General features: G+C 36.4%; 1 pseudogene; it reads left to right on the top strand.

Annotated features, from left to right (window-relative positions):
- The first annotated feature begins 40,194 nt into the window (after window positions 1-40,194).
- Window positions 40,195-41,381, top strand: LOC101822864 (annotated as a pseudogene).
- Window positions 41,382-72,089: the final 30,708 nt, after the last annotated feature.

Raw genomic sequence — 72,089 nt, forward strand, 5'->3', positions numbered from 1 at the left:
TAGGTAGATGGAAATTGTGCCCTTTGATCCTTGAATAAACAAATGCCATACTTATTTTTGGAATTACCTTAGAAGGCAGGAATTTTTATGTGGCAGATTCATTATTTGAGTATCTCTAATTTCTTTGTCTATAAAATTTTATTCATTGCAGGCTAGATCTTTCCGAATTCTCATGGCTAGGCTCAGCTTAGGTCCTGAGGTCCTGAAGCACAGGGCATTGTCATAAATAATGAGACACACAAAAAACCTACAAGGTAACCAAAGTTCCTGGCATCTAGAAGCATTTCAGTTCAGGTTCATTTCTTTGGTTGATAGTTTTTCCCATCACCATTATAATACAATTACTTCCCCAGTTGGAGGTTAACATCCCATTCACTAGTTAATTTTTTTAAAACCATGGTCTGCATTTTTTCTCTTTGTCCATGGAATTTTGCCTATAGCTACCCTATCCTTTACAAACTCATTCCATGTAGTCTAAATGAGCCAGAGGATCTTTGTTAATATTCTGTTCCACTGCAAGAATTTAATCAATGCTGTCTCTCTTTGCCAAACATATAGATACACAAGCTTGTTTTCTCCTTCCCATAGTCACCCCACATATCACTGACCATCTGTGACAAGAAGTCCTGGTAACTCTCAAATGTCTTTGCAATCCAGGTCTGTTAACGGCTTGAAAGCAAAAACAGAAAATTACTTTGTGAGCATTAGACATTTGACAGTATATTTGACATTTTTTTGGTTAAAACCAAAAAAGAAATTGCAATAATCTGGTTCAAGTTCAACTTCCAGGTCCAGTAGAGCAATAGAAGTGCTTACTGGAAAGGCAACCATTTCATATTAAAGAGTGTCTGTCTTTCCTGCTAAAAACTCTGGATTCAAACATTTCAGGATATGGATTTTCTTCTCTCAACTACTATGGCTTCAGGTTTACCTTCTGTATATATTTGAATGCAGCAGACTTTCCTATGCAGTGCTCTCATGCCACAAAATCTGCTTTGCATTCATTTGCCTGCCATCATTCTTCCTTCCCCAAAGTTCTGTGGCCAAGCAGTGCTTGTTCTCCCTCCTTTATCTATCCCTCCTTTTTTTCCTTAACTGGCTGACACAATTTCTGCCTTCTTGTACTACTAATAGACTGCCAATATGTTTGTGCTTTGGGTCCTCCTGAAGTGTTGTGTACCTGTGCACACACTACTTTCTGCTTCTAGAGGCTCCCTCTCTAGTCTTTATTCAAATTTGTGGTTGTAAGTTTGTATGTCACCATGCTAGATATAGTGTAGATGAATTCTCTCTCTCTCTCTCTCTCTCTCTCTCTCTCTCTCTCTCTCTCTCTCTCTCTCTCTCTCTCTCTCTGTCTGTCTCTCACACACACAAACACACACACCTGTACTCAATAACCCAGAGGCTGAGAAAATCTACACTCTGCTTTCTATCAGTTGAAGTTAAAGAAAGCTGGAGATGTCACTCTAATCTATGTTTGAAGGTCTAAGATCTGAGGATGCCAGTGGTACAAATCTGACTTTGAAGACAAGACTAGACAAAAACCCTGTTAAAAAGTACAAAGGAGATGAAATCATCCTTCCTCTGCCTTTTTGTTCATAACTGAAAATGGCTTAGACGATGCCCATTATGATGCAGGAGGATTTCCTACATGATACTTTAGTGAATACTCAGATTTAAAGGCTAATTATATTCAGAAACACTTTGGTAGATATATCCAGACACACTGGTTAAAATAGGAGGTCATAACCTAGTCAACCCCAACCAAACACAGTCCTACCAGAGCTTATAGATCATCAATAAAATAACTCCATATCTATTATGAAGTTTGACCAGCCTGGAAACATAAAGAGGAAAGTGATCTTTCTTTTCAATGCCAGGTGTGTACCACAAAACTATTGTTTATAACTTGATTGTGTGCAAGTAGGGCAGTGCTTAGAGGAATGGCATTCATATAACTTACAGTTGTCAACTTAATCATCATTAGCACTGGCTAAATAATTCTCCATTTTTTTGACCTCTCCTGTTCATTAAGCAGTGTTTCACAGCATGTCCAACTTATGCTCATTGGTCTCCTTGCATCTACAATGTGACATCCCAGAGTCTGTCTTTCAGACATTGTCAAATGTTCTTACAACTATGATTTCCATTGAAAAGAACTATGCTGGCTTTAAAAAGTTTATGAAAGCAAATTGTGTGAAGTAAAATATTTGAAAAAGTGCTGCTTGCAGTTTTTGAGTTTTGAAACTTTAAGTTAGTTGTGGTTTAATATTTCAACCAGCAATAAGGTATAAAATTATTTTACCAAATAAGAATGTCCCTTGTAGTTGAAGATAGTTTTGCTGCATTAAATAGTTCACCAGAATAGATGCCCTCTACTCTAATGTCCAAAGAATGGTTTCTTAGGATGTCAGATAGTGGAAAAGTTGCACAAGGTTGTAGACTTTCTGCTTGAGATATAAACTATTAACACACGTTGTAGGAATTTCAAAGTTCATGCTTGATACACTGCCCTACCCTTTCTGTATGACACTCATGCCTCACACCTGAACCTATGCTTTCTTAGAGTCACATTCCTTAAACCTCACATGTCAACAAGTTTTTACAGTTTGTCTATAGTGCATCCAATAAATGATGAAACTAGATATATAAATAAGGAGTTCAGAAATTTCTTGATAAATATTAAACTAAAACCCATGCATCCAAAATTGTGACCCATACACCTTTCCATCACTTTTTTTTTTTGGTTTTTACGAGACAGGGTTTCTCTGTATTGTTTTCGATGCTGTCGGTCCAGCCCAGCCTCGAACTCACAGTGATCCGCCTGCCTCTGCCTCCCGAGTGCTGGGATTAAAGGCATGCACCACCACCGCCCGGCTCCGTCACTTCTTATAATATGGGTCAATCACAGAATAAACTGTCTCCACAACTCATTATCATCTTAATTCGTTTAAGATCAGCTGTGACTCACTCTCAAACCATCCCTCTTAACAAAAATTGTTAAAATAACTTCATCACTTTCATGTAAGTATTTTTTATAACTTTCAAATTAATCCTGAATACTCTTCATGTTTTCATTTTTTTTTGATGATAGGTCCGACGTCCTGAGTGTTGCATGCATGTCACACCAGTCTGCATATTGTATCCAGAATGCAAACTTGAATATCTTCAATGGCAAAATCTCTATCATTACATACCACCCCATATTAATTTTTGTAGAAATTCATGTGACAAATATCAGATAAAGACCTCTAGGGAAATTTCATGTCGAAAGAATTCATGCAAAGTTAGATTTCGAAAATGCAAATTTGTAAACAAAGGCAATAGCTTTATCTTTACAAGGGTTTATAATAAATATAACATCACTGTAAATATCTTCATGCTGCTGTATTACCTAGTATTTTAACTTATTTGTTTCCTAGGTCTCTTCAAAGAGTCAAAGCCTATCAAGAATTCCTTACTGTAAGCATATCTGATATGTATCCCTACTAGATTAAGAAAAACAACAACCACAGCAAAAACTCAAGACACAGAAAGATGTTGTGGAGATGATTCTCATTAAGCCCAATTACCATTATGAACCAGAAGCGTAGTGGGTTAGAGGAAGATAGAGCGTATAAGATATTTGTGTGTGTGTGTGTGTGTGTGACAGAGAGAGAGGGTGGGGGAGGGAGGGAGAGAGGGAGGGAGAGAGAGAGGGAGAAAGGGAGAGGGATATGGAGAGGAAGAGAAATTTTAAGAAAAAAATTATGCATTGGAAAAGTGAATACATGCTTTCGATGTAGTTTAGTTTACAGTAGTATTGTAGCCTAGCACATACAATGTGTGTGTGTGGTTTGATTCCAAGAATTGTATATACTGGGTGATGTGTTTTTATTTCCTTAATTTTCATTCCACGACTGACATTCTGTTTCAGGTGGTGAAAGCAGAAAGATCAAAAGTTCAATGTATTCCATGACTATATAATAGTTGGAAAGTAGCCTGGTATAGCTGTGACTCTGCCTTAAAATAAACATTCATCTTCACAATCTTTAAAGAATGCCTCCTGATTCAGCCAATCAGCTTGGCTGAGCATCTCCTGTGTTTCCCCAGAACCTGTCCTGGATTAGAAGGATATTCACAAAATTTTAGAGTCATGGAAGTGTAAAACGAATAAATGAATGACACATAGACTGATAATTGGGTTCAAGCTTCAAGCCAAACATCAAAAAAGCAAAGTAGCTGGACTCTAACTTATTACCTCAGGATGAATGGCCTGGTCCTGTCTCCACGAGCTCTCACCAAGCCTCTAGTCAGTGTGGTTAGAGAATGAGTACTTCTCTGAGACCTTGCTTCTGTCTTATATACTTCCCTAATGTTGGGATCAAAAGTGTGAACTATAATGCTCTTTTAGACTGATTCACTCTTGTGTAGATCTAGGTGGCCTTGAACTCACAAAGATCTGTCTATCTCTTAATCCTGAGTCCTAGGATTAAAGTTGTCTACTACTACCTCCTAGATTTTGGCTGCTGGGATTAAAGGTATGTGTCACCATTACCTGATCTCTGTAGCTTGAGGTTGACTTTGCTTTTCTGAATACTTAGTCAAGCTTTAACAAATCATAAATAATCTATCACTACATGGAAGGTATAAGTATTACCTTCAAGCATTGAAGGCATAGACCAGTAAAGGCCAACCACCACATCTGTTGATAGTATCACAAATGCCTGGGATAGATAGAGAAAACATTTTGGAAAATATTTGCACAGCCTTATAGCATAAGTGTTTACTGAGCATAGACAGGGTTAAGTCATCCTTCATAAAAATGGACTATTTGTGTTAAAAACAAGATTATTTCTGTCTCTCAAGAACTTCCAACAAGGGAAAATTGACCAGAACCCTGTCTCATTTGGTTAACATTTATTTTTATTTTATTTTATACATGATTTCATTGATAATTATCCATTTTTACACATACATCGACACACCTTGTACATTTGATGAAGAATTTCTAGTAAAGATAACCTTTTTGTTATTCAGAAAGTTTTTTTTTACTTCAATACTTCTTCCACAGTTGAAAATGTTTGCCAACTTGGTGTCACAAATTAGACATCTGAGAAGCCAGCAGCAAGTTTGTTAATTATTGGGATTAATTTAATGAATTTATTCTTATTAGGTTCTGTGAGCCATGCTGTACAAGGCACTGTGTGAAAGATCACAACTAAAACATAGAGATGTCAGTGAGAAATTAAGGGCACTGAGGAGGACTTTTGCAGAAATACAAGGTACAGGGAATATCTTGTATAAAGCAGCATTATCAGACAGAATGAGGAGTTGATGACTATGGAGAATTAAGTAGAGAGCATTTTAGTCACAACAAATTAAGAGACGAGTCGGTTTGACTCCCCCAAAAAATGCTGAATATACACATAAATCATAATCTTCCACCACCGACGTTTCATCCTGCATGTGATGAGCTATGTAAGAGTGTTTTCCTGCCACATAATCTGGAAGTTAGCACAGTTTGTCATCAGATGGAATTTTAAAGTGTTGATCATTCAGAAAAGGAACCTCACACTTCAAATGGCCCCATGATGGAAAACACATGAAACAGATGTTCTTTTTATTCCTCTGAGTCTATTGACACTTATTTTCACTGCTCTGGATCTAAATAAAAGGGAAGTAGATTCACAATAAATAGAACACAAAACTACTTGTTTTAAAATACGGCTCATTGAACTGGTGACTTTCCAAAATGAGGTAAGTGTGGAGACTCAGATTGTATTATATTGAGTCAATAAATGCAAATATAATTAAAAATACAAACATAGGGACTTAGAGAGATGAGTCAGTGGATAACAATGATTGTCTTACAAACAATAAGGCCTAAATTTAGATCTCAGAACTCATACAAAGCTGGGTATGATCATATGCTTCTGTTTATTCAGTGTTGTAGTAATCAAGACTACAGGGAATCTAGGATTTGGTGGGGACAATCTTGCTCCAAATTGAGCTATCCTCTTCCAAGGAAAAAAAGCAGGAAAATCAATGTCCTCTTCTAGGTCAAAATGGATATATCCTTCTACACAGATGTTTTTCCTCTCCAACCTTATGAACCATCAAACATTGATTGAAATTACATTAAAATGATGTTAACTATAATATTAGGCTTAATATTCATCTCAGGTATAAACCTATTAAGGCTACTTGAGTAAATCTTTCTCATGTTTAAAAAATTGAAAATAGATTTTTCTCTCATCCCAACAACAGTTTCTTGTCCCTGCACTCCTCCTAGCTCTCCCTGCTACCTTCCTCAGCCCTAGATCCACTCCTCCACCACTGTTTCCTCTTCGGAAAGAAACAGGAAGCCTCCAAGGGGCAACAATCAAGTAGGACAACACAAGATACAATAAGACAACAGCACTCATATCAAGGCTGGACAAGACAACCCAATAGTAGAAAAAAAGAGTCTCAAAAGCAGCAAACAAATCCCATTGCCAGTGTTTCAAAGTAAAGGAATAAGGATTTTAAATAGCTAGCAAAGATAACTCTAAATTATAATCTCCCCTCTTAACTTATACAGTAAATTTAGCTGTTAAATTCAAACTACATTCCTGTTTTCCTTCATCCCAGACTCAAAGAAATGCATCGACAGTATGCAATCTTTCTATGACTACCTGGTGAGACAGTGGATATTCAAGTTTTTTTGAACTCTACATGTGGCATAAATCAATATAGTACACAATGAAAATGGGTCTGCATTTTAGATGTGATTATTATCATAATTTTTAATGAAACACAATTTTGAACCTGTTGCCTGCTTTCATATTCACAGAGATCCTCCTGTCTCTGTCTCCTGAGTGTTGGGATTAAAGGTGTGCTTCACCACTGCCCGGCCTTTAAAGACTGTTTTTGTTGTTATTGTTGTTTGTTTGTTTCTCTGTGTAGCTTTGGATCCTGTCTTGGAACATGCTCTGTAGACCATGCTGGCCTCGAAATCACAGAGATCCACCTGTCTCTGCCTCCTGAGTGCTGGATTTAAAGGTGTGTGCCACCAACGCCCCAATTTTGAGCTTGATGGAAAGATAATCTTTATAATAAAATCTCCATGACTTGTGCAATGATCTCTAAATTTATTAATTCAATTTTGTTTCTAACACACACACACACACACACACACACATATATATATATATATATATATATGTGGGTTTTTTTCTCAACTCATCTGTTTCAAGTATTTGAGCAGGGTGCTTGCTTATAACAGAGGTGATGACTGTATAATGAATTTAATGTCACAGCCAATAAGATTATGGTTCTGCTGCTGTGGAAATTTCAGAACAACAAGAAGAAAACCTTGTAGATATAGTCTTAATATTTAATTAAAGAACTTTTGCCATGTGTCTTTCCTAGTTCCTAAAAGTTTATGGACTGGCTAATAACTGTATCACCTAAGAATTCTCATGTCTGTGTTCTTGTATATTTTCTTTGTTTCTCAAGTTCTCTATTTATTTGGTAGTGATAATACTCAGAATGGGTTTCTTAATTATACTTAAAGATACCCATATCCTGGGGCTACTGCAACACATCCATCTAATAAGTTAGATATAAATAAACAATAATAAAGAAGCATGATATTTAAAAAGCAGGCTCATGGATTTCATAGGAAAGAGCTCCATGAGCAACTGACAGCTTCAGTAGGATTAAGACAATTTAATTAGTGATAGTTGGAGATGGGATTTCCAGACCCCTGTGACTTTGCTTAATGAAATCTTCTTGTCAAATACCTAGTTAATACACAGGTGGAGTGGTGAGAAGAAGACAAGAGAGTTCTTGAAGACATTTTTTTAAGATTGCAAATATCTGGAAATCAATTGTAATCAGCACAACTTTATTGCAGGATGCTTTTGAATGTTGAATTACTAACAGAATATCTTTGATATAATAGGGACTAAGATAAGACAGCGGAAGAAAGTCATTTGGTAAATTCATCATATTCCACTAGCCCATTAAAAGTGGACACTTAGTATTCAGGGTCAGGAATTAAGCAGTGAAAGGTACCATTCCCATTCATCATTTAGATGAATGTTGAATGATTTATTTTAATTATAAGGAATTTTAGATACAGATTGCTATGAAGTTTGGATAATGGAGTTTTCTAGGGAGATAAATACAGCAAATAAAAGCATGATACTACAATGGGGTTTTACAAGTGGCACACGTTGTGAAAACAGAGTGAAGCTTGACTCTGATTGTCACTTAAAATGATTCTGTATAAATCGTGTTAGCATTTATTACATTTTCAAAGCAGGAGGCATCATTCTGACATCTTTGTAGCCCTTAGGCCTCAGAGATGCATCTAATGCACTCGGATTAAGTTCTTTCCCACTTCCTGCCTCTTCCCTGTTGCTTCATCCTCTTTCCCCATGGTGCCCTCCTACTTTGGCAATGGTTTCCTGGTATATCACACATATGAGGGAAAACAAGTGCAGCACCTGCTATTCCGAGACTCATTCCTTTGTCTTGTTTTACAGGAATGGCTGCAGTTCCAACCCTGCTTCACGTGACTGCTTTGTTCTCTGTATGGCTCCCACACTATTTTGCATATTATTTCCCCTTTTATCCAGTCATCAGCATATTGGCTGATTCTGTGATTAGACCCTTAGAATGGTACCACAATAAACAAGGCTGTTTGTGTGGGTTGAGATAGGCTTTGATGATCTTATTTTTGGTAGGAAATAAAGATAATATGAGTTCATCCATTTTGCATGATGTCTGGAGTTGACTGGCAAGTTACTTAAAGTCCCATAGTAGTTCTATTAACCCAATTAACAAAACAGGGGCAATCAATAGAGCTTTTAAAATGAAATAATACAATTATATATATATATATATATATATATATATATATATATATCCCTATCCCATATTTGGGCAGTTAAGAAATGCACAACATATGCATAGAGTACTAATGTTTCTTCTGTCAGGATAGGGGTTTCTTTCCATTCAGATGATTTTTGTGCTGTTTATATGTGACATTTGAAGGACATTCTCATCACTGGGTAGATTGAGAATGAGGACAGAAGTATTTAATGTTGACTGAGTACATTCTCTAAAAATAAAGATTGGATGGGGGACTGGCAGACCTGGTGGGGAGGGAGGGGGAGAAGGGGAGGGAGAGGGAACTGGGATTGACATGTGAAACAAGATTGTTTCTAACATAAATAAAAAAATTAAGAATAAACCACTAAAATTAGACCTAAAGTTGAATTTTTTTTCTTCAAGATAAAGACAAGAGGTGTATCCAGCAATGTGATAAGATGGAGTTTTTTTTCTTGACTCAGTCAAAGTACAAACAATCCACTTGACTTGCCCAAATTTTGCACCTATTTTTCTATCCTGTATTCACCATCACCCAAGACAGAAGTAAGGCAAGAAGGACTGTGTTCCTAAGATAAAAGGGAATCTGGGAAGACAAAATGAAAGCATCCTGGATGGCAGTTTATACTGTAAACAGGCTTGCTGAAAACTATTATGTGTCCTTGAATTAAGACCTATAATCAAATTATTTCACTTTTCCACAGAAATAAGGATGATTTCCCTTAGATCTACTTTTTAACAGAAGTTGTTGTATTGTTGTTTCATAAAAACAACAATAAAAACGGCCCTTCTAGTAACATGAAAGAATTAGCCTATTCATTGAGTGTCAAGTTTCTAACAATGAATTACTAAAAAAACCTCCAAACTCTCTCTAATCCAGGCAGCTGTAAGCAAAAAGACATCCATGTGCCTTCATTTCCATATTGCTGCTAAGACAGACTAGCACCCCAGTGCTGCTTTTTCTTCCTTCCTAGCTTAAAAGAGAAAAAATAGTCAAACAATCTGTTAATGAGCATTTGGTGAAGTGTAATGAATACAGTCTAATTCACTAATTGAGGCTCATTCCACAACTCTCCACTAATAAGCATCTTAATGTGCTTAACTGCAAGTGTCCAAAATAGTTATTGAGATGTGTGGAAATTTTTCATTCTGTATGTGAAAATTTTGATAGTGTTGCAGTTTGATTAATTGAGAGAAAATGTTTCACTAGCAATGAATAAAATGTACAAAGCAGGAAAACCAAAACATTTTCTTCAAAAATGAATTTATTGGCAAATAAAATACTTTTAATAATAACTTCTTTGCCGTAATGGGACACTAATTTAAATTTTTAAGGGTAAACAAAAAATCTGGTACTGAGAAGTTTTCTGATTTACTTACTTAGGATGTGACAAATACTCTAATCAGTAATTCATTAGTCTTGTAAGACAAAATTATATACTTGGTTTTAATAATGTATCCTTTGATTTAAAATCATTTTAGCTCATTCAAGTTAGAAATGAGGTCAGGTCACTCATTATATCAAAACTTTTATCTCCTTGTAATTTTTAGTCCTCTTATATCACTGTTCTTTTTATGTTCCTTTTAATCTTTCAGGAGGAAAAATTCCTTAAAAGTATGCCATCTACCATGTCTTTGAAAACACCAAGTCTTTCAACTTTAATCTTGAAAAGTAGTCTGACGTTTCTGTGAGATCTTTTTAAAAATATTATTCTTTACATTTATTTACTTATTTATCTATTCATCTATCTATCCATCTATTTGTACCTGTGGAGATCAGGGCACAATTTACAGGAGTCATTTCTCTCTTTTTTCTTGTTGGTTGCAGGAATTGAACTCTGGTCGTCAGTCTTGGAGAAAGCTCCCTTACTCACTGAGTTGTTACAGTAAGGAAAGAAAACCAGAAAGTGATTAAAGCAAGTACTAGGGTTTGAGTATATCCATTTAAAAAGTTTAGCTTTGAAAATGTATAATGGTTTTACACTTTTTATTATTAATTCATTGCAATTGTAGTATTTCAAGTTTTACTTTTCTATAAGGAAAAATAAAATCTGTATTTCTTAAGAAGAAAGGTCTAATCTGTGTGATAATCCAGATACTGAGAGTTTACAGGATGCTCATTTCAATACACTTGTGGGAAGAAAAGATTTAGACACAAAAGGAACTATTCCTGGAACTTAGGGATATTCTTGCACATCTTACTAAGAAAGCATCTGATCTCAGCATAGTAGGAATATCTGAGAAGGCAGAGGCTCCTTTTGTTAGAGGACTTTATGCTGTGTGTTCACCTGGTCCTGCCATGACACATGCTGGCCTCTGTTTTCTGAGTTTGTAGAAACTGAGATAAAAAGCAAAGGGTCTGTGCTTTTATTAAGGTGGAAAACAAGGTGTGTAAGCCTTGATGCTGGGGGAGATTGAGGAAGAGAACTTCTTGCAAGTGTGTTTCTGACCAGGGACATGGAGACTGTGGTGTACGACTGCATTGCTTTCCTAAGTGTGGAAAAGTAAGAGAAATAGAGGGTTCCCAGGAGAGATCAGAACACTGGCCGCTGAATACGAAATTCTTTACATGGAGTTGGTATTATAAATGTCATCACTTACACTAGTTTTATTCCAATTCATCAGACAACAGCATTTCACCTCCAAGTACTGAACACATTTGAATCCCTTGGCAGAAGGGCTGGAGTTGAGGAGGCCATGTTGCTTTAGAGCCTGCACTGCAAACAAAACTTCGGAAGAGAAGCTTCCTCAGAGTACAGCCCACCAGTGTGAACAGTAGCTGTCAATTTGCTGAGAATGCACATTTTCAGGCTCACCTGCAGAGGAAGGGGAGGCCAGTTTTCCGGTTTAAGAAGCCTTCAGGTGATACAGAATGTCCATTCACATCTCAAAAGGACTCTTCTACGGAAACAATCCTTGACCTCAGCCCATGACTGTTTGGCATTACAGTTAGATACTGAAACTCCCAGAAGCTCAGACACAAGACTAAGCAGTATCCTTAAAAAGGTATCTCTCCATCTTAGTTAGGGACTTCTTGGGGAAATCCCATTTTACCAATAAATATAATAATCTCTAACTTACATAATGATTCCTATCAATCATGTTAACAACCTCAGCAAAAGGTTATCTTGGTAATTTATCTATATCAACTGCTGTTCACTGTGACCCAGACATTTAGAGATGCAGTTGCAAATGTGACTTCAGAACCATTTTGAGGAGAGTGATTAACAAGGGAAAGTAGCTGTCTGTCCTCTGAGCTGAGGATGAGGATACAAGTGGGGCTAGGGCAAGCTATTGCAGTATGTGCCCTAGAATTTTACACAGGCAAAAAAGGTATTTAAACCTCAAGCCATTTCAGTCATTTAACAAGCACATCTCAAAGTCCAGAACATTCTAATGAATTTGTAGTGGTGGAATTCAAAATTAAGAGATCAAAGTCAGTGTCCAGTCACAAAGTTCCTGTGTCTGTCTTGCGAACAACGTTTAATGTCGTGAAACAGAACAACAACAAAAACGATAGACGAGTGATGATGTCAAAAATAAAAAATTTCCAGTTGTCATTTTACATTATTAATAATAAATTACTATATTGGGAGTTGATGGGTACTGGGAGTGTGGTCTGAATAGTCATGGTCCCCGTGGGTTCATAGGGAGCTACAATATTAGGATGGGTGGCTTTGTTGGAGTAGGTGTGGTCTTGGAGGAAGTGCATCACTGCGGGTTGGGCTTTGAGGTTTCACAAGCTCAAGCAAGGCCCAATAGCTCACTTGTTCTTCCTGTTGTCTGTTGCTCTAGATGTAGATCTCTCAGCTACCATTCTAGTACCATATTTGCCTACATTCTGGCATGCTTTCTTTTATGACCATATTGGACTAACCTTCTGAACTGTAAGCTACTCACAATTAAATGCTGCCCATCACAAGAGTTTCTGTGGTTATGGTGTCTCATTGCAACAATAAAAGCATAACTAAACCAAGGAAGGAGAATCATTTAATTTTAGAAGTGTGGCCACAGGTAGATGTCACATGGCTAAGTGGGTAATCCCATGCCTATACATATATGGGCAGAACTAATAGGATCATTGAGTTAAAATATAAATAAACTATATGAAGGAAAAGATGAAACTGAGAGATATGACAGGCAGTCATGTGGGGATTTGAAAGGGTGTTTGAGAGATAGGTATGATTAAAGTACATTGTATACAGGTATGAAATTTTCAAAGAATAAATATAAATAAAAAATGACTTACCAAATCTGACAATTTTGATGATTGCATATCTGTCTAAGAGAATAGATTTAATGATGTTTATATAGGCGAGGTATTAGGTCAAATATGGCTTTCACATTTACATTCATACCCAGATTCCCTGTTGGCTACTGCAGTTAGAAGTTCAGCCTGCATTTCTTTTAATTAAGATTTATAGCATTCAATACAGGTTAAACAAAAATACTTGGACTTTTCATTTCTGCTAAATATCACTAGATATTTAAGCATTTCTGGGAGATGCTTAACTCCCAAATAAATTTTGATAAATATAAAAAAAGGACTAACTAGAATAAAAACTGTTATGATTATAAATCATAAATCAGTAATGCTTTGAAATAGAGCCATGAAAAATGATCTTGAAATCATTAAAAAGTGAAAGTATAGAAACAAAGTTTGTGTGAGATAGCAGTAGCTGATGATTTGGTTTAGATTCCGTTATATGTGAAAAAAATCTATTACTAGATCCCCATAGTGATCGAATAGATACATCTACTTAAAATCTACTCGGTCTAGTCCTCTTACAGAACTGGTTCCCCTAGAATAGACAGTAGTTTAGGAAATCTGCTAGATGCAATTATTTATTGAACAGTTATTTTCTATTAATTTTTCCTGAATAAAAGTTTATGCTATTCAGGCTAATTAGGGAAAACCATTTCCCAAGATTTTTAATTATGTGAATTTTAATCCCTGAGAGATGACTTGAGCATCAGCAATAATTCATCTACTGGCAGCCTTGACAAAGTCATGAAATAGACCCGACCTAGGCAAACTCTGGATGGAACTAAGAGGAGCTCATGTTTATTTCCTAGATCTCTCTCTATTGAGACTTTATTTTGTTTTTGTTTCTAAACATCGTTGAACTTCAGTACTGGTAAAATATACTATCTACACCAGAGCTCAAAAGTTTGGCAACTACCTATATTACCCTCAATGTACATTGTGACATCAAGTTTCCCATCAGTAGTTTTAAAAAGTAATTTCCATCAGGCATTTCTGTCTTATGATTATTTTTTTTCACATGACGAGGTTCTATAGTGAGGGTTTCAATTTTCAGAAGTTTACAATGAAAAGATTTGGTGTTAGGCTAGAAAATGGAAAATGTGATTTTCTACAGAATTCCTAAATGGCTTTCCTATATATCCAGAAGATTTCTCATTTCCAGGACCTTACTATTTTTGACAACTGATTTGAACATGATTATGTGTACCTAGCACTATTATTATTGAGGTCATGTTGTTCAAGATTGAGACAATGGTAGGGCAATGTCTTCAAGCTAATGGGTGTCCTTTGGGCACATCTATTTTCCTTGAGTATTTTTTCTTTGCAGGATAATGTGTTTCCCACTTTTGTTTATTCTATATATAACATAAAACACTTTGATTTTTCTGAAGAGTGAGTTTTCCATAGATGTGTTTGTACTTATTTCCTTTTGATAAGGCAAGGACAGAGACATAATTCTACATTGTGGCCCATAGTAGCCTAGGAAGTTCTCTTAATCTTTTTGAGAACTTAACGTAGATAAAAAGAGAATTTTGAATTCTGTAGACAGAGTTTGTTTTCTGCCAGTTCTCACAGCCATTTAGCCCCAAAATAAACACATTGACACATATTTTAATTAGAAACTGTTAGGCCAATGGCTCAGGCTTCTTACTAGCTAGCTCTCTCTTAATTATTAACTCATTTCCACGTGGTTTTACCTTACCAGAGAAGGTTCTAGCATGTTATTCCTTCAGCGACTACATGGCGTCTCCTTGCACTCCTCTCTGCATCCTTTCCCCACAATTCTTCTAGTTTCCTGTCACTACCTATACCTTCTGCCTGGCTACTGGACAAACAGTGTTTTACTCATCAACCAACATGAGAAGCATACATACAAAAGGACATCCCCCACCAGAGTTCATTTGTAGAAAAAAAAATTCAGAGTGAGCCAGTGTGAAGCAGAGTTCAGTAAAAGACATTTTTTTTTTTACACAGACCTTAAGACCACGATTAAAGGTGAAGATATACCTGAGCAAAGATGGAAGTTTCTCAAAGGAGATTGATGCTTAAATGTCCTAGCATTAACCATATATAATATTTTTGTGGCTATTATGTGATACCTCAAAGGTTTGTGAAGAACACCCCTTTACACATTTTGATATACAAGAATATAGCATGGCATAGCTGAAGGTGCCTCCAATATGTTTACAGTCTGACAAGTTAAAACCAGAAGCCACCAGATTCACCCAGGAGTTACCATATGCCTTTACTGCCAAGGGTCTTCTGATGAGAGATTTATGAACCTGGAGCTCTCCAGCTGGAAAGGAGGCATAAGGAAATGCTGTCATTTGTGTTAGAATTCTTGGTGCTCTGCAGGCAAGGGATGGCACAGACTCTGAAGTGAGGAGCTTTATTCCCTTGCCCTTAGGATGTCTATTCTGCCTCAATTCCTTGCCTATTTCCTTCTCCTTTCCTTTTTGATGATACATTACAATTTAGGATAAAAGTTTGATAGTCATCATTACCTCAACTATTCAGAAAGCACAAGACTTAGGATATTTCTATAATAGTGTCAGAGTTCCTAATTCAAGACCTCTTTTCTCATTAGAACAGTGTATTTTAAAATATTCATGTTTGGATTTATCTGGATGGTGCTTAGTTCTGTGTGAATCTAGCTTATTTATCACTTCTCAAGTATGATTATTTTAAAGATCAGAGATTGATAATCCTTGGCTGTTGCCCATTTTGGGAACTGTCTCACTCTTTTTACCAGTTTTATTCTTCTCTTCAATTCTCTCTTTTACATTTTTTCTGGATGCATTCATCAATATTTGTTTACTTACAATATTTTCCCTTTGTGGCTAATTTCGTTTGCATGTCTGTATAATTTTTACTTTTCATTTTTCTTCTTTTGACCTTTCTCTTCTATGTTTGACATGTCTTTATTTAGTTAGTTAATTTAATAAAAAATATCTAGTACAAATTAAAAAACCATGATGCAGCTCAGCATCACGGAAAGCCTCAGTACTATTAATGATGAAAGGTGCATTTAAAAAATAAATTATAGAGAAACCCTGCCTCGTAAAACCAAGAAAATAATTAAAAAAATAAATAATAGCTTTTGTTTTGTCTGATTTTACTTTTTGCTTAAGTGTTATAATGTTTGATTATATTACAGGATGTTTCAGGCTTTACAACCTGTGAGGACAGGGGCTGACCACTTGTTCATATTAAGAGAGAAAAGTGTGTGTGTGTGTGTGTGTGTGTGTGTGTGTGTGTGTGTGTTTCAGTTTTACTAAAAAACCTGGGAGAGAGGAATTCACTACCTCAGCTTTACCATATGAAAAGGTGAAATGCATGCCAAAACTTATGCACAGCGACACTTATCTTTAAGACCTAGGCAGGAAGACCAGTAGGTGGATAAGCTTGTCTTTGGTCATTGTGGGCCAGGGATCTTTTCTGGCCATTTTACTCTAAAAATGGTACTCATTGTAGGTATATTATTTTCTATGACCTTGATATAATTGAAAGTCTTTAGCCAAATTTCAAATGTCTATGTTATCCTATTTAAGTAATAACTGTTAGTGAATAGAGTGGAAAAGTGTGTTGCTTATTAGGATTCTATCGTTTATGAGCATTTCTATCTATATTGTGGTAGCAATCAAGTTCATATCTTTTAAAAATTTATAGCCCTTTTGCATAAAGGAAAAGTGCGTTTTCTAAGTCTCTCATCTGTTGTTTTATATTTCCATGGTTCCCTACTTGATTCTTTGAGTATACACGCTGAAGCAATCTGCCCTTTTCTAAACATGTGTCCTACTTCTTTTAACTTTAAGATTGTCAGATTCTTCATAGTTACATGGCAAGTGTTAAGAAGGGTTATTTTACTGTCTCTCCTTGTTGATTTGTAGGGTTTGAAGGAAAGATGAGAGATTCTGATTTGGAAATTCCATACTACTTTCTATGATATAAGAATTAGGTTCTCTCTCTCTATCTGTCTCTCTCTCACACCTACAAATCAGAGATGGGGCTTGGATATACATAACTATTATATGCTCCTGTGTATGTGCACACATGGAACAATGTGTCTGTGAATATCAGTAACAAGTGATAATGAAAAATGTGTTTACACATATATTTGGACATGAGCCCGTTTCACCTTTCCTGTTTTAATATGAAGAGTAGCTGTAGGTTTCTTTTTTCTTGTTGTCTTTTTAGCATACTAGTGACTAGACAAGCCATAAATCAATCAGAGAAGCCTGCATACCTATGAGCTCAGGCTCTTGACTCTGATACATTGGAAGTACTGAGCCACATTGCCCAGTGTTGTTGTTTCGCTCATCTATTTGATTGAGTTATCACCTTTCTGATTTCATGATTTTCATTTCTCTGACTTTGTGGTCCCTTTCTGACTGATCCCAAGTACCATCATACTATTTTAAAGATTTTTATCCTCACTTTCATTCACAAATTTGATTTTGCTTTGGCCAACAAATATCAATTTATCTTTGACAAATTCTGTGTATGTGTATATCTGAAAAAACATACACCCACTACATTGAAATTAACATTCCACAAAGTCATATCCTGCTTGTCAGTGTGCCTAAGAATCACAGAAATGGAACATTTATGATCTACCTCCATGTATCAGTAGTACAGATGTAATGGTGTCCCAGGATTATAGTATCCCCACTTAGGGATTTCGTTTTCATAAGACAAAAAAGGAAGTTCAATAGATCTCTTTGGTTATCATTAAATGTTAGAAGGAAGTCCAGGCTCTTAGAAATATGTATATGGTGAGATAGGAAAGAATTCTTATCCAGTACAATGAACCATCAATTGATATCACAGAATGAGGCTGAAGGAATATCCCTTTTGTGATATTGTTCTTCATAACTCTGGTAATAGGGACCTCCAAACAACATTCTACATAAACAGAAAAGCAGAGAACAAGCATCAGTTAAGGTAAAGATCAATGATTAGAATCCTACAGTGCTCCACAGGCGTTTTTTCTTTTTTTTAATTTTTTTGTTGTCTTCTCCCTCTGTGCATGTGTGTGTGTGTGTGTGTGTGTGTGTGTGTGCATGTGCGTGCACGCATTTATCTGTGTATGAATCTGTTCCTGTGTTTAGTGATTGAAGAAATTATATGAAGCTTCCAGGATCTGGAGTTTTAAGCAGTTATCAGACCCCAGTGAGGGTACTAGCAATGGAACTCAATAATTTCTTATAGCTCTACGTGAACCCTTACCTGTTGATGTATTTTCCAGTATTATGGATATTTTGGTTGCACTGATCATTTTAGCAAGTTTTTTGTTTATTTGTTTGCTTCTTTGTTTATTGTTGTGTTGTTTTCTTTGTAACCTTTTAGGGTTTAGAATGTGTGACAAGATTGACTGACAAGCAAGATGACAATCTTGACAAAATAATCCTATCGATCATGTCCCTATAAACAGCCAGGCAATTGGGCAGATGCACAGTTGGAGAAGTAGGGGAAGAACTGGGGTAGAAGGGAGGAAGGGGAGAGGGAAAATAAATGATGGAGATAGAGAAGCAGATGTTCAGGGAACAGGTCGTCCCCTGTCTCCCTGTATAGGCATTGGATATATAGGCAAAGAATCCTACTTTATAATTTTAGGTTCAGAGGATAGAATGGAGGGGGAGTACATATGCAACGGAAGCTAGAATTAATAGCAAAAATAAATAGATCCAGTTAATGGAAACACATCATTTACAGCATCCAATTAGCTAGCTTAGAGTCTCCTTCACCCTAGAGCACAGGTAAAGATATCTTCCCTGGGCTTAGTTTACAGTCCCAACATTCAAAATCCCCAAATAAACTGAAGTTATTTTGCACTAAATTTAAAGGAAATCTGAAAGTAATAATGAATAGTACCATCATATATATATATGTATATGTATATACATATATATATATATATATATGTATATACATATATATATATATATATATATATTTCCAGAGAGGCTATCCATGTCTAAATAACTAACAAATGTATTATGCCAGATATATAGAAATGAAAGTCATCTATTCATAAATAATAATCTAAGTCACATTAGTAAAGGAAAATGCCCTGGAAACAAAAGTCATAGGTGGGCAAAGCAAAAGGAGGAGGGGGGAAGAAGAAAAGAAGAGAGCTACACAATTAAATTTCTATACTTACATAATCTGTCTTTATATTTTTTTCTTGAAAGAATTGTAGGCATTTCCACTGTAAGAAAGAGACAATTATTGTCTTGTCAGACTATAGATAATTATAAAGAGAATTAATGCCCAAAAATGTTGAGTGTGAGTTTGCCAAATGACATGGCCTAAAGGAAGCAGCAGGCTACCTGAAATTATGTGCAAAGGATGCTTATTGTTCTAGTAGTTTATTTTATCAATTATAGGTAATTGACATCAGGAGAAGCTTACCCAGCCAGCAAACCATGGCTCTCAGACTTGTTTCATGAGATAGCATTGATGGAAATTATATGTCACTTATGGGGCAAGATTTGGAAATGTATTTTCATTGTCTCTAGTTTCCATTTTGTTTCAAAGCAAAATTAGAGAGCCTCGGGATTCTGGTCAGCCTAGGTAAGAACATCCTCAGAGATTAATAACTCTTACTTGGTTAAGTCATAGAAATGTTGAAATTCCATGGAAGCAACCAGTTTTTTTTCTCTGCTCTTTTTGTAGTGTGTGACTTTCAGTTAGCATAACAAAGGCATGTGATAGAGAAGGTTTGAGAGTTTGGAAAGTCTTCCATGTAGGCTTCTCTACATTTCTATTCAAAGATAATGCCTTCTCTTAATGACGCCAGTGTCTTGACCTGGGAAATGTTCTCCTTTGAGACAGAAGCAGAGAACCTCACTGGATTTTGTTTAATCCTAATGCGACTCTCCCATTAGCACAGAATACAATTACAATTTGAGAATTTTGAGTACATTTGCAACCCATGACTATGGTCTCTGTCTCCCTTTATCCCTTTGCAGGGATCAGACGCATGAAAAGGAAAAAGATAAGAAATGCCAATTTTAAAATTTAAGAGAAAAATACCACGAACTTCTACTATTCCACCTCCAATTCACCAGCTTATAACATACTGAAGTCAGATTCATTGAATGATAAAATAATAGCATGTTCTTTCTTCCCTTCACTGAGCTTATTAGTGTGTTTCTTACAGTGTGAAGAAAAGGAATGAAATGTAACTCTCTGATATCTCTATTGTGCCAGTGTGTTGGTGTGTATAAAGAAGGAAAGGGGAAGACCCCCAGGCCTCTTAGCTGCATTTCTGCACTGGGACACATTACACAACTACTCCTTGTTGAACTGTAATTATAAAAGAACCAACTCTATAAACATGGATACAGGGGAAACTAATTAGGCGCTGACAATAAGCAAATATTATTCTCTTAATTAGATCTTCTTCTATTGGAAATCCTGCTTTGTTCTTGCTACTCTAGTATGAATGACATTTGAATCACAACAGTGTCTCGCAGAGAAGCCTTTCAGGGATGAAATAGACAGGCGCAATGACACAGCCAGTGAATACCTTTTCACATCTTTGCTAATCTGAAGTCAATGAAAGTCAGCCCCCAAACAGCTGCTTTTGCTGATCGGTATACTGGCATAATCACATCTGAACCAGCATATACTGCATCATCTTAATATTCACACATTTTGATAGTTCTTTTGTTACATACTACTTTTATCTTCAGCTTCCTATCTTGTGGCTGGGAAGCCAAGCACTTGGTTGTGATGAGGAATCTGCAGGACAAACAAGATTTCGTAGTTGATCAATTCTGAAACTCCTGCACTCAAAATTCAGTATCTGTTTCTCCCTACATCTTTCTCTCTTCCTTTTGGGTGTTTCCTCAACCATCACATGTGTTTTAAAAAGATTTTAAAAAGGGAGTGATCCCCTGCACTCCTGTACACTTTGTGTGTGTCTCAGTAACAGGAAGGGAGATAAGGATATATTTCAGGGCGTACTGTTTGATCAATAGAAAACTCTAACCTATGAAACAGACATTTGAGATGCATGCTGAGAGAGTAGATGTGTAAGGGTCATGCCTATGCCCCTGCTTAATGAGCACACATTTCACCGTGACACCCAGGAGCAGAATTAAGCTATTTCACAATAACATGTTCAAAATGACACATATTAAACAGCAGATGAGGTCTTGCATACAAAAAATAATTGAGAATGTTTTAACATTCCTATATTTTAAAAGGCAAAACATTGTCTTTTATCATCTGATATGTGTACACTAGAAATTAAATTCAATGAATTCATTTCTAAATTAAAAAAAAAGACACTGTAACACTGTAGAAAATGTTCCAAAGTCCATAGAAATCAATGCCAGAAACACAGCCCAGCTCAACTGCTTGTCAGAACTTAGGAGTGAGGCTTAGAAACTGTTAAACCTGCAATTTCTAGAATATTCATCCAGAGATGTGGTTCAGGAAAACTACAAGGAAACATTTCTTACAAACTATGGGAAGATGGCACATTAGAACTGTGTTTGAATACAATAAAAAGAATGAATGGGCCAGTGGACAGGGTAGTGGTAGTGTGCACCTTTAACGCCAGTACTCTGGAGGCAGGGGGCAAGCACATTTCCATGAGTTGTAGGCCAGCCTGGTCTACAAAACAGATGGCAGGACAGCCAGGACTGTTACACAAAGAAACCCTGTCTCAAAAAAACAGACAGAAGAATGAATGAGGCTCTGAGGCTGGTGGGCTGCTATACCAAGCTGAACTCGCTAACTCCCTGACCAGCCATTGATATATGTACTAGTGAACTCCCATGAAAGGGCCTGGACCCAGTCACTACCACAGCTGTTGCTGACCCTAGCCTGGCCCCGAGGGTCATACAGGACTCTCTGATCACTTTATCTTCCAGGAAAGTGCTTCTAGGATCTGCACTGGCGTTTCAGAGAGAAGATTAAGCAACTGAAAATCAAACATAGAGGTTGGACCTGAGCAGAGAAAGCAGGGAACAACAGGAGAAGCAGAAATGTGGCCTGGGAATCTGAGCCCAAGGCAGACAAAGCAAAAATTAACCTGTCTCTTACCATCACTAGAGGCCAACTACACAGGACCCTAGAAATGTGCTGCTAAAACTCAGCACATAAAGATACTCATGTGTACTGGCCTGCTATATCCCTTCAGAACCTGAACCACAAAAGGAAAAAGTCTTGTATAGAGAAAGTTAGATCCTTAGTTCACTTGGAGAAAAATTGTGAATTTCTGGGGATATAGGCAGGGCAGGGCCTGTGCTCTAGCTCAGGACTTCTGGCAGAATGCAGTCTGCACTCAGGGGATTTTTTCCTCATGCAGATGGACATAGGAACTTGTGCAATTTCCAAACTATTTCTTCTCCCTCCCATCGTATGAGACTAACAACCTTTGGGAAACAAACAAACAAACAAACAAACAAAACAAAACAAAAAATACAGCATCCCAATAAAGAAGAAATCCTCCAGTTCAGTAACTGCTACTTCCTACCATTGTCTAATTTTACTTTTTAAAGTTTTTGTAATTTTTAATTTAAGTTTTTATTTTAAATGTCTGTGGTTTTTACTTTCATTTTACTGTTGTGTGTCTTAACTCTGTTCTTACTGGAAAACACTCTTATGACTGTCCCTTATGCTTGTGCACCTACAAATCTTTTGCATGTTTTTACATCTATAACAGTCCCTCTACCATTGCTGACAACTCCAGCCTATATACTTTCTCTCTCCCTTGGACTCTGTTTGCACCTTTCACCATTCCTTCCTTGTTTTTACTTAAATATTGTCTATATACGTCTGGGTTTATGGTACTAGGCATGACTCCCACGCTATTGAGTGGCTCTTAAGCCTAGACAGCTCTTGGTTACTCACAAAATTAAAATGCCTTATTGCACATTTAGGAGAATCTTGTCATTCTGGTTATTGCTGAGTTACCAGCACGGTAGGACTATCTAATGCTTTTAACCCTATGCTGTTTGCATAACACCTTCTAATACTACCAGAGCTCATTCTGGGGAAGCAGAAACTAGTTAAGTTTCAGCTCTGTTCCTGCAAGTCATGTTTCTGAAGATTGTGGCATGTTGAGCAAAGGGTATTGTTTTCAAGTTCTGGAGAGCAATGTAGGGTGTCAGCAACAGTCTGTACAGTTGGGGGTCTCTTTGATTCCCTAAAATAAGAACCTGAAGGGAGGTTTCTGGCACCTGGCACCAGGGTTTCTGGTAGGTTGGAGGTAATGGAATTATCAAGATCCTCGGCAGAGATTTTGGATTTGAATGTATGTGCGTTTGACTTTCAGTGGTGACTCATGCAAACTTTAGCATACAGGTTTTATATAAAGCAAACAGCAAAACATCAAGTACATGGAATACATATCATCTGAATTACCCGTCTAAACATGTAAATGATTTTGGCTTCATTTATGTGGGAAATGATAAAGTATCAGGGTTTAAATAACATTCATTCACTTAATAGTCATCTGTTCTTACCTTTAGCACCTCACTTACCTAGAGTGCATATATCAATAAACTCAAATCATTCACTTTTAGCCCTCACATCTACTTAGATAGAAACAATGCCTGCAAACAAACTGATGTCAAAACAGAATGGCACACAAATTGGAATCAATTCACAGGAGAGTGTGAGCTGATTTTTAAGTTGGGTCTTCAGGGCAAAGGAACATTCAAGTGACAAGGACATTCCAGAAAGAGGAAACACCAGCATGGCAAGTAAGAACAAAGAGCCAAAACTGGCCTGGGAGACATAAGGTTGGGATATAAATGCTGACTGTCTCTGCTCTCAGCAGGCCATCCCACTACCTCCTGCTGCTCTCATCTATTTTCTTGCTTTGCAGTTTCCCTGCACTCCACAGTCTACTATTACATCCTCATTCCCCTTCCTCCACCTCCTCACCTCATGTCCAAAACACATGGGTTTGTGAGATAAGCCGTGAGCAATTTGCAAGTTGGTGAGAGTGGGTCTTGTGTGGGTGCTTCAGAGAGGGTGAAGGGCACAGGAGTGAAGAGCACCCAGGCTTGCAACCCCATGATTGCCTTTCTTCACCTTGAAACCTTTCTTGCTGTTCCATGGCCAACATTATGCTTTGCCAAATGATTTTGACGGATAGCATATCTGCCTGTGCTGATTCAAAGAAAAAAAAAACATAAAACAGATTGTCAAGTTCTGTAAATGAGAAAAAGAGAATGCAAAAAAAAAAAACCCCTCACAGATTACGTACAAAGGAAAGAGAATGTTTGAAAAAGAGAAAAAGATTCTGAACCGTCATCCAATCAAGAATTTAATTCATAGGCTCTCCTTAAGCAATCACCACCAGGTGACACTAATTAGCATGAAGAGTTCACAGGTGTTACCCTGCAAGGGAAATAAATAAAAAAGAATAAGTAAACTGCAGCTTGAACATATCTGCCTGTGTTTCGCTTAGCAGACTCCAAATATGTCACTTTTCACCACTGTTTAAAATCAAATACTTTAGTTACAAAAGTACTCTGTATATTCCTTCCTCCATGAATGCAAATATCTGGACATTCATCCATTTGTGTTTCTACAAGTAGATTTATTTTCATGCACTATGTGTTTAATATCCGATATACTAGACATTGTGCATTACATTCTAGATAATGTAAAAATGCTTCTTCTTGCTATGATGGCTTTTAGATTTTAGGAGATCGATATACCAGCTGAATGACATGATTCACTGATTGTTGTTTTAATGTTTTCAAAGGGGACATAATGCAATATTTTATAAAATACAAACACACTTGGTCTGGTTTACAGTACCAAGTTCTCCCTTTGTATAGCAGTAAGGATTGACACATAGTTTAGATTATTAGTGGGATATTGTGACTTTCACACAAAATAGAAAGAAAATATTTGCAGCAAAGTAAAACAAAACCAGGAATTTTTGTTCAGCCACAATTCAGAGTAAACATGTCATAAGTTGCTGGAGATGAGAGGGTCATATAAAATCAATGAAGGAACTAATATTTGGACTATTTCTAAACAGCTTAAAGCATTTTTGGAGGACTGTATCATCTGATAGAGTGAATTCTTGTAACAAGTTTATATCCCTGTGTGTGACCTAAAGAAAGCACACATACAAAGTGTCTCCCAAAATCAGAAGACTTAAAGCTAACAGAGTTAAGAGGGTTTTATTTGTCTTGCAGTATATGAGTTCACTATGTTATAGATGTCTTTGATTTAATCATCTTCAGTGTGAGAAACCTAAATTCATGTCTTAACATCACTAAAAATCTATTTCTGAAAATTTAATTAGAACCCATATGAGAGAAATAGCAGATCAATGCAAACCTTAATCAATACCACTGTAGCAATTGAGTGTTAGCAAACAGGAAGACATCTTTACTGCTACCATGAATCTAATCTATGCTGTTTGTATATTTATGTGCATAAGAGATGTCTTAAGCATGGATAGGTGGAGGTGTGGAATGAGAAAGACCGAGTCAGAGACAGAGAAATAGACAGTGACAGACGCAAAGAGAAATATATATATAGAGATGCTCACACAGAGGGAGAGAGATGATAGATGGATAGATAGATATAGATAGAAAATAGATAGATAGATGGATAGATAGACAGACTACAGAGAAATAGATACCCACAGAGAGAAGCAAAGATATACAGAATACAGAGATGTGCCGCAGCTACTTACTTAAAGATATATATCCACACTTGTTAGAAAATTTAACTAACTGTGTTTAGGGAATAATACAACATTCAAGTGTTGCAGAATATTTGTTTAGCTATGCAAAGATGTGTTACATTTGTTTATGTTTTGTAGTATTGGTTTATTAAATATATGTTGTATTTGTTTAATTATGTAAAGATGTGCTGTTGTTTCACCTTGCTACCTAAGGCACCTGATTGGTCTAATGAAAATCTGAAAGTCCAACAGCAGCTGGGGAGGTATAAGTGGGATCTTGGCAGGGATAGTAAGTAGGAGGAGGAATTTAGTCTTGGAGGAAGAAAGAAAATGAGAAACAAGGGAGACATCAGGAGCCAGACAAACAAACACGGAGGAATCAGGAAACTAAGTCATACAGAATAAAAGAAAGAAGAAAAAGTTCATAGGAAAACATAGATGAATAGAAACAGCTTAAATTAAGTTATTAATGGGACAGGACTAAACTAAGACTCAGGATTCACAATTAATAATGAGTCTCCATGTCTTTATTTGGGAGCTGGTTTATGGACCTCCCAAAAATTCTGACTACAATTCAAGTGAATCAAAATTACTATATCAACAAAATGAGACTATACCTAGCAAGACATTATATCTTACATACAATAAATATGAGTAGAACAAACTAACTGATTCTTCTGACTTCTGAATGGACTGGTTAATATATCACTTTACTTATGTCATTTGCTGTTAGGTTGCTGTAATTCAGGAACTTACAAAATTAATTCACATGTATATAAAGAATAAGAGATAAATATATTGGCATTTTGCATGACAGAATGAATATTTTCTTCATTAGGAATGTCATAGTTTTAGCCAAGCAGTCCTTGGATGCCATAATGAGTTTAACTGAATGTTTTATGTTGTGATTAATAAAATATGAGTAGAGGTGATTATTTAGAGTATAGGTATTTTGGATGGTAGTATATCACTAAGTAATGTGGAAGTACAAATCAAATTATCCCTATTTTAATTGTATTTTACACCTAGTTAGGCCATCATTTCAATGATGATAACTTGTCTCTAATAAAATTTTGCATTTTAGTCACAAGCATCATTATGAGTCTTCCCTTAACAATTATACTGCACTAGATTATAATTATATCAGGCCTTCATGAGTTTAATGACACTAGATCTTGATTTCTGTGAAGTGCTATTTTATGAGTATAGTACAATGTACTACCCAAACTTAAAATGTTTATGATATAAAAAAGTGAAATTATACAAATGTGATCATTAACTGAAACAAGAGATGTATGACAGCAGTGATGAAAGTTGACAAACATTTTAAAGGAGAAGAATTACACACTGGAGTTTTAAAATAAGCTCCACATTTATTCATTGTGTGGTCTTGCATATTCTTTAACTATTCTGGAGTTGTAGTTTCCATATTTCTAGTATTGTAATTATTAGGTTTCTTACCTCATGAGAGTTAAAGAAATCTAATATACAATCAGCATTCCTAAAGGTCATTATGATAACAAAAGAATAAACCAACCATAGAATATGCAATGGATTCCTTGCTACTACACAATGCATACAATACAAAAGGAGAAATAATTTTGGAAAACAAAACAACAAAAAAGACAACAACATCAAAAAAGCAAAAAAGAAACAATAGCAATAAAAAAAAACAGAATCAGCACCAGATGCAACACAATTAAACTGAGGAATACCCAGTGTCAACAAGAAAATTCTCACTCACAATTACCCAAACAAATTTATTCTTGTAAAAGCCCAGAGGGCTTGAAACCAAAGTGCATATCTCTTTAGGGCCTATTAAACTATTTTATTACTATCTAACTTTCGTGTTTCCAGAAACACCAGTTATACACATCAGCAAGACTGCTATCAGAAGTTCAGATTGCTCCTATTATCTACCAACTGTAGCATGTGATTCAACTCTGTTCAAATGTCTTCTTCCAGCATTTGGACAGTGAAGAGTTAAGGTAGCCATAGCTGTAAACTTGGAGACATATAAGTTTTTTCACAATCGTTTATTACGTTAAATTATTAGCATTCTTTTGTAAAAAAAAAGTCTGGGTTAATGGTTAATGATCAAGGATCATTGTTTTTTCATTAGTTCACCAGATGGATTAGTGAATAGTTCTGCACTTAGTAACCACAACCTGGTTGTTTCCTTTTAGAATTATAACTACAGTGTCATGAAAGCAAATTTGACTGAGAATTAATTCTGTCATTCCAAAGCCCTTTATTATGAAATGACCAGGGTGTGGACTTCTGAGTCTGATACGGTCTGGCAAAAGTAAATGCTTTTCCCAGGGTCTAAACTAGGAGATGATGCTTCAATATTGAAGAAAATGTAAAACTGATGACCTTGGAGAGCTATTCATATGTGGAGGATGAGTTTGCTCTAAATCTGTGACAACTACCCTTTCTCTTTGAATCACTTCTAGGAGTAAACAATTGAATTGAATCATAGGTAAGAAATTTGTTCACACAATTCATTAACAACAACAACGACCCAATATATTTCAAAAAGCTCACATTAAATGCAATGAAGCATGTCTCCAGCTCTGGTCAAGCCTTCAGAATTGTGCAATGTGCCTACTCCTGAATTTGAGATGGGTAATTTCATGGCATTCCAAGTTATTTTATGTAAACTGGCACTGTTCACCTGGATATCATTCAATGCTCTAGGAATCCAACTGAGATGGCACAATTGTCTGGCTCTGCTCCTAGTTTTACATTCCAATCATGACTCATTTCCCATAAATACTGATGTTGCTACTATTGCTGAAGTTTCTGCTTGCTCAGTAGTTGTGACTTCTGTCTCCAGTCTAGAATACTATTATCCATTCCTATTGAAACTCTTTATTCTTAAATTTATTTATTTTATGTGCATAAATATTTTTCCTAAATGTATCTGTGTACTACATATATGCCTGGTGCTCACGGAAGCAAAATGAAAGCATCTGATCCCCTAGAACTGGAATGAGGCACCATGTGAGCTGAGCAAGAGGAACAAGTGTTCTCAACATCTCTGTCATCTCTAATTCCCATATTAAGGAGTTCTTAATTACCTGTGTCTCTGGCCACATTCTACTTACAAGAGACAAAAGATAGCATCTTATTGCCTGTGTTCTAGATTCTTTTCTTTTTGCATTTTATTATATCAGATAAACACCGAAGAGAGTAAGGGTCCCAGTATATGTTTAAAATCTCCTTATGGGCCAAGATTTTTAAAAATGAAAAATGACAATAAGATTAATGGAGATTGGAAGATTCCTTTTCATTTATCATTGATGCCAGGGCATTAAGACAAGCATTTCATGAGCCAACTCTCTGTTTCTTCTTTGAGATCTCCTCCTGGAGATTGCTTTATGTAGAATATCATTACTCACTGACCTGCTATGCTGGGAAAATTCTGTTACTGATGACTGATGATAAACACATTATAAACTTAAAAATAGGGAACCTTTGCCCAATGTATTTACAACCTCTGTTTATTATCATTTTTACATCTTCAATCATGAAGTCCTTTTAAGGAATTTTTTAATGCAAGGAATTTAAATCCAATGTAACACACAGAAAGTTACTATAAAGTGACGATTCTAGTTATTTCAGGGTATGAAGGAGAAATGAGGAAAGCCACTCCTTTGTGAATGTTGAGACATGTACACATTTCAGTTTCTCACTAGGCTTCTGAATTCATTACATAAGATAAAGGTTTTCTAAACAGTACGTAGATAAATACAGTGTATATGTCTTCAGTTCCTGTATTTCAGAAAATAGATGTAGAATTGTCAAGAGTTCAAGGTCAACCTGAAGTACATAACAACGTCATGACTCAAACTTTTTGTAAAATATCAGACAGTCAATTGATCAGGTTTTGTTATAGTGTGACTAGGCACATACCTCTACCACCACAAAGGTAGGTGTCAGTCTTTGGCTCAGCAGTGAACAGAACAGTGATAATTTCATGACCTCTAGACAAAAGTACAGTTGGAAAAAGGATGATTGCATGTGTCATTTGTAATGTGAACATAGTGGCAACCTGCCATTTCGTTAATGAACAACAGAAGTAGTTTACTTTCTAGATTGTTAATTTTGCTTTAAAAGCTGATGTGACATCAACCATCTCTTGATAAGTAGTTCCCACATCTTGAGAATGAATTAATCTAGAATAACCTACTCCAAATTAGTAACTTAAAATTTTAATCCATTGGTTTAATATGGCAAGAATTTTTGTATTAAAAAAACGTTTTCTGCCAGGTGGCAGTGGTTTGTGCCTTTAATCCCAGCACTCAAGAGGCAGAGGCAAGCAGATCTCTGTGAGTGTAAGGCCAACTTGGTCTACAGAGTGAGTTCCACCATAGCCAGGGCTGATACACAGAGAAACTCTGTTTCAAAGAAAAAAAAAACAAAAAGGAAACCAAAAACAAAAACAAAAACGAAAGAAAAAACTGTTTCCACTGACAGCATCTCCATCATTCCTTTATTTTCTCCATCCACTTTCACTAAATAAGTCAAGTTCTTATGACATCTGGCTTAGATCCTTATGACAATCTCGTAAGTGGTTTGTCCTTTTATTATTCAGCTCTACATTACCAGTGCTTCTGACTTTCTAAACCTAACCTCTTCTTTAACCACTCATTCCCTAGAAACCTTTTAAGACCACCCTGTTCCCATTTGAAATAATCAATCCGTATTCTGGCAGCTTCGAAAAGCTCTTTATAATTCAACATCATTTTATTTTTCTGTAAATATTTACTACTTTTTTCTTTCTGTGTGCTCGTTTATAAAGATAATTTATAGTTAATTGTTTTATTATATTATTTACCAAATAGTAAAAGCAAATATTCCTGGAAGGATGAATACAAACATAAATGAAACCTTTCAATATAAGTATTTTAGTCAGACAAAACTCTAAATATTTCCAACATTGGAATGATATGAAATTTTAATCCATTTAAAATGTTCAAATGGATGAGGAGACTACAGAATTCAGAATTGTCAGAAGGACAAATTGTGTTTGAAAATTACTTTTTCAAACTTGCTTTTCCTCTCCCTAGACACTCATGTAACTCCCTGTATTTATAGGACAGTTGCAAAGCACTTAAAAGAAATCAGTATGTAAATTCATACTAAATAATGCAAAATGCTTATAGGAATCTGTTTCCCAATTTGTTGCAGCCATCATCACATATAGGAAAAAGAAGAGGGACAACCAGAAGTGAGAGAGCATCTGCAAGCCTTTTCAAAGCTAAGGTAGAAATAGGAGCATCTTTAGCTCTGGAGGCTCACATTCCATAGCTAGATCCTGTATTCATTTCATTTAACTTAACTCACATCTACATGGATAGCAACCTAGTGTTAAAAAATAATCAACTTAATAGGTTTTTGGTTAATGTGCCCTTTATGCATAGATGATATAGAACAACAATGATTATCTATTGATAAATGCTGGTTATATGATACTCATTTTTATAATGGTCTATGGGGAATTACTTGAGGCTGTTGAATATCAGTTATGGAATATAGTCTGGAGCCCTTTCTCAAAAATTATCAACTACACACACACACACACACACACACACACACACACACACACACACACAGTACTTTGATTACGGTTCACTTGTTCAAAGAAGTAATGAAGATTTGTTGGGTGCACTCCATATTCTGGGTCTTGTGAATAAAATTTGGTTTTATAGCACGTAAATTGTCACTGACTTGACAAGACAAGGTGATGGCTGAGGATGGTGTGATACAATGGTAACTTATGAATGGCCACAGGATTCCTGGAATGGCATTATGATCCTTGAAAGGGTGTCTTTGCTAATATTAGTTTACATGGAGTGATATGGAGAGATGTTTTGGCTTATAAGGGTGTGTTCTATATAATCACAAAGAGTATTTCTTATAAGAACAATAAATAGAATCAGTGTTAGAGAAGTCAATGGGCAAAAGAAAGGAAAGAAAGTGATGTGGTGATGAAGCAGAAATAGAAAGGGAGACACGTCATTGGAAACACATCGATGTGGCTGACTTTAAAGGCAGAAGTGGGTCAAAAACCAAGGAATGTAGGCAGTATGATGGGGTAATGTCCTTCTGTATATATGCTTCTCTTATTGGTTGATGAGTAAAATGCTGATTGTCCAGTAGTCAGGAAGGAAGTATAGGTAGGCTGCCAGATGAGAATTCTGGGGAGAAGACACAGAGAGGAGCTGCCAGGTAATGACATGTAGCTTGGGAAGGTAGGGGGTTAGGACATTCTCTTGTAAGATAAGATCATATGGAAATCAATAGATTAATAGCTATGGGCTAATAATTAAGATAGAGCTACCTAATAAGAATCCTAAGCCATTGGGCAAACAGTTTATAATTAATATAAGCCTCTGTGTATTTATTTGGGACTAAAGTGATGCAGGACCTAGAGGGAAAGAAACATCATCTACAGCAGTCTCTAGAAAACAAGAAAGGGCAAATATTTTTCCTCAAGATCCTAAAAAATTCTAGCCCTGACAATATGTTCCTTTTATTTCAGTGTTTCAGAATTAGACAATAATAAATTTCTCTTATTTTAATAACAAAGTTGTGGCAATTTGCTATAGTAACAGTAACAAATTTATTGTGATGAATTTTCAAAGGTAGAAGAGTACTTAGAAAAAAGAGCATTTTGATGAGATAGACCTTTGTATACCTGAGGAAATGAAATAAAGGTAACATTTCTGAAACCATTTCTAAGACTAGGAATATTATGTTTCTTCTTGATGTTATGAGGAATTCAATGGAGATGATGTAACACACCAGTGAAGTATTTTGGCTCACAGTTTTACAGAGTTCAGTTCACCATGGCATCCTGTATTTCTTCTGGGTCAGTGTTGAGACAGAGCATGATTAGTTTTCCTAACTTTATGATAGACAAAATGTAACTATACAGACATATGTAGGCCAAGACAAGATGCATTCTTCTAGTGTAGGTGCACAGACACTTAGTTCTTCCAGTGAGACCACACCTTTCAAACTTTCCATAATTTCTACTAGTTGGGGAATAAACAAGGGCTTGTGAGATCATTTTAGATTCAAGCCACAGCTCATGCAGCTATTAAAATTAGTAACTTTAAGTAACCAAGATATAATGCATACAAATTTGTTCAGAATCAGTCATGTATTTTTCAATCAGGTATAAAATACATTTGTGCTTCAAAAAATGATTAGTGCATAGGAAGTCAGTGGTATAGCTGACAGTACATAAAATAAAGTTGGAAGATACTAACTGATGAGACATATTTTTATTTTCTTCATGTTTATGAGTTTCTGTTTGAATCAATATATGCCATGTGTGTCTAGTGGCTTATTGAGGCCATTAAGAGGGCATCAAATCCTTTAGAACTGGATTAATGGATGTTTAGGAGCTATGTAATGTGGATGCTGGGAACTGAACTAGAGTAATTGTGGAAGAACAGTTAGTACTTTTAACAGTTTAGCTATTGCTTCACCTGTCATCCTCTTATCCATATGATTTCTAGGTATTTATGTGCCAGTGTATCTCATTTTATCCATGTTTAGATGTTGAATAAATAGTGCAAATAAATGTTTGTTTGTTTAAGTAGAACTAAGGATATCTCTTTTAACTTACACAACCTACAATTGTAAGAGGCTACTAATTGAATATAGGGAACATGGTTCAGAATGAATAAGGGAGACAAGCTCTGGCTTGCTCGTAGATCAGGTTGGACTTGAACTCACAGAGATCCACTTGCCATGGCCTCCGGAGTGTCCCTCACAGAGTACCACCAATGCCAGGCCAGTAAATGGGTATTATTGTAGATTTCAATCTACAAACATTAACCCAAATGTGACTTATATTAAGAATGCTTAAATCTCCATGACATTGTCCTATGTCCTCACCAACTTCTTTAAGAATTGCAATGAGAACTCAGAGCACATTGAGTCACTTTTCTCCAATCTAAAATAAGAATATTTACAGGAATATCCAGAAAAAGGTAAAGATTAGGTAAATGTAATATATGCTGAATACATAAAGAAAATATCAGTGTTATGGCAGAAGTAATCATCCAGCAGCCATTCATTTAGTGGATACACAGAGTAAACAGATAATTGAAGGATCCATGCTTGGGGAATGGTAAGAGTGTATGTGTTCAGTCTTGAAGATGAAGACGTGAGTTTCTGTGATTCTGGGAATATAAAAGGTATAAATTGTCCAACTTCTATACAAATTCACTAAAGTTCTAATGTCTGTGTCTGTATTAAGTCATGGTAATCTCTATAAATCTTCCATCTATGAAGTGAAGCCACAAAACCATGCTCTGGCCTCTTGCTTTAGTCATTAAGTGGTTACAAATATTCTAATTTCCATACAGTTAGTTCTTTAATGACTTTAAGAGAAATACTGTTATTAACAGACTCAAGTGCAGCTTCTATTCCTGCAGTAGTCATATCAGTCAGATGGAGAGGCAAGGTGTGACGGCAAAGGAGGGGACTTTATCAGAAAATATTGTCAAGGAAGATGATGGAAAACTCTGGTCCAATACATCATGCTGGGAAACTGAATTAGGTATGGTTTATGAAGACAGTTTGGGGGCATTGCTACCCATCTCACAGTAAATGATAGGTAATCACAGATTGGGAATTCCTTCTCATATCAGCTGGACATATGATATGCTTCTGACCTTAAGCCCTTCATTACAAGTTGATTTTCAGTTCAGTGAATCTCAAAGATCATATTCATTTTTCTCATTATAGTCCTGTTGCTGGTTAAGTTTTTCATCTTCACTTCCTGGTTGGTGGCCAGGTTAGAAGTAAGAAACTGCCTTGAGGCCTTCCAGATAACCTCCAAAGTCATGGTAATCATAAAGACAAAAGACAGCACATAATAGCAAATCTTCACACTTTTACTCTCAGTTTACTCAGAATGTCTTATAAAGACATCTAGTATTAAACTCATAAAGACACATGACATCCTTACAAGTAGTTTTAAGAAAAACAATTCATGTTATAAAATTTACTTTCCAGTATGGTAACAAGACCCATGACTGTCACTGAGATGTGAACCCCATAGAAATGGCCCATGAGAGAAAATCAAGAATGTAACACTCATTCAGCTGTTATAAAGGGACTTGCTCTCCATCTTAAGGATACAACCTCCTCGCTGGGAATGAGCCTGTTCGTTTCCTTCCAGTCTATGCCAGTGTATTGCTTCTTTGACTGTTTGAGTTTTTGGTAAATTTGTTTACTGCCCTTATTACCAGGTTTCCATGTGCCAGTGTTACAAGGCAACAATGAGTAAAGTAATAAAAGAAAACTTTCTTCACCTAATTTTTTTTGAAAAAACAAAGACCAGGTACGAATAACCAAGCATTCAGGCCATAGTGCTACCTTCCTTTTGAACAGCAGATCAGCATAATTGTGACTTTTAACCAACAGTTACTGAGTGCATTGGTTCTCTAAGGCATAACACTCTACTTTAGGTGATATTTGCTCTTTGTTCACAAACACTACTAAGGTTTTTCATGTAAACCATGAACTATGGCCCTACCCAAAGGACATTTAAAATGCCTCTGTTTCAGCCACAGAATTTAAGGTTGGAGATGGTGTATATGTTATTATCTTCAAACTCATGACTGCCAGTTTCTTTTACTTATGTTTGAAAGCATACCCATATACACAGTCTTCAGATTGACATAGAATCTGTGTCTTCCAAGAAAAACCTCCTCTTGCCTACAATTTCCCCTTTGTTGTCTGTTGGGAACTTCAAGTGTTGACATCTGAGAGCTGAAACATGCACTTAGAGAGGTTGTGCCTGTGGCTTTCAATACTGCTCAGGAGACTGCAGAGGCAGATGGCATAAATCTCTAGTGTCTAAATAGTTTTTCATAGCAATCCACATTTTGTCAATTGCAAACAAGATGAAAGGGAGAAAAAGGCACCACTTGAAATTAAAAAATTAACTATTGGAAATAGGACCCTAAAATTGCATGGTTTGGACATGGGTCAGATAATTGGTCTTTAATAGGTATCAATATCCTCATTTGTATAACATAATACCAGAATGGCCATAGAGATGCCCAGGTTTATTTCCCAATGATTTCAGCCTATGGTTCTTGCTGTTTTCAGTATGAGAAGTCCCAATCTCAAATTTTCAGCTATCTAGTTTCAAAACTTACTATCTGTTGTCACAAATTTTAAAATCAAACCTTTAATTGGGAACATGTTATCCATTGCACGAGGCTTTGAAGAACATTAAACACAAAATAATATGTCAAATGAGTAGCACAGGAATCTGGCAGGATGGCAGACTAAGTTAACCTAAATCCCTCCAGAAATACATCTTTAGACATGTTGGATGATATGAAGCAACGACCAAAAAATGTGAATGCCTCACTGAGTTGAATAGCAAATTAAATCCTTAGGAAGCAAATGTAAAAATAGAATTTGAAGTAAAAGCATGAATATATGAATTAGCACTATGACCAGGGTAAGAACAGTTTATTCATATAAGAAATGAAAGAACAGAAAAGATGGTGATTGTGGTGGAAGATGTGGAGGTGTAAGAGAAGGAAAAGAAATAAGAGAATTTTTTATGGAAAAGACAGAAGCAGCTATATTTGTCTTTACACTTAATGTTGAGAATCTTAAATTGTCTTGCTTATATAAGAGAGTACTCATGCCTCACATACAGGAAGAAGGCAAGGCAAATCTATGAGTTTCTACTTGAGTAACAGAATCCATGAACACACACACAGACACACACACACACACACACACACACACAGTTTCACACACATATATATACCTCACTGAGTGGGCCTATCATTCATACAGGCTAAATGTATGCTCCCCATATGGCCCAGGATGCAGAAGCTAAGAAATTAGCATAAAGCCTAGTCCTGGAAGAATAACAACTTTAGGATTCCTAACAAAGAAAATATAACCTCGTCGAAGTTTGTTCTTACAAAAAAGTTAGGGCACATTCACAGAAAAAGTGCTGCATATTTGAGCACAGAATTTCCTACTATAAAACAATGAAGGTAACCAGTTGCCATAAGTGATAACAAACAGGCATCTTATATTAGAGGATTAACATATCACAAATACTGAGTAATGGAACTATATTTCATAACAGACTTGTAAAAGAATATATATGACTTAGACGTCAAAACATGAGCATATAAGCCCTAAAAATGATTCTACAAAAAGATGCCAAAATCTCACCATCAGAAAAGTTAAATTCACAAAGCTGAACTAAAAAAAGAATTCTAACTAAAGAGAAAATAATGAATCTGGGTATATATTTGTGAAATGATCCTCAGTATAGGACATTGAAGTAGGGGGCCGGAAAGAGGAAAAGTATTGTTAGAAGAAATGGAGGAGAAAAGTCCACATTGGCAATGGAATCCCAGAAGTGGTCAGTAAAGAGGATTCTAAAAAGTAATCAAAATATAATGTTCATAATGATCTAGCAGCAATGGAAATATTTCAAATATAGTGGCTGTTATTTTCCAGCCCTAATGAAGTACATGAATACTCAGATATTGACATGCCAGAGATCCCAATAAGAATGTTTAAAAAGAACAAATCACATTATAGAAAAAGGTAGAGGTAGGTGAAGTGAAGAAAACAAACATCCTTTTTTCATGAGTGTTAAAATCACTTAATATAAAGTATAAGAGAAATATAAACTGCAAGACAAACATGAATGCATTATCTGTAAGATGCCAGGGCAAAACTTCCAGGGGTAACCAACCATAACTGACTTGACTTAAGGCTCAGTCCACGAAATATAGCCCATACCTGGCACTGCTGGGACCACCAAGAATCAGAGACTGCTTAACCCAGGCATCTAGTGGAAAACAAATAATACTGGTATTAAAAAATGAAAAAGAGAAAAAGGCTATGTATAAAGTAACTCCTGTTGATATTCTGCTATACTCTTATTAGTGCCCTGTTCAGTTATCATCAGAAAGGTTTCCTCCTGTATCAAATAGAACAACTATAGAAATCTACAGCCATACATTGTGCAGAGAATGAGAAATATTGGAATACTCAGACATAAATGGATTGTCCCCACTAAATACCCCTTCTCAGAACTCAGGAAACCCTCCAGAAGAGGAAGCATAAGAGTATCTGAGCCCTAGGGGATGGAGGTCACCAAGAAAATCAGGCTCTCTAAATCAACATGAGCAAATCTCACTTGAACTCTCAGATACGGAAACATCAAGCACCACAGAGACTGATACATCATGCACAGGGCCTGCATCTGTCTGCATCAGGTCTTCTGCATATATTATGGCTTCCAATTTAGTGTTTTTATGGAATTCCTGAGTGTTCAAACTAGTAGGTCTCTAATTCTTGTGCCTTCTATTGGACTCTGCCTTCTGTTGGTTTGTTTAATCCAAACTTTATGTGATAGTTTTTTGTTTATTCTTATTATTTTCAATTTTGTTATTTTCTTTGAATGAATGAATGAATAAAAACTTACCTATGAGGTAAAGATTAACAATTGAACTGCCATTTTCTGGGCAAAGGAAATCCATTTTCTACGGTGGAGTTGCATTGGGTCTATCAATCACTCAAGAGAAGGCCTCATGTTCAGGAGTTGTTGACCAACATATAATTCACTCCACAGTATTTTTCATGTATGCTCTTCTTTGTTACAGTTTGGTGATTTTTTTTGTGGGTCTGGTATTTTAGTCTATTTTCTTGGTTTGGGTGATTTGTGTTGTGTTGGGTATTTGTTGTTTTTAGAAAGAACTTAAAGTCTTTCATCCTTCAGAACCTTGGTCAGTTATTTCCACCATAGTTTAGAATCTTCAGTTTGCTGAGATCTTTCTGGAATGATAACATACCCAGTTCTAGTCATAATCTTCATGTTCTGTCAAAGTCCCACCAAGAACTCATTTGCTTATGTATACCAGCACTGAAGTTTTCCCAAGCAAATCTTGTTTTTGTTTCTGTGACATAAGATGGATAGATAGAAGAACACAGGAGACTTTGTGGACTTTGATAAAATGTGAAGATTTCTCCTTCTCTTTCAATGGCAATTGAATTATTCTTAAGTGCTCAATGAAATGGAACAGTGTAACACAAATAAACAAAAGATTCAGGGACAGATATTGCAATTTAAACTTTAAGGTGTAGATCAGGGAAGTAACACAACAGGCAATTAGCTCTTACCTTTACTTTAGACTGAATGGACTGATCCTGCTGCCTCTCCTCAGCATGGTTGGAGAGTTCTGAGATTGAATGTCTTCCCTTCTTCAATGTGGGTAGAGAATGAATCCCTCCTATCCTCAGTGTGGCTGGAGAATGAATGTCCGATACTGAGACCTTGCTCCTGTTTTATATACCTCCCTAATGTGGGGATTAAAGGCATGTGATCCCATGTGCTGAGGTCATCTTGGTGTGAGCTGTTTCTCTTTAAGATTGAATCAGTCTTGTGTAAATCTGGGTGGACTTGCACTCACAGAAATCTGTCTACATCTTAATACTGAGTCCTAGGATTAAAGGTGTGTGCCACCATCTCCTAGCTCCTGGCTGCCTAGCTTCTATGACTTGTGGCTAACTTTGATTTCTGAATTCTAAGGCAAGTTTTAATAATCATAAGTAATATATCACCACAGAAGAGTATCTGATCATTACTTTTCTTTTTCATGTTCCACAAAGGCCAATCACCATATATCTACTGTTTTCAATGGCTATTTCTCTCCAAAAATGTCCACAGCCTACTTTCTTCCAATATAATTCACATTTGCAATCAATTAATTCTACTGTCCATGCCAAAATATATTTATATCTAATTTTATTTTTATCCTTTTATTAATTTTAAAGTGTAGAAGATTATATTACAACTGCATATACATATATATATTCATATCTTGTATAGTATTACTTTGTACTACAAGAAGCCAACCATTTAAATGGAATATGCTACATATCCATAATTCATGAACTTGGGAAGGTGGGGAAGGAAGATGTTTAGTTGAACACCAATCTGGGCCATGTGAAACTCCATCTCATCAAACCAAACCAAACCAAAATGTATGCAAACAGTTAAACATGCATACCTACAAGCAAATAATGCATCAAAATCATATGATTTTACTTTATAGACATTGATTTAGAGGTATAAAGTAATTTTACATAATATATTATGCTAAGTTGTATATGTATTACATGTGTATAATATATATATATATATATATAGAGAGAGAGAGAGAGAGAGACAGAGAGACAGAGAGAGAGAGAGACAGAGAAAGAATGACAGAAACAGATACTGAGAGCAAGAGAGAAGCAAAGGGAGAAAGTAAATATCTGCTTTAGAAATATATAAGCAAAAACGGGGGAAGACCCTTTGTGTCACCTGATGCACTTGACAGCCCTCTGCCGGCAACTGAGTCAGCTGATCTCGAAGTCGGGTTGCATGCGGGCGCATCATGGCTCTCTGGTCTCATGGTCTCTGGTGCAGCCATGTCGTTTTTCCCCGGAGCTTTATTTCAACGTGGACAATGGCTACTTGGAGGGATTAGTACGGGGCCTGAAGGCCGGGGTGCTCAGCCAGGCAGACTACCTCAACCTGGTGCAGTGCGAGCCTCCAGAGGACTTGAAGCTGCCCCTTCAGAGTACAGATCATGGCAACTTCCTGGCCAATGAAGCATCACCTCTGACAGTGTCAGTCATCGATGACCAGCTCAAGGAGAAGATGGTAGTCGCGTTCTGTCACATGTGAAACCATGCCTATGAGCCGCTTGCCAGCTTCCTGGACTTCATTACTTATAGCTACAAGATTGACAACGGGATCCTGCTCATCACAGGCACTTCCCACCAGCGTTCAATCGCTGAACTTGTGCCCAAGTCCTATCCACTAGGCAGCTTGGAGCAGATGGAGGCCGTGAACATCGCACAGACACCTGCAGAGCTCTACAATGCCATTCTGGTGGACAACCCCTGGCTGCTTTTTTTCTAGGATTGCATCTCAGAGCAGGATCTTGACGAGAAGAGCATCGAGATAATCCGCTATACTCTGCACAAGGCCTATCTGGAGTCCTTCTACAAGTTCTGCACTCTATTGTGTGGAACCACAGCTGGTGCCATGTGTCCTATCCTAGAGTTTGGAGCAGACCGCCGGGTCTTCATCATCACCATCAACTCTTTCGGCACAGAGCTGCCAAGTAGGACCGTGCCAAGCTCTTTCCACACTGTGCCTGACTCTGTCCTGAGAGTTTGGGTCAGCTGGCTCGGGCTGATGACTATGAACAGGTTAAGAATGCAGCTGATTACTACCCAAAGTACAAACTGCTTTTTGAGGGTGCAGGTAGCAATTGTGGAGACAAAACCATGGAGGACCAATTCTTTGAGCATGAGGTGAAGCTGAACAAGTTGACCTTCCTGAACCAGTTCTACTTTGGTGTCTTTTATGCCTTTGTGAAGCTTAAGGAACAGGAATGTCGCAACATCGTGTGGATTGCTGAGTACATCGCCCAGCGCCATCGCGCCAAGATCGACAACTATATCCCCATCTTCTAGTGTTCTAACTTAAGGCTCCCAAATGCACTGTGTGCATCTTTGTGTGCTGTGGTGAAGCTCATGGCTCACTTGTCTGACCTGGTAAGGTGTAGCACATTGTCCTGGGGTTGACCACCTTCCATGACTACCTCTGGGACTGCTCTTAGACCTAAAAAGGGATTAGGTACCTCTCCCCTGATGAAGAAAGGACCAGTATCTCCTCCAGAGAAAAGAGCCCACAGCCCTATGTTTACAGCCTTTGACATGTCAAAGAAACTTGTGTCATTTTCATGTCCCTCCCTAACCTGAGAACCTCTGGGACAGTGTGATGTTTTCTTCTCTGTGGGTCATCCCCAGAGCCATGTCCCATGGGAAGATCAGACAGTGTGTGTTTTGGGGGTTTGGGAGGAGTAGCTTTGCAGCCCTGTCCGTCAGCTCTGATCCTCTGAGTTAATAAAGTTCCCCTCTTTAAAAAGCCAAAAGGAAAAAAAAAACAAGGGCCTAGAGAGATGGCTCAGCCATTAAATGTGAGGCTCTCAACCAAAAATATAAGGAAAAAACAACAACATGGAAACTCTTCTACACATTATGTTTTCCAAATTGAATTTTCAGTGTCATGGCAGAAACTGTTTCATTAAGCCCAAATAATTTCAGAGGATATAGGCTGGTTATATATTTATTACAAACACATACTCTTAACAAGAGGGATTTGTTAGCAAAGCCCTTTTAATCTTTCTCACAGTAATCATTTGCCATTTTTAATTAACTGATCATTCTGATGATGCAATTACTGGTCAGAGCAATGTAAAAACTTTATATTGGGAGAAGCATGATAAACTAAAATATAAACAAGATTAGGCTGCTTGAGAAAACTATGTGCTTAGATTACATATGGATTTGTTTTCCTTCTTTGTAACTAAAGTTCTAAAATATCTTAATACAGGTGTATGAGTTAAAAAAAACAAAAACACTTCCACTCCTTGCCCATCTGCCTGCCAAGTTCATAGGAAGACAGCGGAGAGCTCTGCAAGCAACCAAGGCAAGTAGAGGCAGCTGGGCTGGAAAATTTGAGTGTCTGGGGAGGTGATGCTGTGAAAGTAATCAGACAGTCTCTGACACTTGAACACAAAGACTGTTAATAGCTGAGCACATGCAAGGAGAGTGGGAATTCCAGTGATTTTCTTAGGTACAGTCCTGGTTGCTAGTTGTAAGTAGTCTGTGCTAGCCTGAGGAAGACCCTTCCCCAGGTAGAACGAGTGGGATGGTTCAACCCTCCATCACTTCTCTTGAACCCTTGTCTGCCTTTGTTCATCTGACCCTAAACACGACTTTTCACTTCAGATGTACACAGAACACCAGACTATTTTACTTGTATAACTTTAATTTAAAAGAAGTTCAATCGGGTTTCATAGAAGTACATGGTTTATGAAAAGAATAGTAAAATTACAGGTTTATTTATAACACCATATTTGTGTGCACCCATGTACATGTTTATTGTATATGGAATTCATCCATCAAATGAAAAATGTTATTTCTAGAAAGACTGAAAGAAAGTGGTCAGTTTGACAGGCATGAAAACAGATGGGTGTGCATTTTCAAACTAGTCTCATCACTTACTACCTCTGTCTTGTGTTCCTAATACTCCCTTAAGCTTTGTGTCAACCCCCAAAATCAGTCTTGTATTTCAAGAGAATTACTTAGGATAATTGCATTCAAACTGCTCTAGCACACAGCAGAAAAATAAGCAAATTTGAATACTGTGAGAGGAACTTACCGATATGTCTATGCACATACATGTAATTACATATAAGTTCATAAATATGAATGGAACAGAGTTTCTGTCCCATAAAAATTAACAAACTAGCAGGGAAAGCTAACATAGGCAATTTACTGTATAACAGCCAAGAACTGGAATGGTTGTGAATAAAGAGTACAATGATATATGTGTACCCAAATGTCATAGTGAAGATGTTTATTTTGGACACTAAATAATAACAACAATGGTGATTAATAATAATACAAGTCAGGAAAATACAGAAGCAGCCTCAGACATACCAGGCCATCTGGGAAGTTCAGGTTGTAGATTATACCTAGCCTGATTATGCAAAATATGCAGAATTGGCTGTAAAGGATGCTGTCTTCAGGGTTGTCTTATTTCTGTAAATCTCTAGCATAAAAATGAAATCTAAATCTGAAGACTCAAAAAAAAGCATTGGGGAAATAGTCCAAGAATAAACCAAGGGGTGGCTTTTTATATGATTAATGCATGGCATGGTGCAAAACGCACGAGAGGAGAGCTGCAAGGCACCCTACACCCTTAACAAGAAGCCATGGGCAAGCTTTCTGCTTAAATCCTCTAATCCTATTGATCCTGCCTGGAAAGCAGCAAGGCTGGTCCACAACACAGAAGGGTGGCGATCGGCAGCAAGTGCACACGGCAGGCGCTCCACGCTTCGGGAAACTTAATCATATAACCCTCTTCATTACTCACGAAATCACTGGCTGTCAATACTCCAGCCACGGCCTCCCTGACTACTGCTGTTTAAGATCCTGTCAATCTTCCCCCACGATTTTGCCAAGCAAATTCACTCAGAGCTATTTACAGGCAGTATTATCTCAGCTGATAACGTTGCACCATTCCTGTGGCACAGAAATAGGAAAATAAAACTCCTTCCAGCCCTTTCATTCTGGCATTCTCTTTGCAAGAGGCAAAGGGCCCTCCTTGTTCTGAGCAGGAATTGAGATGTGAATGCAATACTGCATGTATATTAACAGCCAGAAGGACTGATATTTATTATACAAAAGACAAAATTGACTTTAGCTCTGTTCATAGACATAACATTAACCGTGCATCATTACTGGCTTATTCATCTTCAACCACATGTACAGCATGTCATCATGGATAGCAACCCTATATAGTTATTATTATCCTTCTTGTGCTAAGATGAAGGAAATGGTCTCAGATAGATAATTTCTCTGAGAAGGTAACTCTGGTAACAGAGAAGCCCAGCACAGGCTGAGGTCTGCTGCCTGGTGGAGAACTGTTTGAAGTTTCCTCATGTAAGTATAATTGCATCAGTTTTCCACATGGCCATTATTGACAAAGACATGGAAACCTTAACTTAGTTACTGACCTCAGACAATAGGTGAACTGATTCCCCAAACAGTCCCTCCAAAAACAGTGATTGGTTTACCTTAGATAGTCTATAGAAAACACGAATCTCGTGCATAGCATGTTATACTAAATGGTTGGAAAGAATCCCAAAACACCTGTGGAAACTCTTCACCAGTAAACTGAATTAGTACATCCATGCTGCCTTCTTCCTGCCACCTCTCTTCTTGCCTCCTTCCCTTCCTCCCTTCTTTCTGTGATAATGAATCTACTTTTCTACGCAAATGTTCCATGTCTGTCTGGTATCAGCAGCTCCTAATGTAACTTCTTGAGACATTCATTCCAAACAAACAATTCTGTTTTAGAGTATATGGTCAGAGTTTTTGATAACCATAAGCACACTTCAAAGGCATGTTCCCACAGAATTGTTCCCTCTTCTGGGCCCTAGGCATACTTCCTTTCATTCTAACTTCAGATATGGCACCAACTACATAGAGTCTCAGGTAGCATCCTGGTCATTACTGTTCTCACTTACTTTCACAGTCAGCTGGACACCATTTTTCAATTTGCCAACATTCTCATAGACTGCTATATGCTGTTCTTATGGTAGTCAATATTTCTGAATCTAATTTCATACGAATTGCTCTCTTGGCTGTTTAAGCAACTTAGAGAGAGCTGGGATTATGGTGGGTAATGGGGTGTTTTCTTAAATTACTTGATACCTACAGTGTGATCCCAAGTGTAGGAAAACAAGCAAAACAAAGATTTTAAAGTAAAATGGGAGCTTAAATTCCATTTCACAGGTTTCATATTCCAACCTACTGTCAAATAAATTATAAAACCATGTCTTGCGCTGTTTTCTCATTTGAAATGATTTGTTCTTACTGTGTAACTCAGGATAAAGTCCAAGCTGCTTCACTTTCTGGTGAAGTCATGGTGTTCCCAAAGCCCACGGATCTCTACCCCTTTCCTCCTTCACAGAGATAGCTGCAGAGCTCCAAACTGACATGACCTCCCTTCAAGTTTCTTTAAGGCATACTACCTAAGGTCCATGGCATTAAACAGTGTGCTTCCTCACCCTGTAAGTGTCTGCTTTAACATAAATTTGCACAACAGATTATTCAATCTTTATTGTACAGAAGCTTCCTGATCTACATAGATAATATGTTACTTTTGTGTTTTTCCTTGTTCATTCATTTGTTCATTCATTTAATTAGAAGACATTTAGGAAAATCTATTAGCATACAAAATAAAGTATACACTCTCAGATCAGTAAAAATATATAAATACACTATCATGATCACTTTAATATCAAATGATTGTGAAGCTAGAATATTGATGAAAAGAGGCAGACGTCCTTTCTGGGTGGACTTGGTCAGCATTGCCTGTATGGTTAAGAATGGAGCAATAGTGCTTGAGGTATAGAGGCAAACAGGTTTAATGTCTCTGAGAAAAAAGTGAGTATCACAAATCAAGGATCAAGAATGGATTCAAGGTGATCTTATTTACTTAGGAATTCATATCTTAAATACTATGAGGTTTCAGTATGTTTTGGACCCTAACTTTTAATATTCATCATTATCCACTTACCAGTTTGCACTATCAAAAGCAAATGGCTGAAAAAAAACAAAACAGTTGTTTTCATGTCTATAATCCTTGTGTTGTACGAGTTCTCTGAAGTCAAAAGCCAAAGTTGTGTATGGATAATGGCTGATTGCTGCCTAACTTGACACAAAGAACATACCTGATACTGATCTATAAGTTGAAAGATAGAGAGATAAATAAATAAATAATTTAATATTAAGTCTTAATGGAAATTATGGTATAATTTTAAGTAGAAGCTAACTGTAAAAGATACTATACAATCTTAACTGCCTTCACATTAAGGATGTAAAATGGAAAGATGCAAGGCACTGTGCTCATCACACTCTGTCCTGTTTTCACCTCATTGACCAAGGCCATGCTCTCCTCCCCAGGGCATGGGCTGTTTGTGATTATTCGTACTTCATGTTGGCATCACCAAATGCTGTGAGGGGACTGCATTATTTGCTGGCTAATGGCTAATCCTTGGTTTCTTTTGCTGCCACCAAGATGAACAGTGCAAACTGTGAACAGATCAGAAATGAAGCAAGTCCTCAGCAGGAGGCCAAGGAAAACACAGTTTGTATGGTCTTTATCAAATCCCTGGATTCTACATGTGGATTTATTTTAAGAATAAAAATTAAACCCAAGGAGTTATGTGAGTGTTCAAAATTTCAGTGGAAAATTTCTTGTAGCAAAACTATGCATTTGCAATGAATTAAATCACCCTTTTCTTTGTCTGTTTTCTGTATGTGTCTATGGCCTTAACCCTATGTATATTCTCATTTACTGTGACATCAGAATGAAGGCTGTGAGAAATATGAGTTCTTTTTCTCCCATTTTCATATGAGAATAATGAAATTTAAAAGAGTTTAACATACATAGCTGTTTTAGTCACTGCTCTATTACTGAAAGAGATACACCATTACCAAGGTAAGTTTTATGAGAGAAAATATTTAAATAGGGTCTTGCTAACAGTTACAGAGGCTTATTCCATTGTCATCATAGTGGGAAGCATGGTAGCACGCTGGCAGGCATGGTGATAGAGAAGTAGTTGAGAGATGCATCCTGATGTACAGGCAGAGAGAAAGAGAGAGAGAGAGAGAGAGAGAGAGAGAGAGAGAGAGAGAGAGAGAGAGAGAGAGAGAGAGAGAGAGAGAGAGAGAGAGAGAGAGAGAAGAGAGAGGGAGAGAGAGATAGATAGATAGAGAGAGAGAGAGAGAGAGAGAGAGAGAGAGAGAGAGAGAGAGAGATCTCCTGGACTTAGGCATGGTCCTTTGAAGATTGAAAGTCCATCCCTAGTAATAGACTTCCTTGAACAAAGGCCATAACTTCTAATCTTTCTAATCTAATCAACAAGTTCCACTCAAATTATCCAAATCTTTGAGACTGTAGCAGCCACTCCGATTCAGACTAACACATTCCACTGTCTGGTCTCCATAGACTTGTAGTCATATTATAACTTCAAGAGACATAGTGTTTCACAGTCTTAACAGTCTTAACATTGTTTGAATGTTCAAAATAAATCAAAATAAAAAATCACATCATATACTTCTAACATACAATATTATAGAATATATAATGCATTCCAAAAGGGAGAAGTGAGAGCACAATGAGGAAATAATGGATGAAAGCAAGATCAAAACCACAGGGCAAACTCCAAATACTGCATCTCCAAGTCTAATGTGAAAGGACTCTTCAGATCTCCACTGCAACTAAGTTCTGTCTTTGTCACTGTTCTGACCCTGAAAAGAGACACCATGGCAAAGCATGTCTGATAAGAGAAAGCATTTAATTGGGTAGTTTCTTTCAGGTTCAGTGCTTTATTTCATTATCATGATGGCAAGGTTGTGGAGAGAGAGAGAGACAGAGAGAGAGAGAGAGAGAGAGAGAGAGAGAGAGAGAGAGAGAGAGAGAGAGAGAGAGAGAGAGAGAGAGAACCTAGCAATGATATGGTCTTTTCAAATCCCAAAAAGTGGTGACACTTTTTCTCCAGAAATTCGTCACAACTCCTAGCCTTCTCATCCTATCAGAGTTCTACTCTCTGGTTAATAAACATTCAAATATATGAGCCTAGGAGGGCCATAGTCAAATGGTATGACTGCATGGAATGATGGAATAATATTATGCCACTATGTTGACTTGTGTTTACAAAAGCATTGCTTTCAAGTCTAGTTTCTTTAACGGAAAAATGGGGCTATGATGTTAAAGCCACAAAATCATTGTAAAAACTAAAATAGAACTTTAGTCTTGTGAAATACAATGCAGAAGTATCAACAGAATACATGTTTTATGCAAGACAACTTAACTACTTTGTGCCCAGGATGTTTCCTTTGCTCCAAAATTCTTTCCTCATGTTTCCTAAGCAGTACACAAAATTTCTCCATGTTGTTTCTAGGATTTCAATAAGATGACATTGTGGTTTCATGATTTAGTGTTTATTACCAAGTGAATATAGCTACTGACTGAACTCTCTTGTCCTCCCCTGCTCTTCCCTCCTTTCCCCTCATTTTCTGTCTTTCCTGACAGGGTCTCCCCATGTGGACAAATATGACTTCATGCCTCTTTTCCACATTCCAGTACTAGGCTTACTTACAGAACAGCCCCATAATCATCACATATACAATTGCTGGTTCTAATTTTCCAACTGCATTCTTCAGTGCAATGAGCTGTAAGCTTAAAGGACATCTATTACTTCTGCCTCATCTCAGAGGCTACAGGACAAGTGTTTCCCTACCAGGAACCTGCAAAGGCAGGATTTTACTTCCAGGTAAATTTCTACACTTTGTGACTCAGGGTCACAATTATGACTTTTCCAGTTCATGAGCTCATGCTGAAAATTTTACTTTATTTGCAATATCAATTCAAGGATGCCTTCTATGGTTTTGAAATTCCAAGAAAGGATGGATGGGACAGAATAAAATGGTCAAGCTCCCACTGTCTTCCTGTCTCTCAACATAGTGATTTATCTGATGATAAGTCTATCTTTTAAAGATATATTGTCTGTCCCCTGTTACAAGTAAAAAGCACAGAGATAGAAAAGCTATCCCCTTTAACATTTATTCACTGTCAAAGACACTACAGCAAAGTGCCATCTAATACATGGCTAAGTACACTTACTGGTCTTTGAATTTTTCAAAACACCCTTTAAAAATAACCAAGAAAAATAAAAAGAATGCTATTTTAATGTATTTTATTTTTTAATATGTTTTGCATATTCACAACACTTGGTATTTACTATTGTGTAACAGGATACAATTCTGGGATTACTTGATAATATAATTTCATATGTTTTAGTAAGTACTTATCATCGCTAATCTTTTAAAATATCTCAACACTTATCAATTTTAATCTTGCTATACTTTTTTGACTGATTATGTACTGTTTTGGAGTTGTCTTGATAGCTAACCTATTTTTTATTTTTCCACTCTGAAGAAAAATAACTTTTGGATGACTTACATGAAAATTTCAAGAGTAAAATAATCTTCATGGAACTAAATGCTAAAATTCTTGAAAAGGTCAAGTCTTGGCAGGTTGCATAAGGAAGAAGTTCTGGAAGAATTTGAAGGTTATAGCATTGAAATTAATTCTGGTTTTCATTGATTTCTCAGCTTTCATTCATGCTGATATTCTTATTAAACCTGTGTGGGATGTTTACCGTCTTCCACGTCAGAAATGTAGAAATTGGAAGTGTTTTAGGAATGTACTTTTCTTTGAAGTCCATCTTGTAGAGTGAAGAAAAGTATGCCAGCTTTTTTATTATCTTTATAAAAAGCTTTAGAAAGCTGGTCCTTTGATTAATTGTTGTCATTGGTTAGTATTGATATACTCCCTTTTACTATCTACTTAATATTTCATATTTTTTTATTTTCCCCGTCAAGTACTGGTTGATTTTCTATCAATCTTCAGTCTTATTTCTAAGAATACTTTTTGCCTATCATCTTCAGCTCTACCAAATGACCTCGATTTGGCTATTTCATGAGCCAGAACCAAACCTTGGCAAATCATAGTTTTGTTAAGAGCTGATTTGGGATTGCAATTTGGCTCCAGACTCTGTTCCTGGGATTCTGGGCACCCCAAGAGCATTTGAGTTTAATCCAAATACAGAGACAGAGGGTGAAGTCATTTGGGCTTTTTAACATCTAATTGTTACTACTACTTTGAGTGTATGTCCTCGGTACTTCTCTTTTACATTGACCAATCTAACTAAAGAGATGGAGGCAATGTGAAGTAAAAAGAGAGACAAAACTGTATCAACTGCTTAGACTTTTGCAAATATTACTTTGTCTTCCCAATCCTCAAATCTTAGACTCAGGCAAATCTTTCTCATCATCACAGATCTGAGATGCTTCTGCAGCTGATCTACAAAAGAAAAGTTCTTATAGTTCAATTTCTACTTTCATCTAAAACAGAGTTACCATAACTACTAGTTGTGGTGCATATTTACTATAATTTGACTATCAACATAAAGCTTAACTATTAGTATATATTCATAATTTATCATGATGAAACATACTTGTATTACTTTACTGGAAAAGAGACAAAAATATCTAAAACTCATGTTTTAAAGGCAGTAGTAATCCCATGTTTTTCCTTGTCAATTACAGTAAATGCAGAGTTTCAGTAGATTTATATATAAAAAGAAATAATTACCCTACCTGTTTTGTATTCCCAGAAAAATGAATGTATTTACACTTTTAAATGTTAGGACTTTAAGACTATAAATTGTTGGAAGTGGCCAAGTTATTTGGAATAAATAATTAAAATATACCATGATCTTTATAGGTAATTTTCTATGTTACTTTTATAGAATCATCTGTGCTCTATAGTTATTGTATAAAATATGGATATGTTTTACTCTCCTTAACTTTGAAAGTGTAGACTGTATATTTTTTGATCCTCAACTGTGATTAAAGGTTTCTTATAGTCCATCAGGAATAGAAATTTTAAGAGACAGTTCCCATGAACAGAGTGGCTCTTGTGTCTTAAAACAAATCACTCCTTTTAAACATAGGCACAGGAAACTATATCCCATGTAATGCAGTGGCATATGATCACCGGTCTAGAACACCACTGAATGTTCCTAATTTAACATACAGGGATTTTCCATGGGAAGATATCCATCATAAAGTACACAGAATAGGACATCCTTATTCATTTTCAGACTAAGACAAAAAGAGACTCCATTCTCTTACAACTGAGTAATCCTCTTATCAATAATACTATTCCCTTAAATTCTATTTACTATATTGTCTTCTTTCTTTATTCAATTTCTTCCCATATTGCACATCATTTCTCATAACCCCAGTCCTTTCAGAGGAAATACAGCCTTGTGCATGTTCTTGCTTTATCTGCTTTCTTTATAGCTTGTCTCCTACTCTCCTTGTACTTTGAGAATTTAGTTAGCATTTAAGAAAAGATTTAGAATGTTCTCTGAGAAGTATGTAAAGGGGGAGGATATTGAAGCTATACACCCTGTGCACACTCATACAAAGTGAGACATAGATACATACATAGACATACACACACATGTGATCCTGTGATTTTGGAATGCAATGTGCTCTTTTATTTAATAATCATGATGAGCAAATAAAAGTAGCTTGTGATTTACTAAAATATTTGATTTTAAAGGTTTGTAACTATTTTATTTTACAATACAACTGTGGTCAAATAACACAACAATAAATACAACTATTCAACAACTATATATTCTAAATAGACACAACATTATTTTTTGCTTGAATTGCTAAAGCTGATCTTTATAAATGTGTTTTAGAAGATATGGAGTATCCTTTTTGTATTGTCTGGTTGCTAGAATTAAAGTCTGCAATAAGAATTTCAATGTTGGGTGTTTAATTAAAACTTATTGAAGGAATGGAGAGTGAGTGGCAGGAAAAGGAAAGCTGAAAAATAAAAATGTTGTGAAATGACACATTAATTGCTGACATTGTTTCTGTGGTTACTGGGCTTTTGTAGTCTCAGAACCTCCAGAGAGATATACCGAATGTTTGAAGGTTTTCTCTTTTAGTATCGTATCCAGAAGCATTTGTCAGGTAGACTGTTTCATCCGATCTCCATGCCATCTCACCATAGGTCAGGAAATGCCCCACTTTCTGCCTTTAAAGAATCCTGCCTGGTCTAACTTCATCAAACAAGATTTAGAGCAAGAAGCTTCCAAGTCCTAGTCCTTGGAGTGGAGGATAATTAGCAGTGAACAAGAGTCTCCTTCAGTAGCTGGAGTTAAGGGTGATGTATGAATACAGGAAGAAATAACAGATGTGTCTTCATGTGTTTCTGCCTGAAATCTTAAGTATGTGTTCTGAAAATCTCATCATCATGTGTGAGCCCGCTAGGCTATAAGAAGAGTTACTTAATGAAATATAAATAATATTAACCCAGAGACAGATATTTGGGTTCAAGCTGAAGATCAGAAAAGCAAAGCAGCCAAGCCACCAGAGGGGAGATCTTGTCCTCATTGTGGCTTGAGACTAATTGCCAGCTCTGAGACCCTGTGCCTGTCTTATATACATCTCTAGTGCTGGGATTTAAAGCATGCCCCACCACTGCCCAGCTTCTACGCTTAACTAATATGGCTACAGGGATTAAAGATTTGTGTCACCACTGCCTGGCCTATATAGCAAACTTCATTAGATCATAAACAATACACCACTACAGCTGAGATTAAATTAAGTGGGTATTGAAACAGATCACAAATAAATGACTATGGAAAATGAACTTGTAAGAAAAGGAAGGGTTGAAGGGTAGAATGGAGACAAGGAGGGTAGGGGGCAAGAGTAATCAAAATTGACTTTAGACATGTATGAAAATGTCAAAAAAACCCAAAATTTAAATGAAAAACACAGAAAAATCATCACATCTTTGATTATTATATGACCATAACTTAACAGTAACTTTAAATATGCTTGTATCTTGATCAAAACATATGGTTTAAAGCAATGCAAGTCTAGAAAAAATATGGTGGTTGGGGGTGGGTTGGGGGTTCAGTGGGGAGCATGGGTGGGTGGGAGGGTGAGGAAATGGGATTGATATGTGAATAAGAGTGCTTCTAAAATAAAAATATATGTAAGTAAAAAATAAAATATAATGATGAAAGTCAAAACTAAATATTCTCAGAGATGAATATTAAGTCATAAATATTCTCAAACACATTGACAAACTTCTTCTGTCAATCAAGTTGATGAGCAACTAAAGGATATTTGATAAAATTAACTAAATGCAAGTAACAGATTTTAACCATCAAAGCATGTCACAGTTAGATATACCTTCTAACTGATAGCCTAAGCATGCACAAGGGACATTTGTGATGGACAGGTACACAGGACATCTGCATGCTTTATCTGGTACTTCTGGGTCCATAAATGCCATTGTTGTCTCAAGTTATATGCTTTTAATTGACTTTAATAAAGCGTAGTGTGACTAACCATGGTAACAAATCTGTCACCTGTAGAAAAAAGGAAGTGGGAGCACTAGATACAAATAGGTCCTTCCTTGTTTGTATTCTCTAATTTAAAAGGTGTTAAAGAATCATGCTTGTATGAGCTCACATAAGTATTAAGGGCATGGGTTAGCAAGAGAACATTTTGTTTCTTTCTTTGTTTTACAATCTATTTTTAATGCTAAAGAATATAGTTCAGAATTAAATAAAGTAGCGAAAAGAGTTTTATCTATGGGGCAGGAAGGAATATTCAGTGTCTAAGACAAATTGTTACTCTAGCAGAGGACAGTGATTCAATTCCCCACATTTACCAGGTAGCTCAAAGCCATCCATAACTCCAGTTCCAGGGGATCTGATATTCTCTTAACCACACAGACACTATGTATTCACACAATGTTCATACATAAATGAAGACAAAATTCTCATACATAAAATAAAATAAATAGATCCTTTAAAAATGAGTATTCAGGTTCTGGCTGTTACAAATAATGCTGCTGTGAACACAGTTAAACTGATGTTTTTGTGGTATGAATGTGTTTCATTTGGGTATATGCCTATGAGTGGAATTGCTGGATCTTGAGGTAGACTGATTCCCTTTTTTCTGAGAATTTGCCATACTAATTGCTGAAGCTTCTGTACAAGTTTGCAATCCCACCAGCAATGGAGAAGTTTTCCCCTTTCTCCACATCATTTCCATTATAAACCGTCACTGGTGTTTTTGATTTTAGCCATTCTGACATATGTAAGATGGTCTTGAATCAGGGGAAGAATAGAAGAGAGCAAGAAAAGAGATACCATAATAGAGGGAGCCATTATAGGTTTAAAGAGAAATCTGCCACTAGGGAAATGTTCAGAGGTCTACAAGGTTTACCCCAACTAATAATCTCAGCAATAGTCAAGAGGCTATCTTAAATATCCTTCTCCAATAAAGAGATTGATGACTACCTTATAGGCAATCCTATAGCCTACATCCAGTAACTGATGGAGTCAGAAGCAAACACCCACAGCTAAACACTGTGCTGAACTTTGGAATCCAGTTTCAGAGAGGGAGGAGTGATGAGCAAAGGGGTCAAGACCGGACTGGAAAGACCCACAGAAACAGCTGACCTGAAAAAATTGGAGCTCATGGACCCAGACTGATAGCTGAGAAACCAGCATAGGACTTTTCCAGAACCCCTGAGGGAGGATGTCAGTTTGGAGTCTGGTTAAGGGGTCTCTGGTGATGGATCAGTATTTATTTCTAGTACATGAATGAATTTTGGAAGCCTACTTCAGATTTTACTGTATCTGAATCTGACTTTATTGTAAAACTTTATGCTCTTTTGTTGTTAGCAGGGCCACATAAAAGAGTCATGTTATCTTTTCATTTATGTTGAGTCAGGAAACCTACATTTAAGCAAAACAGAGCCCACCTGAAAAAAATGCTGCTACCATGAAGCCTTGCTTCTCTCTGTTCTTTTGTTTCTAATATCCCTTTTAAACTTTTTTCATTCTATGTAGGAATTCATGATCCCTCTTCTGACAACCATATAAGGATGTTGAGCACTTTGTTAAGTATCTTTCAGACATTTTAGATTGCTCTATTGAGAATTCTCTATTTAGTTCTATACCCCACTTTTTAATTGGATTATTTGGTGTTTTGGTGACTTGCTTCTTGTGTTCTTTGTATATTTTGGAAATCATCCCTTTGTCAGATATGGGGTTGGTGAAGATATTTTCCCATTATGTGACCTCCATTTTGTCTTGTTGACTGTGTCCTTTGCCTTACAGAAACTTCTCAGTTTCAGGAGATCCCATTTATTAATTGTTGATCTCAGTGACTGTGCTACTGGTGTTATGTTCAGGAAGTGGTCTCCTGCATCAACTCATTCAAAGCTACTTCCCACTTTTTTTTTCTCTAAGACGTTAACTGTGGCTCAATTTATGTTAAAGTCTTTGATTCATTTGGACTTAAAAGTTTGTTCATGGTGATAGATATGGATCTATCTGAAATCTTCTGATGTCCCTCAACCTAAGAATGGATAAAGAAAATATAGTACACTTACCCAACGGCGTACTACTCATGAGAAAAAAAGACAGTGAAATCTTGAAATTCTTAGGCAAATGGATGGAACTCACAAGAAACCATCTTGAATGAAGTAACCCAGACACAGAAAGATAAACATGGTATGTACTCAGTCATTAGTGGGTATTAAATATAGAGCCAAGAATAACCAACTTACATACAATCTACAACAGGTTGGGAAACAAGGAGGACCCTAAGAGAGATATACATAGTCTCCCGAAGAAGTGGAAAGGAACAAGACCTCCTGAGAAAATTGGGAGCATGGGTGAGAGGAGGTGGAGAGGGAGGTAGGAGAAAGAGGAAGGGAGAAGAAGATGAAGGAGGGGAACAAGAGGGATCAGGAAGATCCAGTTGGGGGAAGAAAAGAGATACCTTAAGAGAGGGAACCATTACAGATTTAAAGAAAAATCTGGCACTGTGGAAATTTCCAGGGATCTACAAAGATGACCCCAACTAAGAATATAAGCAATAGTGTAGAGGATACCTTAAATGCCCTTCCCTCATAATAAGAATGATTACTACCTTAAATGCCATCCAAGAGCCTTCATTCAGTAGCTGATGGAAGCAGAACCAGATATTCACAGCCAATCACTGAGCCAAAATCCTGGAATCCAGTTGTAGAGAGGGAGGAGTGATGAGCAAGGGGTTAAGACATGCTGGGGTAACCCACAAAGACAGCTGACCTGAGCAAGTGGAAGTTCATGAATGCCAGTCTGACAGCTAGGGAACCAGCATAGTACTGAACCAGGCCTCCTGAATGTGGCTGTCAGTTAGCGGGCCTGGGCAGTCTATAGGGCCTCTGGCAGTGGAACCTATATTTATCCTTAGTGCACAAATGGACTTTGGGATCTCATTCCTTATGGAGAGATACGCTCTCAGCCTAAAGGCATGAGGGATGGCCTAGGTCCTTCCCAAAATGATGTGACAGATTTTGATGATCCCTCATGGAGGCCCCAACCTCCCTACAGATTGGATGGGGTTTGGAATGTATGGTGGTGGGGCCATGGGAGGATGAAAGGGAGAAGGAACTGGGATTGATATGTGAAATAAGATTTTTAAATTTAAATCAAATTTATTTAAAAAATAAAAAAGAGTATTCATCAGGATAATGCAATCATATGGTATAAATTATACACAGAAATATGCAAAGTTGGTTGTTCAATAGCATCTCTTACCAGAAATGAAGAATAGAATTGTGTTTCAAGGATCTGGTATGTTAAGGAAATATGGTCAACAATAAATTGAATAAGAGGAACCATATTAATTTATCAGGATTGAATAAAAATAATGATAACAAAATGCCTGAATTTCCAGTATATTGGATTTGAAAACTTAGAAAACACCATCTTCCCTTACTATTGTGTACAAATTGAAAGACTACAGTTAAAACTCATATAAAACTGAACAGCTGAGGAGACCTGCTACAGAAAAGTCATTAAGGAGAACAAAAACTGGCTGTCACTGCTTGAAGTTGGCTTGAGGATAGTATTCTAACCTCATGACTAAACTTAGGTACAAAAGATATGGTTATTTCCACGTTCCACTTATAGTTTAGAAAAAAAAATTAAATGGTGTAACAATTTTTTTTCTTCTGGTTTCTAAGAATGTATTGAGAGAAAGCATTCTATGACTAAAAATTTGTAGTTAAATTCATTAACATCTGAGCTGAACTAAGAACCATAATGAGCATGAAGAAAGAAAATAAGTGCCTTGGTGATGATGAAACTAAGTGAAACCTAGCAACAAGTACTCTGGAGATATCCATGTTGGCACTGTGTCAATAAAAGGAGCGATTAAAATACTCTACCATTCCTTCTTGCATGCCCCACTCTGCGCATCTAGAAGACAGATTTTATCCATGAAATATCACATATAATATCCACAGTCACGAGGATAAATTGACCATAGTAAATTGGAAAAATCTACTATGAATTGTTGCTATATTTCTGAAGTAACTGATGTCATGGAGAAGTACTCCTGTGCACAAAGACTACATGTAAATGGAAGATAATAGAATCCTTGTTGGAAGTTTATGTCTCTTTTGTATTCAGAGAAAACAACATTCACATATTAAAAATTAGAAAATTTTCTTAGCAACAATATGCCATAATTTCTTTGTTTCCAAACTTTGTAAGATTTTAGTTAAAGTCACCAATATAAAATACAGCAAGGAAATTTTCAAAAAGCAGAGTTTTAGTATTTATTTATTTATTTTTGTGAAATGGGGTCAATGTCATTTGTTTTGATTTGGAACACTTTCAGAAACATACGAGATCATGGCTAGATACATAATTATGGAGAGAGAAATGGAAAAGCTAATTCCTTATTGCTTCATATTTAAAGATTTCAATATCTATGTGGGTGTGTATCATTTTATGTCAATATATTTATGTATATACTCTATACTTGGTGTATCCACACTTATTACATATCAGTATTCTAAGTTTTCTAACAATAATTTGTATCTGGTGTCAAAAATAAAGTTGCTTGCTGTTGCTTATTTGACCAAGGGTATGCTAAGGTTTTTTTTGATGACAAATGGACTGCTCCCATTTATTCTGTTCTGCTTATACATTTAATTGTCAAGCTATTTAAAATTCAAATAATAAAATAAAATATAAAAAGTAAGTGCTTTGAGAAAGATTAAAACAAACTCCAGCTACTTGGGACACCTGGAAGTAATATAAGGAAAACCTTAGGACTGAAATGAATGTTGGAATATCTTATGTTAAATTGTAATTTGATGTTGAGTTTGTGGGAAAATATAATCACTGAAGAGATGATGAGGAAGTGAAGAATGAAAACAAAACATCATATAAAAAGATAATAATTGTGTTTCTCAAATCAAAGTCATCTCTAAACTGCCTGTTGATAGGGAATGAGACTGTGCTTATTTGCAGTTAAAGTGATGACAATGTTGACAAATGTACAAGCAGAACAGAAGCAATAGTGGATAGACCACCTTGAATGCCCATTCCTGATAATGAACTTGATGTCTATAACCATCCTGGAGCCTTCATCTAGTGACTGATGGAAGCAGAGGCAAACACCCGCAGTTAAACACTGAACTGAACCCATGGAACCCAGTGACAGAGAGAGAGGAGCAATGAGCAAATTCGCAAAGAATGGGCTGGCAAAATCAGCAGAGACAGCTGATCTGAACAAGGGGGAGCTCTTGGAAACCAGACCGACAGCTGGGAGGCCAGCATGGGACTGATCCAGACCCCTTGAGTGTGAGAGTCAGTGAGGAGGCCTGGGCAACCTATGGGGCCCTGGGCAGTGGATCAGTGTTTAACCCTGGCATACAAACGGACTTCGTGTGTCCATAACACAAAGAGGGATACTCTCTCAGCCTGGACTCTTAGGGGAATGTCTGGACCCTGCCCTTAGTGAAATGACAGACTCTAGATATTCCCTATGTGGAAGGAAATGGCGAGAGGGTGGGAGGCTGTGGGGGGATGGCAGGGGGTGCAGGAGGAGGGGAGGGAGAGGGAATTGGGATTGACATGTGAAGTAAGCTAAGTTTTGAATCCATGTCTTTAATGAAAATCTGCTGCATTTATTTTGTGAAAGCACATGCTAGAATTCCCAATTGAAAATTATGAGACAGAGTGGACCTTGTGTTCACAATACTATTGGGAACTTGCATCGGACTTTTCTATTTAAATTTCTATCTCACTGATCTAATAAAAAATTCTTTTATCTCCTTTGGTGATACTTGGGGATCAGGACATGTTATTATAAGAAATCCAGATAATATTTATGAATTCACTATATGGTTCCTCATATAGAAGGATGTTCATGGAAAGTAGCATTTTTTTATGTTGTTACACCATTTCCGTGTCAGTGTGGCATACAAAAATCTTGAAATACTCTGTTTTCATTTTATCTGTTGTAGCTCTACGGGATCAACACTTCCATCCAATAGCAAGCGAAATACTGATGATTCCACTAGTTGTCAGTGCATTGCCTAAGTTAGTAAGACAAGTAACTTACATGGAAGTTTAAAAAAAAGAAATTGTATTAGGGGCTGGAGAGATGGCTTAGTGGTTAACAGCACTGGTTGCTCTTCTAGTGCTCTTGAGTTCAATTCCCAGCAACCACATGATGACTTTTGACCATCTCTAGTGAAATCTGGTAGCCTCTTCTGGCCTGCAGGAATTTATGCAAACAGAACACTGTGTACATCATAATAAATAAGTCCTTTTTAAAAAAGTTGTTTTAGATCTAATGTAAAGAGTTAAATTTCTTGTATGTCAAATGATTTATACATCTAGGGACTGAAATTGACCTATGATTTTAGCACTATGGATTCTCTGGTCATATCCATTCCCAATTTTATGATCTGAGAGTAAACTCACCCATCACTCAGAAGAAAATATGACTCTGTTTTAGCCAACCAGAGTATCATAACCTCACAATTTTAATGATTTGTCTGAATGTGTTCATGTGGTCCAAGTATAATCAGTGAAATTCTTTGAAACTTCATAAGAACTGTCCACATAATTTTGCGTCCATTTACATGATAGCATTCAAGAAAGGAACACTGTAAATGTTTTTGACACACTAAGAAAATGAACTAAAGAGAAGCCAAGTTCTGAGGACATTTTCACATTTTCTCTTGGAAACTTTTATGAATGTAGAAAATAATGGAGATATTTTGTGATGTTCACCCAATTATGTATAACAATATTTAAAATTAACTAGAATATATGCTTTTTCAAAGATCATCTAATGTTAATCTCTCTTTGTGTACTTCTCTTCACTTTACTTTTGATGCACATAAAAGTAACCCACTAATTTTGATAGTATGTCTTGAATTCTTCTTATGTATGATGCAAAAACATTACTAATGTTGGAAATTGGGGTATATTAGCCAATGAATTCCCCCTCTTGTATGTCTGTTCAACTCAAATGGAAAAGGGAGTTTCAAGCCAACATTGTGACTTTGTACAGTGGTAGTGTGAGCTTTGAAATTAACAATTAAACACACTTTCAAAAATTTACTGAATAATTTTGATTCATACTTTGCCAATTGATTTTTACAATGAAAAATCCTATAGTTTTAGTAAATAGGTACGAATTGAAAGGATAGATAGATAGATATTATAGAAAGCAAGTAGTCCAGCATTATGTGCCTCACTGCAGAGATTCCCAAAATATATTCCTTGGAGCCACTCCTGAAACGTATGAATTCATTTTCAAGAACCTCTCCAGTTGGTTCAATTTGTTTTCATGGGCCAATATTTCGTCAACACATACTGAGGAATATTGTTGCAAATGCTGTCAATGAGTGTTATTGCAAAACATTTTCCAAGTCACTGAAAGCATGTTTTGGAACTGAAGCAGTTAAAGCATCCGCTAATGAGGGTGGAGCTAAGGCTGTAAATCTTTCAAAGGCCATGAATCATAACAGGATTGTGAAGAGTTTGCAAAATGTCAATTATTAGTTCAACTGATTTCTAACAATAAAAAAACTGCCTGGGGAATTTTCGCAGTATGGAACGCTGCAATGTATTGCTACCATGTTAGCCAGAACACTAACAAATACATTTTAATGTTCTATGCTAACATTTAATATTTTCAGTGCTTGTATATTTCTTAATGAATATTTTATGAGTTTCCACTGCTGAAGCTATTTAAGCATGTGATAAACTTGCATCATAATTAATGAAAGACAGAAAGGTTATTTTTAAAAGTGCAGATGTTGCATAAGCCAATAAAGTAAGATCAGAATGAAAATACAGATATTCAGATCTTCATTAGGATGGATGAATATAAACAGAGTGTTGTCAGAGGTCCATTGTCAGATTTTGCCGTTTCATTCTTTAGCTTTAATGTCATTCAAGTGACTGTAAAGTGAATTTTTTCTAAACAGTTTAATATTCATTTGCATAAATAAGCACTAACATCTTATTGGAGGATTGATCCCAAATTGTTCTTCTCTGCATATCATATAGATTAGACTATACTGTCCAGGTAAAATTAGTATAATTTTAAAAATATATTATCTTTTTATTGCTAGCTTATTATAAATAAAATCACAACCAAGTGTCATGTTTAATTTTTATACATCATTTTCTCTTCAAACTTTTCCAATTTGCTAAGTACCATTATATAGATAAGAAACTAAATTTTGTGAAGGTCACATAGATAAAAGTGCTGACCTATTTGACTCTGAAAACAATGTTCTTTACAAAGTTTTTCAAATAGAACCATATGAAGACCATGAAGAATCCCACAAACATCCCATATGTCAAAGTCTCTCAGTGGAAAAGATAACGTTCTTTGATGTTAAAGTCAGACATGCTCTGGCTATGATCACATCAGACTCCTGCAGGTTCTGAAGTGACTGGCAGAAGGTGGTCATAATGTAGCCATCCACAGGATCCTGATAGTTCTTAATGTAAAACTAATGCCTTCTAATAGACATCCATGTGTATAGAGATGTGGGGGCATTTTTATATATAGACACAGACACTTGGGGATGTATAGACTGAAGTTAGAAGGTACTTCAGAAAGGACTGTTGTGAAGATTAGAATAAAAATGTAAAGGATTCTGTACATCATAATTCTTCAGTAAATGGCTGATGCTCATTTTTATGGTTTTAATAATAGAAGCCAACCACTAAGAACTTTTTTTCCCTAATGGTGACCAGGGTCAGATATAGTTGAACACTTTTTCTTTTGTTCTTTTGAACCAGGTATTTGACAGGCTGACATGATTCCAATGTCTTTCTCTTTTCCTTTATAAACTTATATGGTATGTGGTGACTTTGTGACCTTGAGCTGTGGGGAGACCACTAAAATAAGCACGTAGCTGGTTATAGGAAACAGTCCCTGTGAAGACGTCAGGGGAGATAAACAAACGAATGGATTTGTCAGTTCTTTAGAAAACACAAAGGACAAGAAATACAGACATTAAGTCAAAGAAAATCAGTACATCATTAGATTAATTTTAATGTCCCCTTTATTGTTTTATTCATTACCTAATTTTTTTCATATTTTAAGGTGTGTGTTGCTGCTGCTTCTTCTTCTGCTGCTGATTATCTTAAACGTAATACGTTTTGCAAAGTGCTGTGATTCCTATCCCTTTCATGAAATGTCATGTGAAATGCAATAAACTACATGAATCCTTTGGAAATGGTGTCGAATAATTCATTGGCCTCATATTTTCTTTACAAAACATCTACTAAGTGTTAAGAGACGGCTAATGTCTATGACTAAATGTTGTGCAAATCACATTTCATTCTTGCATAGGATTTGTATTCTGGAATGGTAAAGTTTGATGGTGAATGTTGAATGTTTTATTTTCTATGACTAAGATTTCTCTATAAATCTACAGCAAACATTTTGATTCAAAAGTAAAAAAGGATTAATTATATACTTTTGGAATACCAAGTCTAGGAAAGAACTGCATTCTAGAACTCAAACATATATGAAGAAGGATGTCATTACTGTATCTATGACCGTGGCAGACATTGTTAATGGATCACCATAATCTTTTGACTGAGTCTTTGGGTGCATTCATTAAATTTAAACTGTGACAACATGACTTTTGAGAGAGAAGGGAGAGAGAGAGAGAGAGAGAGAGAGAGAGAGAGAGAGAGAGAGAGGTACCTATGTTAGAAAATACATGTAATTTGACAAGTAGTATAACTCTTGTACTAAGAAAACTTTAAACAAATGACCCCAGCTTAAAAATTGTCTCCCAAGTTCAAAGCTGAAACCAAGTCCTGGTTTCCTCAATATGTTGCTAATCCTCTAATCTCTAATCTTACTTAATGTCCTTGTCTTACTTCTCTACCAACCACCTCAAGTTGGATATTTTATTTTGATTGTGATAGCTAAATAACCCTGGCTTGCTTGCTTGCTTTCTATCTTTCTTTTCTTCTCTCTCTCTCTCTCTCTCTCTCTCTCTCTCTCTCTCTCTCTCTCTCTCTCTCTCTCCCTCTCCCTCTCTCTCTCCTATTTTGTGTTGTTAATATTTTCTTCCTTAAATTGTGTGAGAAATCTCCTGCTTTCCATGTCTAACTAGGAACTCCAATTTCCACCCTCTGATGTCAAGATTTGACATTTAAAAAAATCACACTGAATTCTTCAGTATGAAGATGAGGTGACAGTGCTGTTTCCCATGGCACAGGATAAGTCATCATAGCCAAATTGATTCCCAATTTTCTTAGATTCTGACTGGAGTGAAACGAGCCTGTATTCTCATTGTTGTGAAACTGTATATTTTCACATAAGGATTTTTACTTCCTAAAACATTTTATTAAGCATAGTGATAGACCACTGTCAGCAGAGCTACTTAAAAGTCCTTTAGGGAGCCAAAACAATTGTCTTCCAGGAAAGAAGAAAACCCTGTCAAAATTGCCAAAAGCCTTGTTGATTTATTTCATCTGTAATGTTTCCCATCTTCATTTCCAGTGAAATCAAACAATTACAGAATTGAATGGTAGAAAAATTTCCCATTAAAATTTCTGGTTTTTTTTTTTTTTTTTTGGTTTTACGAGATAGGGTTTCTCTGTATTGTTTTGGAGGCTGTCAGTCCAGCCTGGCCTCGAACTCACAGAGATCCACCTGCCTCTGCCTCCCGAGTGCTGGGATTGAGGCGTGCGCCACCACTGCCCGGCTCCCATTCAAATTTCTTAATAATAATACCTACTCTATATATGACAAAATCTCTTTTTTAAAACCATTTTTTAAATTCATTTGAATCTTTACTTTCACATTTGTATAATATAATTTTTGTGTCCAGGAAGAAGCGGGAGATTCATAATTTTTTCAATGTTCAAGGCATACAGTAAAGAAGCATGCAATAGAATCCTGTCAACTTTAAACCAATCTAAACATTCAAGTAAACAAGAAGCCCACAATTATATAAATACACGAAAGAATATGCAAACAACAAAACAGAATTTCTTTTTTAGAGAATGCCACCTAATAGAATTAGAAGAGATGGAGTATCTGGAACACCTTGGCTCAAGCTTTGATATTTATAAGATTTCCAATTATCTCATTATCAGGTAAAAATATTGGATATTAGTGAAAAAGTAAAAGGTGCGTGCTGGGAAATGTTAGAGCTCATCTCATTCACGCGATCAGGGCCCATGTTTTTGCTGTGCTGGATGTAGCAGTGGGAAACATGGTAGTTCTCTTGTGATAGTAGGTTTTAAGAAACAAACCTGGATTTAAATCATAAGGACCTACAAATAAGACACAAAATTGAAAAGGTATCTTTTCTATTTTAATGGTCACGGATAGAAAAACCAATATAATAACTTTGTGACTGTTCTTTTGCTGATTTGGAAAGCATATGATTCTGCATTTTGTAGTTACACCATGAAGAATACAACAAAACATTTGGAGGAGTTTGAAGGAAAAATGTGCTGTGGGGAAGCACTATGTGGACATCAGCTTGCTGATTGCTGTCTGCTCTATGGTTGTATATGAAGAAGCACAGCCCTTTAGAGATCAAGAGGACAACTTTACAGGGTTGAGAGGAAGAAAGCAGCAGGCTGTGCTTGCATCTAATTTGCTCAAATTTACTTGTATATTCATAAAAATAATTCTGTATATTTTATGATATGTAAAAATATGTTTGATGACATTTAGTTCTACGGTTTTAAGTGGGTGTTTCACTTTTACTCACTTCCAAGTGTATTGCATGTCTCTATTAACTTAATGCCCACAATAAATTCTTTAACTTTTTGGGTATTAGTGCTTTGCATGTTGTATGTCTAAGTACTACATGGTACATACTGTTCACGGAGGTCAGAAGAGAGTATGGGATATTGAGGAAGGAGAATTAATACAGTTGTGAGTTACTGTGTGGGTACTGGGACTCATATCTAGGTCCTCTGGAAGAGAAATCAGTGCTCATAGCCACTGAGCAATTTCTTTGGTCCTACAGTAACTTTCGTTGGCAGGTATTGCTGCTAGATCCACTTAAAGCATTAGGAAGCTAAGGAAGAGAGGGATTGTGGGGATTGGCTATAGTCTTACAACTGATAAATATCAGAGAGAATATTTTTATCTAGGCCTAGTGCTTCTTGCCACTGTATTTGATCTCAATTCCATGACTATAATGAGAGGGACACAGCTGTTGTGTTTTGCACATGTGTCACCCTAAAATTTATCTTGAAAACGAATCATCATTAATGTCATATGTAATTGATCACTGTATTCCAGTGCTGAATGGTAACTAAACTCAGATGACCTCATAAGGGTGAGACCCTCACTTTTGAAAGTCGGCCTATAAGAGAAGGAAGAAAGACACATGTAAGCGGGTCCTTTCTCACCATGTGGGTGCTTCGCACTGCCTTGGGACACTGAAAATATTCCCCTATGAGCAAGAAAGCCTCAGAAGATTCAATCCATCTAAGGCAGAACTCCTAGCTTTTAGAATAATGAGAGGAATAAGCCTCCTCCTTTGCAAACATTCAGGTATAAGGACAGAAGGTGAACTAGCTAGCAGTGTAACTATACCTTAAGGCTTTGAAGACTCACATGTGAATAAGATTTGCATTGGTCAGTCAATGCAGCCAACTACACAAAGCTATGTTTTCAATGCCAAATGGTATTCTAGATATATTTTTAAACATTTAAACAATACATAAAGAACAAGAGCAATATATGAAGTAGTCAGATTCCATGAAAGTAAGCATGGGTAGAAAGTTTATGTGGTAATGAAACCACAGGACAAATGAAAAATAATAGCCCTATGTAGTAGATTATGATTTGAGGTTTGTTATTCTTTGGTTTTGTGCTCACTAATAAAATTCAGTCACATAGCCTTTGCGAAGGTAGAAAAATTATTCTGACTCTGAATCCTTATTTGGAAAGTGAGATAATCACACATATTGAGATGATATTTCCCAAATGCTAAATATTAATTTAGCAACCAATGATGTTGATATATATACTATGTTCTCATCAAATAGTAATTTTGCTTAACGTCTGTCTATTGTTGAGGACAGTTCTTTCCATGAGTAGGAGAGAATGGAAACTAAGCATCATAATTTTCAGAATACATCACTTGTTATTTCCATTAGGTACTTTTATGTTTCTCTTCCCATTACTTGATTATTTGAGTCTGCAATGATTGCTACCGTTTGCAAAGGTCAAAGGTAACATAAAAAAGGCTGATCACAAATTAGAAACAGCAACCCCAGGAGAAGGTACTGATCAATGCACACAGGAAGATGAGCACCCCCTCAGCCTGCTTCTCCTGGTGCTAATACCCATGCTCAGTCAAGTTGTGCAGATGTTGGCATCAGACAATAATAGTAGGCCCTTCTTTGAAAAGTCTTACCAATACCATGAAACAGGTATTCCAAAAAATTCCAGTCATTATTTTTTGGTCTTAAGAGCCTAAGTCTTTTGAGTTTATTGCTTTTAAGAACACCTTCCTGTCCTCCCAAATTCCTTCCATTTCTGTCTCAGAGTCAGCACCAGCTCTGGGTATTTAACTGTAATTTCTCACTCAGTTACAAAACTCCAGATTTGTTGGAGCAATTTTGGCATTGCAAATGAAACAGTCTTCTTACATTACTGTGAACTTAGGTATCCAGAAGCCCTATGAATTTCGTATTTCCATATGTGTCAGATTTTCACATTCTGAAGTGTTTCTTATGGGAACATGAAGAAAACAATTATAGTTAAACTTAAGTAGTGACACTATTTTTAACACTATGTGGGATATATTCTGGAAGGGGTCTTGAAGAAAAAAAATCCTACATAATCTCCTTGAGGTTTCAAGGGCAAAGGAGGCTTCTTGCTTCCTTCCCCTATGAATTTACCTGTACATCCTTAGTAAAGAGAACCAAAAATTGGTAATTTGGGGGGCAAGAGCAAGTTAGCATGGGTTTCATTTCTATCATATCCATATTTTAATTCAACAGAATGCAAATATTTTTCCTGGCTGAAAGAGAAGTAGATTTGCATTCATTTTACAAAATGTCGTCTTACTCAGGAATTAAAGCAAAGAACGTGCTACACAATCATCTGGCCCTGGCTTGAGGAGGAATTTAAATCAGCCATCAGATTCAGAGAAAGAAGAGTTCTCTTGCCTGCCACCTTTCACACTTCTTTTTTTCCTGGATCCCAAATAGAAGGAACTTGGCGATTATTTACTCATACATTTTTATTTTATATATTTATTATTAAGTATACAGTGTTCTGCCTGCATGCCAGAAGAGGGCACCAGATCTAGTTACAGATGGTTGTGAGCCACCATGTGGTTGCTGGGAATTGAACTCAGAACCTCTGGAAGAGCCAGTGCTCTTAACCTCTGAGCCATCTCTCCAGCCGTTACTCATACGATTTAAGTGAGGTTCCTATTCTCACTCAATGGACAAATCCCTTTAAAACAAGAAACAAGGGTGGGAGGAAGGGAGAGACAGGGATCTGGGAATGGTATGTAAAATAAAAATATTATTTTATTTTAAAATGCCTTGAAATATATTTTAAAACAATAAGAACAACAGCAAAACCAGAAACTTGCCAACTTTTTGTTATGGCAGCCAGAAATTCATGATTAGTCTCATTAAGTTATAATGAAGGTACCAGCTGAGAAGTGTTTGTTGTTTGACCTTGGAGGAACAAAAACCAGTTTTCTTCTCTTCCAACATTTTCCAATACACTATTAAAATACCCTCAGGCCTGTAGTTCTAGTCTCTTGTTTAAATCTCTCTAATATTTAAAAGTCCACCATTACTCCATTGGATCCATTAGAACATTCCTAAATGCTTATCCCATTCCACAATTGGGTACCAAACTACTTTAATTTTCCATGCTATAGCCATCTTCACAAACTTAGTGTGCTGACATGTTGCTAACCTTTGAATTTTTCTTTTGAAGTTTTATTTTTTCATTTTATTTTAGTTATATGTGGATGTGTTTCTATGTGTGGGAATATGTGTGTCACTAAAGGTGCCCAATCAGGCCAAAAAAGGGTGATAAAATCTCCAGAACTGGGAGTTAAAGCAGCTGTTAGCTGCCCATACGAATGTTAGGAACCAGCATCTTGGATATCTTGCAACAACAATTTGTGCCCTTAATCACAGAGCTACCTCTAGTCCGAGAAATGGACATTTTTGGTGGATTTATTTAGCATAACATATCTATCAATTGAAACTCATTGCATTTTAATTTAGCCATCAAATATAAATGTTGGCTTTGTGCCTAGCACTACGGGAAATTGTTAAGAATGAAAGAGGACAGGAAAATGTGCTTGACTTTAGTGGATTTAGTTTAAACCTATTAAATTTGATGTCTTATATCACAGAAATTCCACATGAAGCATGAAAACAGGAGAAGTTGAATGTGACTGTGAGAATATGACTCAGTTTTTTTTAAATCTTATTTTCACCATTAACTAAATGGATGTCTTTGCACGAACAACTTACATTTCCCATGACTCTACTCACTTATTTTGAAACCGAGTAAAAGTGTTTGATTGTGAAAGTATTTTGTGATCCATAATAACTTTTGCTCTCCCTAACAATTCTGCAAGATAACTAGGGAAAATAGCATGCAAGTATGAAACTACTTAGTAGAAAGTGAGAAGTCCCGTTCTGTTAACTGTGCATCTAGGGACAATTTAGATGCTTTAACTCAGTAAAAGCACAATGATCATGAAAATTAGTTTAGCCTTTAGTGTGCAATTTTATAATGTGTAAAAAAATTGCCTCATATTTTATTCTGACTGGGAATTTAATTTAATTGAGTCAAGATTGTATAGAATATCATAATATAAATGATGAAAATGAGAATCAACAACATACACAGAAATAAGATTCCACAAACTCAATGCTTACATAATCTAGGCACGCACAATTACCGCTCAAATAAGCCTATACATTATATGATTTCATTTCTATTTAGCAAAAGGTAAGAGTGTAATAGATACTGGAAGAAAACAGACAGAGGGAACTGTGATGGGGATGGTTGCTTTCTTTTTGGATGTGTGTGTGAGAAAGAATTTGCACAATGCACATCTGTAATAGGTATACTTTCCTATAGTTAGGTTATAGTTCACAATGAAAGAAACAGATTTATTCACTGGGAAGTTGACTTGCATTCAGGCTGTGAGATCCACATGATGGAAAGGGAGAATCATGTATACATTATCTTTAGCCTCAATCTACATGCCATGACACTGACATGCACATAAATAAGTTAATTAATTGAATGATATTAAAATCAGATTCACCAGGAGAGGAAAATTTGTGTATTTACTATTGAATTTACAAGTCATGATAATTTTAATGATTATAAAACATATCAAAATATTGTATATATGCAAAAAAATTAAAATTCATATATTAATATTTGTAAAAAAGTACAGAAAAATCAAGAGAGCAGAAATACCATCCTGCTTTGCTAATACAGATTTTAATTTCATTTTATTTTCTCATGTCATTACTTTTCAAAATTTATAGACTATGTTGAAATGCGGTGGCAGTAAAAGAAGTTAAAATTCACTGTGGAAATCAATGATATGTTCAGGACAAACACTGATATTTGATAAACCTATGTATGTCCAAGGCTAGCCTGTAGCATGATGTTCTTAGGGTGTTGGACAAGGCACTATGACACAGTTGAATACGCACGTACTTATTAGTGTATCATGCAACAGAGGCTTCCTCTACAGCACAGCAATCTACACAGATGACTCCATGGACACTTCAATTCCATTTTGAGTATTCCATGATACATGTGTTTTATCAAAGACTTTTGCTTAAGGCAAATAGGCTGGTGACTAATTTATGTAGTAATTGAGATTGGGATTCCCTAGTTGAATAATAGACTATATTCAAGTAGACAGAAACACTGTTGTAGCAGGATAAAACTTTATTAATAGGGAAGTAAAAAAAAAGAATAGTGGATTCTGATGGAGTATAAACTAGATTACATCAAAAGAAACCTAAGTAACATTGTTTGGAGATTCTACAAGTGAAAATGCATACTGCCTCTTTCTGCAAGAATGATTATGGAGCAAACAACACATCCTATCACAACATCTAAACTTTTCAATATAGTAAGACAACTGGGACCATATAAGGCTAAAATCTACACAGATAAGTAAATAGTGAATCAAGTGAAGAAGAAACTTACAGATTTGGAACATTTGCCAGTCACACACGTGGCATAGGATTGATATTTAGAGTATACAAAAATCTCAAAACAAACAAAAACCATTAGTGGCAAGAAAACAAGCAGTCCTTTAAGAATTTGGACTACAGAAATTGAGGAGAAAATTCTCAAAAGATGAAAACAAATCTCTTCAAGAAACCTCAAAAAGTGTACATTCCTGCATCCCTGGAATGAAGCCTACTTGATAATGGTAGATGAGTTTTCTGATGTCTTCTTGGATCTGATTTGCCAGTATTTTATTGAGTATTTTTGCATCAGGGTTCATGATGGATATTGTTCTGAAATTCTCTTTCTTAGTTTTGTCTTTGTGTGTCTTGGGTATCAATATTAATGAATCCTCGGTAAAAGAGTTTGGCAAAGACCCTTCTGCTTCTATTGCTTGGAATACTTTGAGGAGAATTGGTATAACCTGTTCTGTGAGTTTCTGGGAAAATTCTGCACTGAAGCCATCTGGGCCTGGGCTTTTTTCGTTGGGAGAATTTGATGACTGCTTCTATTTCCTTAGGTGTTATAGGACTATTTAAATTGCTTATCTGGTCTTGATTTAAAATATGACTTGATGATTCTCTGCATTTCCTCACTGCCCATTGTTATGTCCCCCTTTTCACTTCTGATTTTGTTAATTTGCATGTTCATACTCTGCTGTTTGTTTAGGTTGTATAAATGTTTGTCTATCTTGTTGATTTTCTCAAAGAACCAACTCCTCATTGCATTGTTTCTTTGTATTGTTTTCCTAGTTTCTACTTTATTGATTTCAAGTCTCAGTTAGATTATCTCCTGGAGTCTACTCCTCCTGGGGAAGTTTGCTTCTTTGTGTTCTAGAGCTTTCAGCTGTGATGTTAATTCTCTAGTGTAACTATTCTCCCGTTTCTTCATGTGGGCACTTAGTGCTATGAACTTCCCTCATAGCACTGCTTTCAAAGTGTCCCATAAGTTTGAGTATGTTGTGTCTTTATTCTCATTGAATTCTAGGTAGTCTTTAATTTCATTTTTTATTTATTCTTTGACCCAGAGTGGTGCAATTGTGTATTATTCAATTTCCATGAGTTTGCAGGGTTTCTGTGATTTGTGTTATTCTTGAATTCTAACTTTAAGGCATGATAGCCTGATAAGATACATGGAGTTATTCCAATGTTTTTGTACCTGTTGAGGTTTGCTATGTTGCCAAGTAAGTGGTCGATTTTTGAGATGGTTCCATGTGGAGCTGAGAAGAAGGTATATTCTTTTGTGTTTGGATAGATTGTTCTATAGATGTCTGTTAAACCCAACTGGGTCATAACTTCTATTAGGTCCTTCATATCCTTGTTAATTTTCTGCCTTGTCGTCCTGTCTAGTGGTGAGAGTGGGGTGTTGAAGTCTCCCACTACAAGTGTGTGAGGTTTT

This window comes from Mesocricetus auratus, unplaced genomic scaffold, assembly GCF_017639785.1.
Source record: "Mesocricetus auratus isolate SY011 unplaced genomic scaffold, BCM_Maur_2.0 Super-Scaffold_100714, whole genome shotgun sequence".
Taxonomy (NCBI): Eukaryota; Metazoa; Chordata; class Mammalia; order Rodentia; family Cricetidae; genus Mesocricetus; species Mesocricetus auratus.